Below are 72,089 nucleotides of genomic sequence, written 5' to 3'. Positions count from 1 at the left end.
GCCACTTCCCAGCCTTTCAGAACATCCCTTTATTGGCAACAACAGTGACCACAATGACTAGCTTCTCATGGCAGCCCTCACTGAACAGACCTCTCATGCGGTCTGCTGCCTTTATGCATGACAGACAAATTACAATGCAGTTCACTCATCTACCTGTCCACTTGCCTGCTCAAGGGTGTGATCACTCACAACACAGCTCATGCAATCTTGTGGGGGACCTACCACTCTCCTTCTGGCCTTCTTTTGCACCTTCAGCTTAAGGTCCTCTTGGGTTTGAAAGCCAATCGAACTCTAGCTTCTCTCCTTTGATTAATGCACTCTCTTTGTACCTTACTGTGCTCATGCTAAGCTAGGTAGCACCCAGCTGAAGATGAGAGGCCACCTGAGAAACTCGAAAACAAATCCTCACAAGCACTAACTGCCCTACTCACTGCACCCTCAACTGCTCACATACTGTTTTTTTTACAGTAATACAAGTCTACCCACTCTGCTTCAGCTGCCCCTTGGTGGGGCACAAGTCACTGGTGGGCTCCATGTCCCCTCTGCCATTGCTGCGAGACATGCCAGAAACCTTCAGGCACTCAAATGGCACTAGATGGCTGTTGTTTAGGCAACAGAATTGAGATCCTTAGGAATGTGAGATTTGGCATAGAACAGCAGAGAAAGGCTCCCAAGCTGGAAACACAGAGATGCTTTTGGCACAGCTAGCTACAAAAGACAATAGATGCTACTTCCGCTGAGGAAAATAAGGGCGAATGAAAGAGAATTAAAAATTCTTTTTTGAGAGCAGAGAGATTTTACTTGATCAACTTGATGCAAAGCCAGCTGCTAAAAAATATGATATGGTAGCAAGAAAAATGGAAATGGCAGTGAAAAAGCAGCCAAAGGCTCTGCACTTGGTGCATTCTTTCGGGCTGCCCTCACTACACAGCTCCTAGCAGGAATCAACTTTTGCAAGCAGTACCAAAAAAAGGTGAAAAAATCCCCAATCCCTGGGAGGATCCTAGAATGCTATGTGTTCTGAAATCAGAATTTTGATTATTCCTTTCCAGCAGGTTTTATAACCCTGTTACATTATTGTTAAACACTACACATTTTGTTATAAGCCCCATTTAATCTCTTTAGTATTTGTATGTTGATTTAGTCATGAATGATGGGATCTCAGATAGAATAACATTCTGCCACACCACAAGTCCTCCCTGCCACTGCGCTGGAGCATTGTGCTCCTGACACTGCATCCCATAAACCACCCTGTAATCTTGCAGCACCACGTTTGGTACTGGCCACATATCTTCCAAAAACTATTTGTATTTTATGGTAGATGTAACAAGTATTTAATGTAAAAGCTTCAGAACAAAAATGTATATTTTATCTTTCTGGAGTAAAGATGCGTGGGATAGCAGTAATGAAATGAAAAGGTGATGGGCTGAAACTCAGAGGGGTGAGTCTGGGGCTTAATTTTTGTTAGGCAAACAAAAAAAAAAAACCTATTTTAGCACATAGGAACACTTCCTTACTATTTTTAAATGCTGAATAGCCTTGTTTCCCATCCAAAAAATAATAAATGCTACTTTCAAGAAGAAGAGATTTTTTTTAAATCAAAAGCATGAAGAAAAAAAGAAGAGTTGTGAGTTTATTCTCCAAGTGATGTGAAATGTGGTAACCAGAAGCTGCACAATGTGAGATTAGAAAACCATACAAAATGGTGAAAGTATGTATATCAAACTTGATTTTTCACAGCTCTACCAAGGATAAAAGTGCTACTTCAGTGAAAGATATTATTAGAATTTGTAATGCTCTTGCCATGGAAATAGCTGTCATGTCACCCACCAGGATTATGGCTGAGTGGACAAATAAGAAGAGCAGATGATACATGAAAGCAGTAGAGATGGGAGCATTTTTCAGAATCAGACAGCAATGACAAGGGAAATGAAAATGACATGTAAGGTCTAATTGGAATTCCTTTAGTCATTTGCAAAGGATATTAAAAAGCCTTTTTCAAAAGCACTCTTATCAACATTTTCTTCAGGAATTAGAGTACAGCATAATTTGGTCAGACCATAAGCATATTAATTTTTCATTCTGGGAGCAGGTGGCAGCAAGCTTGCAGATATTAATGCCAGCCCATGAGCTCTTGGCCCAGTCACATCTGATCAAAGCCAGGAGCAGAGGGCAGAGGGCTGGACACACATGATCCACAGCCATAACCCTGTTGCACATTCTCGCCAGCCTGCTAGTGCCCACAATTAGAAGACCAGAGCCTCAAGCCTCTGGAGCTGGCTCATGTTCGCTCTCCCAGGAATGGTTTCCAGGTCATGGTTTCCAGATTTACAGTCCCTGAAGTTCTGACACTATCAGGCAGAGAAGGTCAGAGCCAGTATTTTTAATTTTCCCCTACTGTTACAGAGCACTGAACTGTAAATGTCAAGTGCTTCTTCAGGTGCAACAAGGAAGGACCAATGAGCGCACTCAGCATGAAGTTTGGGTCACAGCAAGAAAGCGCTCACCAGTGGAGCCAACTGCAGTGGGGAGGCCAACTTGTGGGACTGGGGAGACAAGCATCATCACAAGGATACTTGGATTTCATTGTGATTCTTCATCCTGTTTAACAAACTGCGCAGAAAGCAGCCAAAATAAGTATTTAAGGTACAGTTTTGTGTCTGCTTTTGTTGAATACCCACTTAATCCTGCTCATATGTATGCTATCCCTCACTCACAAGACAAACCTCCTTTTGGAAGTAGTCACCACCACAACAGCAATGGAGCAATGGATGTTCATAATAGATGATTCAGAGGGGGCAAAATCTGGCCTTTCCAACCTAGTAAGAAGTTTCACCTACCACGGAGACAGGAAGGCCCAGAAGTTACTTCTACTGGGGAAGACAATTTCTAGGCAATGAGAAAAACTGCTCAAGTCAATCAGTCTGGATGCAGTCAGAGTCATCACTTCACCCAGTGGCTGAGCAACAGTCAAAGCTCTCATGAAAAAGGCTGTTAATTTTCCCTGTCTCTGCACTGTGTACTTGAAATCGGTCTTACCCAATCATTTCTCAGGGGGCAGGCTCAAGTGTTGCAAATAACTCAGCTCATAGCATATATTCTCCACTGATTCCTCCAGCTCAGACAAGCAGTACAATTGTCCTATTTTTCCACTGTTTTCCATGAATTGCCAGCATTACAGCCACAATGTAATATGAGTAAACATGAGGAAAAATCTAACCTTGCAATGTTCATGATTTCTTCACAACGAAGACTAAGACGTAGTGATCATTGCATTGCTTCTTGCCAGGGCTGAGTCTAGAAAGAGAAATTGCACAAGGCAGTTGATGAATGGCAAATAGGCCCTGTGAAACCTGACTTAACTTTGAAGTTCACTCTGCTTTCAGCAGGCAGCTGGATTAACTGACCTCCAAATACTCCTTCCAGTATGACTATTTTAAGTCAGTTGTTCCAATACCTCCTCATTACACTCAACCATTTCTACTTGTCCTGCATGAGCAGTATGTCCATTACAAAAATTTAGTGAAGTCTCTTATTGTCTTCTAAGAACATCTTGAGCTATATTCTCAGTTCTTGCTGGATTGACCTTACTACAACCAGCAGGAATCCAGACAGTCTTTGGGGTGAGATGAACTAGAGTAGGGGCTGCCAAATTCCCCTTCACAGTGATTATTGAAGGACTCATGTTGTTCCTTTGCACAGAGAAAAATTGGTCTCCTTGGCAGAAGAACATATTCTCCATACCAGAGAAAAGCTGACAGGACATACTGGAGAAAGAAAGCCCTTCTTTACTAGCCCTCCTCATTCTTACCCCAAACAAGGAAATGACACTAGGGCTATGAGCACTCATCATCCAGAGTCCAAGGAAAAGCCTAGGAAAACAGAGCCTAATGAAGGTCACAGTGGAAACTGCTGTTTAACCAAGAGCAATATTTGCAGTAAAAGCACCATACTTGCTGCCTACATAACACTGGAACAAGGCCCTTGCAGCTTGATTTGTCATTAAATGAGTGTTGGACAGAGATGTGTTTTTAAGAAAATCAGGAACATTTAGACCTAGATACGACATTTCAGAATAGCAATTTAAAACATAATTAAAAATATTTAGTATAATTCTTCAACCAGTTCATCATTTTGATTGAGAAATTCATATCCTGCACAGAGACTGCAAGTTCTAACATGCCTACAGACCTGCCCCTTGAATTGTTCTGTCCAGGAGATAAGTTAAGAACAAGCAGATCAGACAGTGCTACCTGGCCCAGGAACTCCTCTCCAAGCAGTCACTGAAACAAAGTACCTAGGGAAAAGCAGGAATAAGATAAGCTTCTACAATTCTTCTCCCCAAGACAGTCCCACCTTTTCACTAGTACCAGCTGAAGCTTGTCCTGAATAAGATACATAAGAGAGTTACAAGCTTCTCTTTTTTTTTTTTTTTAGAGATGATTAAGCCTCTCTCCATTGAACTTCATTCTCCCTAGAACTTTTGGCACCCACAACATCCTGTGGTAAAGACTTGGATCTTCAGGTCAGCAACCTGCAGTGCAGGGAACCCCACATTTCCTTTGGCCTGAACCTGGATTGATTATCATCATCTGATGCCTCAGTTCTCGTATTAGCTGAGTTCTGCCCCTACCTACCTTCCTCACGATTTTGTAAGCTTCTGTCTTATCCACCTTCATACACCTATTTTCTTGTCTATTATCACCTTCTCACCTGTACAAAAGGCTTACCACACCTTGGATCATCCTTCCTGCCCTTTTCTCACCCTTTTCCAGATCTACCATAGCCTGTTAGAAGCAAAAGGATCAGAACTGCACAAAAAATTCAAGAAGATAATAAATGTGTGCAGGAGCATTCTGGATACATTTTTTTGACCATCATAGAGCACCAAACACTACTAATTTTTTCAGAAACTCGTTACAACCCCAAATCAAGCTCCTGAAGTATAGTGTCGAGCCCTCACAGATACCTCTGCTCTTCTTCGGGCTACTATTTTATATGTGGAGTTGGAATTGTTTTATTTTTTTTACGTGCATCGCTTAACATTCAACCACGCTGCATTTCATTTGTCACTTTTTTGTTCTGTCTCCCAGTCTTATGAGGTTCTTCTGCATGTCCTCACACATCCCCCTTAATAATTCGAACAATCTAAGGCTATCAGCACATTTTGTCAGCTCACAAATGACCACCTTTTCCAGGTCAGGTATAACTCTGCTGAACTACACAGATCCACAGGAACTCCCCTGGTGATTTTCCTGCACTGTGAGAACTCCATGTTTTCTCCTGCAGTGGTATCTCACTTTAAACCCATGTAAGGATTTTCCTCCCTGTAGGGTAGGCACAAGTGAGATTCTGGGAGGCATCAAGTCTGTACCCCCTACCCTGTGCTAGGCTCCAAGTCTGGAGCTTGTTCTGCTCGGCTCAGCATTTCTCACATTGCATTCAGAACCACATCTCTGAATTCCACTAAGTGCATCACCAACACTGCTGCCCCACAAAGAAAAGATACAAAGATACAATGCCTGCCTGCACCCATTCCTTACACACCAGCAGTCTGCTAAATTTAAGGATGGGCTACAAATATACCAGTACAATGCTAGCAAGGTGCTCTCCTGGTGCCAGGGGCAAAGGAGAGGCTGTTCTGAAAGGAGCAGCAGGGCCCCTTCCTGCTCAGACTTGCTTGCCTCACACTGAGCACAGCATGGCACAGGGGAGTGAATCCTGGGGAAAAATACCCGTGCATCACTTCTGGCAGTTGCTCTCATTTACTGTATGGTCTTTGTGATATGCCCATGCCCACATCATTTTTTTTTCCACCGGACCCTTTCCTTGTTTACTGAATGGAAGAGCTGGGTTTCACTTAGCAGTTATTCACTATTTTGCTTTTCTGCATTGAGCACGATTTAATCCCTGCTCTGAAGAAAGAATTAGTCATTTCCTCCAGTGTTTTCAAAGCTGTCACTCTGATCAGATCTCTGGGCACGACAGAAACATTCAGATGTCAAATGGGGAAAAATGTGTGCAAACCCTGCTCTAGTTCAGACGCGCAGCTGACTGCTGCCACCCCAAAAAGAAGCACAACCAAGAGCTGAACCTGGTTTGTTTCTTTCATCGTCTGCAGCACCAGGGAAGATGGGACATTTTGCCTGAGGCTTTTGCATGTGCCTTCTGACTGGGGAGGAACATAAAAAGAGAAAACCTTGGGTTCTCATTGTGTGCTATGGAGTAAAGGCTGCTTTGATGGATAGTGCTTTGGGTCCTCTACTCGCGATCAAGTACTTACACTCCTTCACCTCTCAAAGCTAAAATACAGAGGCACTAAAGCTTCTCAAATCAAAAAGTCACTTCAAAAAGCAATTTCAAAAAGTCACTGGACCTTTTTCCAGCACAGTCACAGTAATACTTCCCACTGCAGTGCTGCAGAGCCAAAGAGCTGCCAGCAGGAAAGGAGCTGCCCTCGCAGCACAGCAGGGCCTCCAATAAAGCCATCTCAGGGCAGCCATGGCTTTGCCTGGCTGAGTCCCAAAAACCTCCAGCAGCCTTCTAGCACTTATTCTGTGCTGCATCCCTCTCTTCTTCCTCAGGTCCCATCAACCATCCCATGGTGCAGTCTGTGAGCATTGCCCCTTGACACATGGCCCAGCACTAACGAGAGGGGCTTGGGTCCATCACCTTCATGACTTCCCCTAGTATTAGAGCACCTCAGCCTTTTCTGTGTCAGCTGTGGCTAGGTGGTCTCCCACACCTTTCAGCTGACCCATATTTACCCTGAATTTCTTCCAGCAGCCTATCTGCAGGATTCCTTCTTGCCACCCTTAAAGTCTGCCCCAGGTCTTCACTCCAGCTGGGCTTTCATCTTCCAAATTTTGTCCTTAAGCACAAAAGTAATGCCTTTATGCTCCTCTTCTATTGTCTGTTCCTGCTTCCATCTCCTGCAAGCTCCCGGCCTTGTCCCAGTCTTCTTGAAATGCTGTTTGTCAAAGAGTCAGCCTGAGCCAGACAGCTGGTATGGAAAATTACAGCCCATCATAGGTTCTCAGCTACAAGTAACTGAAACCAGCATCTTATAATGAGCAGGGTCAGGAAATTTTAATCACTGGTAACTCTACCCTTCCCACCTATAATTATTTATTGTCACATATTACAGCCACTCACTATGCTCTGGTCAGAGCCATGCAATTCTTTTAAGCAACCCTAACATGCATTAGTGTTACTCAAATAAATATGGCATTGATGTATCTTAGTAAATAAATAAAAACTTTCTCTGTTTAATGTATTACCTTCCATTCTTCCTAATATGCAGCCTTAGCCATTTTTACTTTATTTCCATGGTTTTAATATTCTTTTCCCCCTAGTCACACCTCATTTTATGCTCTCCAGCTCCTGCTGAGTTTTCTATTTGGACTTCAATTACATCTAATATCACTTGCCTGTATTCTGTTCCACTTTTTCTCCCCTGACCTTAAGCTGCTCCCTGTCTCCCAGGCTCCTTCATCCTTCTTCTTCTCTCCCTCATGTACATACTTCTCCCTTGCTTCTCCCTCTCACAGGTAGACAGTGATCATCCTCATTTCTCTTCTCTGACACCCTTCTTCTGGCTGGGCCCACCTCTTGCTCCAGTGGGTGGACACCCATCTTGTTCCAGTTCTGGGGATGTTTTCAGCTTTCTTCGCCATGGGGGAAGCACGTTTGCTGCCTGCTCTCTTTGGCAGCATACACCCACACAGAAGGGACAATGGAGCGAAGGTGGCAGAGAGCTGGCTCCAGCCTACAAGGACATCCCACAGCGAGATTTGCCCACAGTGCATGCATATCTAGAAAGGAAGAAGGGCGGAAGTGCCCAGCTCCACGGTGGCTGGCAGAGTTGGCAGCCCCAGGCTGCCCCCAGTACTGCTGAACCTGCAGGACTGCCATCCAGCAGCACCAGGCAGGAGCTGGCCTCGAGCCCTGCACAGTGCCCAGAGCCCTGCACAGTGCCCAGTGCAGCCAGATGGGCTCCTGCCATGGTGTAGATCACTGATTTGTTTTTAACTGTTTAAAAATTAAGTGCATCCTCAACCTTTTAGTTACCCTTGTTTGTTTGCTTTGCTCTGCTAGTAAATACTAAACATTTTAAATGGGTTTGCAAGGTACTGCCTAACAGCAAGTGTGGTCACTGCTGTGCTGTGCATTAATAATTTAAAAACCCTGGAATAAAAATGAAGCCTATAGCGATGTACTGTTTAACCTTGCTATCCCATCTCTGCACAGGCACATGGAGGTGATAGCAATGGACTCCTGAGGCAGTACCGGGCATGAGGACAGGCCTCCTCCTCCTCCCGTATCTATTCCTCTTGCACTTCCTGCCTCTCCAGACATCCATCAGATGAGCACCCACAGTACAGACAATGGGCTGCCCCACTCCCCCCACCACTTTTGCTCCGCACAGAGGGTGGCCTGCTCCTCACCACAGTGGCCCAGCAACAGCCAAGGGGTCATGCCACCTCTGCACCAGCCATGACTTATCGAGGGCCAGGCCTGATGAAATTCCCTCTCATTTAGAGGAATTCTCACCAATGTTTCAGCTTTTACTGCAAGTAATGGCTATATTTGCTTCTTCAGCAGCTCCCCTTGCACAGGCATATCCACATTTGCTGGTGTGCATCACAAAGGCCCTCACACAGGAGACAAAAGCAGGAGAGAGCAAATGCCTACGGGGGATCAGAGCAGGCTTACAAAGGGGAGCAAAGTGCCCGAACTTACCTCACCTGCCAGCCTGTTTGCGTGTGCCCAGTGGGGCTGGCACATGGAAGCAGATGAGGAAGGCATCAAGCCATCAGGCTGAGAGCCATGGAAGACATTTTGTGCACCCACAGCTGAGAGTTCCACTCTCAGGAGGGTGCCTAGTGCCTTTGCAAGAAGGACACTGAATATCTGAGCCAGACAACAAAAGCTTTGCCAAAATAAGTTTCCTGCCTATAGGATTATTTATTATTATTATTTTAAGTACAAAAGCATACTTGTACTCAGACACAAGAAAAGAAGGGGGGGTTGGAAGCAAGCAAAATACAGAAAAATAATACAGACTCCTAAGTGGAAACCCAGCATTGCCTCAAGTAACCTGGCCTGGGGATGCACTGCTGGGTAACAATGATACAAACAATGCAGGCAGAATTTTAAAAATAGTAACATGGCAATTATTAGCACACCCGCTTGCTATTCCCCTCCAGCTCCGTAACCCGAGAGAGCTCTGCTTCTGCCAAGCAAAATGTAAGGCATGTACTGTAGGTAGCATTAGCCTTGTAAGTACAGCCCTTCCCATACTGTTAAAAATAACCTTTCCTCCCTCTGTGCACCAGACCTCAGGGCTGGTTTTGTTCTCCATGTTGAAACACTGGCACTGTTTTGAGGCTGAGGAAGATATGTGGCCCATTTGCTGCCCGCAGCACAAGACAGCTGGGTGCCATTGTGGTGCTCTCCTGTCTCATCTCACTTATCCTGGCAGCACCCTCAGCACAATGTCAGCCCTGGGTATTGCCAAGAGCAGCATGAGGCACTGAAGGGGATCTTCAAGGCCACGCCTGAACCTGAAATCTTAACAGCAAGCTGAAAGCTCAGTGTGTGGAGCTGGCGTGATCCCTCTGCCAGCCATGATTTCCTTCCTTCCAGCCAAGCCCATGTGCAGGAGGGTTTTGCCTGGCCTTGCTCCCAAGCTGGACCAAGCCTTGGTCCAGCATAGGATGGCAACATCTGAAAGGACATGCCAAAGCATTCTGATGTATCCAGCTTTTAAAAAGTGCAATAAATGAGGCTAAAACCAGAATAAGCACCTAAGAAACGCTGCACATGCTACTTCCTTCCCAGAGCAGCTGCAGCATTTGCACTGTGCATTTGAATCACCCAGCTCCTGTCAGGCTGCCCACTGGGCTGGAAACCTTGCAGAGGAGCACACACTCAGGCATCTCCTTCCTCCTGTCTGGGTCAGGACACCCTGCAGTGCTCTGCACTCCCCAGCAGAGCCAAGAAACCCGTCATAGCACTCACACCTCATTTCCTATTTCTTTTACATGTGTTATGACCCACTCACACAGAAAGTCAACATCTACGGAACACTGGTGACAGCCCTGTTATAAAGCCTGCTATAGAAATCACATGTTAACATTGTCCCTCCAGAAAACAGCAGTTTACGTAACTATGAAGCCTGTCTTTTTCAATTATTAGTATTTATTTACTGCTATGGCACTTGGCCGTCATAGCCACTGCCAAAACAGATCCTAACTGTTCATTCATGATGTCATTATCAACGGGCAGTGAGTTTGAGAATCTCACCCTCATTGTGCTCCAGATGAGTAACATTGTGAAGATAGAGTTACATTATTTCCTTTTGAAATTAAGGTCTTTTTAAATTGTCCATGCAGGAACACCAAGCAATCAAAGCCCTTCAAATGAGTAGTCAGTGATGAGCACCTTATCATTGACCTTAATGAGTGCGCAGCAGAACAAGTGGTCCGTAGCGTTAGTAAGAGGACACCCTTAGTTAGGCTGCACTATTTGGACTGCAGGCAGCTTGCATTTGCTCATATAGCATTTCTCTGTGCTACTTCTAATTCTCTGGAGGGATAAAGATTATTTTCCCATTATTAATCATCAATACTTTAATCTTGTCTAAGCCTTTGAACTTTACCCAAACAACAGTGGCTCCTCAGCAGGGTTCCCATTTGCAACACCTGCCTTAGCTGTCCCTAACTGGTGGTCTCCCACTATACAGTTCACATCAATTTTCATTTTTTCAAAGGTATTTTAAGAACATTATCATGCTATTTATGACATATGTCTGTGAACAACTAAGAGGTGACGGAGGAGAGGAAGAGAGCAGCAGAGGCACTAGCATGGCACCTCAGCAGCCACCCAGGTGCACACCTTGAGCATCCTCAGAATCAGAAGGGGTCAGCCCGCTGTCCCTGCTAGGACACACGCAGCTCAGTTGGGACCTGCTGCCAGGAGGTTGGCCCAGCCCAGCAGGAGGTGTTGGAAAGCCAATGACCCAGCAGCAGGCTCCCTCCAGCTCTGCTTTCTCTCTGCCAGAAACTGCCAGCTTCCTGCAGTCTCCTCCTGGATGTGTTTGAAATGGCAGCTGCTGAAAGGACCAATGCCACTCCTTTAGGAAAATGGAAAAAGGGACAAAGAATGTTGACCTACTGTTAGATACTTGCAGCATCATGTTCAGGAAACTACTGTCCTGATGAGCCTTGCTGCCTGAGCTGTGAAGGACGCTGAGGGTTGAGCTCAAGGCTTCTCTTTTCCTCTCCAGAGAAAATCACCACAATCTGTTTAGACAACATGACCTAATATTGGATGCAGGAGAGTGCGTGAGGGGTAATGCTCACAGTTTTCTCCAGGCAACAGCCTGTGCAGCACACAAAGCCCTCATTCCTTTCACTGTGATGACTTCCTGAGCAGGAGGGGCAGCACTGGGCCTTGTCTCCTGACATGGCTGTTGACCAAGCAACAGAGGCACAGCCCGCCAAGAAGCACCATCATGTCTGGATTTGGGACCATGAAAGCCACTGGCAGTGCTGCAGGCAATATGCGAGGCTCATTTTGAACCACTCCCACGGGCAGTCACACAAATGTTCTGTAAGATAACCCACAACCAAAGCTCTGAACAGGAAGCAACAACTGGTTGCCCATGTCATCCCTCTGCAGCATACAGACCCAGGCAAACTATGAACAATTGTGATTATCCTTCTTGTCCAATTGTGGCATTCCATAAAGCACAAAGAGAGAGAAGGATTTTGCATGACTAAAAGGAAAAGCACGCATGCGTGGAAAAACATATAAGTAACTGAACTATGCACCCACCTGCCACTTACAGAAAAAAGCTACCGTGAAGCACTGTTATCTCAGTTTGCTTCCCTGGCCTACAGATGTGTGGATCCATCTCCCAAATGCCTTTTTGTGGCTCTGAAATCTCCTACCCAACTTTTGAGTGTCAGCTACACTAATTTATGAGAGTTGTTTGCTCGCAGTGACTCTTTTAAAAATGAGAAGAACTCAGGCTGCAGACAGTCCAGCATTTGTCAGCTTTTTCCTGTCCCTTGAGGGCAAAATTTGGAAGTATAATTGGTTTGGGCATTAGCTAGGCTCCACTGCAACCCACTTTCGATCTAAACACGTTCAAACCAGGTTGCTTCTGTCTTCAATAATTTATATAAAAAGCTGAGCTGCTTGTTTCCAGTGTCCACCCAAGAAACATTTTGTCCACCAAACTCCCGACAGAGTGCAGCAAAGCACAGAAGTGAAATATGAAAGTCACTGATTACTAACCAAACTTAAACAACAGATATTATCTAGTGAATTAAGCAAGTAGCTTGCTTTTAACCAGATAGAAGGTAAACTACATCAACATTAAACCCATCTGATGCCAGCATATTATCTAGCCTGCCTACCTCATGGGTTTCTGTGCTCAAGCAGACACAGAGTGAGTCCTACCAGTTCAAGGGGAACTTCCATGGGATATATGGGTTGCACCAAGAAGGGCACCATTAACTACAGACGTGCTTTCCTGATTGCTCCTGACCTGAATGTTTTTATCACAAGCACAACATCCTTCCTAGGATTCCTGTTCCTGAAATTGCTGGAGACAGGAAAGTCTTAGTCCTCATTTAAAAGGAAGCTTCAGGCCTTCATCAGCAGAGGAAAAGATTTACAAGTGGCCCCTAAGAAAGTATCTCAAGAGACAATGACACAAACCAATAAACATCATAAAAAACTCAGTAGTCTCAAAGTGCCTGACTTACTTAACACATGATTTTTGAGCATTTGAGATGAGCAAGGTTACAATAGGGAATTAACTTTCCAAGAAATGGAAGTTGAGCATATTCCTGTGCTGTACCTGCTACTTGATCTGGGCTCCCAGCTCCGATGCCTAATTGACAGCTGCTCTTCAATCTCTAATAAGCAAGTGTCAGTGGTTGGATAGAAAGGCTCTGGATTGTCCCCCTCTAAATATTATTTTTTCTAAAAGCCAGCCTCATACACAAGCCTGATCTGAGATTTTGAACCAACCCACAGTTTTAAATACTGCCTTTCAGATCCTTCCTGCCTAAAAAAATAAACCCATACTCCTAAAGAAGATTTTGGTTTTGCAGAAAAGATATGAAACTCATGGCTGGGGCTGGGCATGATAGCCTAGCTTCCTTTAACAAAGAAAACACAGAAATAGTGTAGAATTGTCTGGTTTATTTGAACTCTCTTGAGTCCCTCTGGAGTTATCTGTTGCTGCAGAGGTGATGATAGAATTTTGAAACACTTGAATTTCTGTTGCAAAAGGCATGATAACAACAGAAAGCATTCTGAGGGAGGGGAAACATTTGGATCAGAACCAACTGTAGCCAAAAATAAAAGCTATAAGAAATGAAGTACTAAAAGAAATAGGAAGCACCTAACATAATCAGGCTGAAAAAGTCATACTAATTTCAGAAAACACCCAGATTTTCAGATTAGGGAGGTAACCAGAGGGGAAAAGATAAACAATTATCACTTCACTCAACCCTGGCATTAAAACTCTTGCTTATTTTTCAAGAGCTGACACATGTTTAAACACTTTGTCCTTGTGACAAGGATAGAAAATTTAGCCTCAGAGTGATAAAGTGCTGAGCTCAATGTACAGCTTCATAGACAAAGAAATAATCAATACAATATGCTAAGTGGTAGCTCTTGACCAAGGCACATGGGAGAACAAAAAAGAGAGCAGGCATTTGAGGTAGACCATTAAAATTCCAAGGATTTAACATTATACAACATGCACTACTGAGGTACATTGTTGATATGGAAACAGAAACATGTTTGATAAGTATAAAGAGGAGACTCTTACCAATAAGTTATAGTTTGCATAACCTTCTCCCAGCATACGATCATCTGATGCTTGTTTTAAGTCTAACCCAGCACCAGAAAAAACTTTCCAAAGAAATATGTTAAAACCTTTCTGATGACTGAGAAAGCTGTATTAAAAGGACATCTGGAGCGTAGGAGGCAAGAATTAAACAGGTCTATACGAAAGAACATTAAACAGCTTCATTTCCTCTCAAAATCCAGAAGCTGTCAGTTGATAATAGCATAGGTACAGCTAAATCTGTATCAAGAGACATGATTTTTAGGTTCCTGTATCAGAGCACCTGAGTTGTTTATTGTTATACTTGGGCTGGCAACAAACTCTTGTCCCTCGCAGATGAAGGATCTATTTTTGTTTCTAATATCAAGGCTGATAAGCTGTAATGTTCCTTAGTGGTTGGGACAGCAGAGACTACACATATCACAGCCACTGCAGTGTGGAAAAGGGTGAGGCAGCCTTCCAGTGCTCTGCCTGACACACAGCCTTATTAGCAGCCCAAGCATTGCATTCAGGGTTGAGCAGATTAGCTAGGATTTGATTACACAAATGTACCTCTATCTGCATTACTCCCAAAGCACTTGCACTCACCCATCTGCTGAGCTGCTGTCTGGACCTGGGACTAAGCTCAATGGAGTCTGGTGGGAGGACATTCATCTTCTTTCAAAGTGTTAAGCTCAGGAGGCATGAACAGCTTTTCTCCAAAGGGCACAAAGATGGTCTACACTTGGCAAGTTTGTGCACCTGCCACCAGTTATTTCCTGTCTTTTTTGTTTCTTGATTTTTGGTTTTTACATTGTGCTACACCCTCAGGTTTCAAAACAAGACCATTTCTGTGGCCTCACGCAGCTGCTACTAAACTGTCTTCCAGATATTAGGGGAAGAAAAATCTACGAGCCTCAATTATCTTCTTTTTCCCCAGAAATGTATGAGAAATCACTCAAACAGCTCCAGGAGCTTTGTTCTCTCCTTACTGTATGTGTCTGAGTTGCATTTACACACTGAAGACTTGCTTGTGAAAGCGACATAAAGCAATAAGGGTGAAAGTGAATATGTTTCATCAGCATGGGACCGTAATTCAGAAGACTCTTGAACTTACAGCAGCCTTTCAAGGCTTTCAGACTGATTGGCACAGGCAGCACAGCCTCCATGGCAGAAATAGCTTCAAATAACACATTTTCCATTTCCACTGAATAGTAAAAGGTCCTTAGGAGAAAAAGACTACTAAACTTAAAGGAATAGGGATTATTGATGCAGGTTATAAAGAAATGCATCAGGACAGTGCTGGAGGCAACGTATGCCAAAACTGATCTAGTAACTACTGTTTTGGCAGGCTTGGATTTAAGGCTGGTGGGACCCAAGAGAAGATCATTAGTTGCAAGAACAAGGCAAGAAACTGCTTGAGGGCCCATTCTAGTATAGGCTGGGTCCAACTCCACTTCTTGTTTAGTGTGGCAGTCAAACCAGATGTGGGATCTTTTGCATCTCCATTGCTGAGGCAGTACACCATCACCCTCCACTCACAGAGTTTTCCAGGTACTACCAAACAAAATCTGTTATCTGCACCTCCAAAGTTACTTTCAGTATTAAATACATTTTTTTAAAAGCTTGATTTCTTTCATTTTCAAGAGTTATTTTCAACTTTTGTTGGAAGACAGAAAAGCCTGTAAGAAGCATAAGCTAATAGCTCAGCAAATTTGATCACTACTTCCAACAAAGAGATTAAGCAGAAAAAAATCCCATCAACACTAAGTAAGATTATTATAACTAGCAACATCAGAACTTCAGAAACACTCTGTACTTACACTGATGGTAAAGCTCTCCAGTGACAAGAACAAATTCTGCAGCACTAGGTGCTTTCTAAGCACATTTTCTTTGTTTCAATTTGTCTCTAACTTTTTATGGCAGCATTAATTACACCTGCACCTATTTTCTTACCATCAAAAAAAAAAGGAAAGAACAGTAACACAATTCCAGAAAATACTGAAGCAAATGTCTAGAGCTTTAAGGCCTTTGATCATCTTGATTGAGCTGAAGAACTTGCTTATAAAAGTATCCAATTTCAACTTGAGGATGCCAACAAGTGGTGATCCCATTAATCCACTCAGTAGCAGGCTCAGTGCTCCTCACTCTCACTACCAAAGCAGTCCATCTCCTTCTACTCCCAAAGTTCCCTTCCCTAATCTTCCAGGCCTTCCTTCTCTGCATGCTTTTCTCCAACAAATGACAATATATACCTCATTTTCTCCCCAAACTCAAATACAAAGGCTGCTCTGAAAGTAATGCCTCCTATTTTATTATGTTGGCCCGCAACATCAGAGGCAAATGTTGGTTTGAATCTTCCCACCAGCATTCCATTCCATGTAGTTACCGTGTGACAGATGGCAGCAGAGGGGCAGTCTGACAGAACAGTGCCTGACATGGAAGTGCAGATGAAGCAAAGGTGTGTTGTTGAATTCTCCTGTGCATAAAAAATGGCACCTACTGACATTCACTGATGCTCGCTGAATGTTTATGGAAGCCAAACAGCGGATGCAAGCACAGTGAAGGTTGAGTGCTGCATTTCAGCAAAGGCGACAGTGACAGTGGGTTACCTCCACTAGGGCAAATGTTTACAAGCATCGCATACAGGCTCTTGTTCATCACTGGTGAAAATGCATAGCTACTGGTGGTGACTGTGTTGAAAAATAGTGTTTTGTAGCTGAGAATCTGCTCTATCAGTGTTATTGTACTCTTTGTACCTGTTGTAGTTCCCATGGAAATAAATAGGATGCATTACTTTTGGAGTGATGCAAGACTCTTGTCAGTCTTCTTAATAGCTAAACAAGAAACAGGACAAATTTCTTACTGATTTTTTTTTCTAGGCTTCCAAGTACTTCTACTCCTTTCTGACTCCTTCTCAAAATCTCAACATCCTTTATAAATCATTGCATGCATTTATACAGTATCTGCTTAGCATCTGCAGAAGACGCTGGTGAAGGCAAATCTTATGCAGAATCAATTAAGCCTTCTGTTATAGCACTTCACCAAGAGTTCAAGTACAACTCTTTATTCAGAACTAGACCTGTATCCTCTTCCAGTTTCCATGCAACAGGAGCACCGTTCATGTGGCCCACATGATTTTTTTCCCCCTGGAGCTGCATGTTTACATTAAGGCTGCCTTAATACAGCAAATGCATTTTAGAGTTGCCAAGTAATTCCATTTCCACACATATCACCAGAGAAAAGGGCTAAAGACCCTTCAAAGGCTAACAGCATCCAAGAGATCAAAGTGCACAAGACAAGCAGATATTTTGCTCCCACCTTTCTTGGTCATATTCTCAAAGAACAGAGAAAGTTAAGATCCTCTCCGACCTGTGTTCCCCAGAGGGTCCCTGCACAAACTTTAGGAGTAAAATCCACCATAGGAACAATTGTAGGAAGGGGTAAAATCCAAGGTTGGAAGAGGAACAGCTCATCTTATTTCTTACGTGCTACAGGAATACACCATCCTGTCACACCACGAGGCACACTGAGTATGATTATGAGCACTTTCTTTCTAAGACAACTAGAAGACATCATCACACTGTCAGCTCCTGCTGTAAAACATGCAAAGGCTAGTTACGCCACGAGGCATACCCCAGGAACCTTGTATATTGGAGAGGCATTTCAATGCCAAAGCAAAAAACGTCAGCTTTCCTACATATTTATTACAGGGCACTTCAGTTCCTTTCATTAGACCATTTAAAAGCCCAGAGGAAGTGTTCGGTGCATAGTTGACCCACATAAGTGGCCCAGCCACAGCAGTGAAGAGCTTCAGCTAAGATTTAATTTCACATTCTTTCAGCAACAGAGTGCTATTGATATGCTCCTTGAATATTTCCCAGATCCAAGAACACCCACACACTATAAAGACACAGATCTCAAAGAAATCTTTGTGAATGGCTTGGTTCTCCCCAACAGACAACAGGCCAAGAACATCTCTGTTCAGTTAAAAGCAGCGAGAAGGGGACCCTGTAAGTCTCCAGGAAAATCATACCAGCTGCAAACAATAGTTACTTAGTTTTTGGTCACTGACACTTGTAAGATAGCAACACATGTAGAGCTGGAGGAGAGGAAGCTCCTCACAGAAGTAAGTGTCCCGTCCACACACGACAGAAGATAGTATGGACTGTCCCAATGTTTGTTGTTTCCAAGTCTATTACTGATCTCCTCCAACTGCTTTCAAAAAAGTAGGCTGCTATTTTCAACAACTATTGCAGTGCAAGAAAAAGAAGACAAAAGATGCAAATAGGTGACACATACTGGCATTTTTAGCTGAGTAACATGAGGGAAAAGTATTTTCAGAGTAGCATTTTGCTGTAGGATAAAAGAGATAACCGGCATAGTTGCTATTACGTTACACTTATGATTTCACACACAGTTTTTATACAAGAAAAAAATGGACATATCTGAAGTTATAATTGGAATCATACAATGTATCTCTGGATGTAGAAATGACCCTAACCTTTCTGTTCAGACTGGGGATTGTTTCTAAATATCACCTGCAAAATGTAGGCAGCTGTGACTGCCTCAGATCCTCTGCAAGGAGCGCAGACCAAGGAGAGACAGTCTCCTTGTGATAAGAGAGGTCGTTTACATGGGCCTCTTTCTGAAGACATCCCACTGATAACATTGACAGCAACAGTGGAAAACAGCAACATAAAAACAGCAGAAATCACAAGCCCCCTCCTGATTTTCCCAGAGATCACTTCATGTGCCATTAAAAAAAAAAAAAAAAGTTATAAGTCTCCATTAGAAACCAGAGCTGAACTGTAGCTTCATCAAGGTACAAGATTTAAACTTGACTTGCTGCAAGGCAAAACAGCCAAGTCTTTTCTCAAGGCTAAAACTCCTTGAGGCAAATTAAGAGAGGTGCAGAAGGAAAGAAAGGTGGACCGCCTCTCAGCCTCTTACTGAAAGATCCCCTACTGCCAGACCTTCAGTAGAGAACTGAGTCACCCACTGGTAAGCCCTCCTCATATGACCTCTGGGGGAAGGCAAAAAGGAAGTAGCGGTACTTATCTGAAAGTATTTCCAAGAGTTCTCTTCTTCTTTTTTTTTTTTTTTTTAATTCTTCAGGGCACAGGAAAGGCATGCCTCAGCTGCAGACTTTCAGAAGTGAGGCTGTCCACCAGGTTACAGTAATTTGGCTAAGTGGGCTAAGTCTTTTGTTGTACATTAAAAGCCAGTTGGGATCTACACAGCTGGGTTCCCATGTACTTACCACCTGCCAAGCTTCTCTTTCTGGTAAGAAACTCCATTTACCAACCTATTCAGCAACAGTAAAGTGTACATGTAACAAGTCACAAGTTGTTCCATTTATTTGAGTAAATATCTGGTAAATAAAACCATCGGTAAACATTACAAAATTAAATACATTAAAAAAGCTTGCCAGTATACATAAAATTCACAAACATGTACTTCTTTTGAAAAATAAAATATGTTCAGAGCACCCTTGATATAAAATGCCTGACTAGTGTCACCTACCAGTATATGGTAGCTTATTGACCATTTTAGACAGGACATTTTCCAGGAGGGAGCAGGGATCTCTCTTCTATTCTTGCTTTCACAACTAGGAGAATCCACATTATAAAGACTCCCCATTTCTCAGGGCAGAGCCATCAACAAAGACTATAATAATCTTTGCCGACTTGGAGAGGAATCTTGATTAAGACCACATCACTAAACGCAAGACAGTGCTTTAAAGTCATAGCATTGCCTTTTCCTCCACTGTGAAGCAGCTTTTAAGTGGTAATGGACATTTCTCAAGATACGACTGCAGGCCCTTTTTCAGTGTAGGTTTGCACAGTTCCAAGACACCATGAGGTGGAGAGGAAATGATCTGGCAAAGCATCAAAGTTAAAATAACTTTAAGTCTACAAATTAAGCCCTTAAAATTCCCAATTCTCATATGCTGCAGTCTAAATAAGGAGATATGATGAAATTCTTCACTGGGCTGCTTTAAGGGTACTTAGAAAAATGGCAGCACTCGTTTCAGTAATCTAAAGTAATCTAAATTGGTACCTTCTGGTAGCAAATTTGCAATAACCACCATTTAAATAATTTACTGTAACAAACTTTTCCTTCCATCCATGTGAAACAGTATTCACAACCCACTTTATAATTTATGTACAGACAAGCACAAGAAATTTGACATCCATGAGTTAAATGTACAACCAACTTAAAAACATTATCCAACCAGTCGCAAGGAGAAGTCTCCTAGCTCTGTAAATGTACAAGATCTTCTGGTTTACCAAGTAGGCTTGCTGCCCCTCGTCACTAACTCTTGGATTCTTCACTTGCTTCTGTAATCCTCAAGTGAAAGTTGAGCAGCATCCAAAACGTTGATATTCTTGATTAAAAAAAATAAAAATTGACACTTAAAAAAGAATCCTTAAAACACACAAAAGAAATTCCTTGAGTCAAAACCGAATGAAATAAAAAAAGTTGTGGAGAAAGACAACTATTTTAATAAAGGTCTTGTATTCAAAGTCCCATTTCCCTTGCCATGTCTTTTACAGAGTGCTACTATTTTGAGTTATTTATATACTCTTCTTTTGAGGGGGACTGAGTTTTCTCATTCCTCTTATCCGAGTTAGCAGCTCTTTGATAAATTCCTAGGAAAAAAAGATTAGAAAATATGAGTAATCTTTATGATCCCATAATACCATGATTTTGAGTTTAAAAAAAATTCAAAGCAAACTGTATATTTTTTCTTAAAGCTTTTACTGCTAAGCTGGAATTTCTTTAGCCTGATATCCAGGAATCTTACATGCACACTCTTGTCACATAGTGAAGGTGTGAATTACTGATTTTTCCTCTGAGTGAGTGTGCCACCTTAGTTGCTAGTTATCTCCCAGCCTTTTATTACACAGGGCCTTCTATCAGCTGTTGAATGAAGTAAAATCTATGACAGGATACAATGCAAGCAGCTAAAGGAGAATGTCACAGTTTCAGCCTGCACAGAAACCGGCACTCCTGCCAAAATAGGTGTTTGTCTCAACATTTTCCAGCCTGGCACAAGCATTTTGGCTGGCTGCTCATTCAGCTGGAACAGAGAGCTAGTCTGGCTGAAAACTCAGATGTTTTCCTGTTGCCCTGTTAGGTTCCAAGCTGGCTCACTCTGACCAGACTCACCGCTCAGTCCCGTACCAACTGGTGCCAGGTTGGGGCAATGCAGGAGCAAGGAGCCAGAGGTAGCACCACTCGCTTATTCTGGTTGAAAAGCAGTGTGAAACTGGTGGTGGATTTCCTTTTTTTTTTTTTTTTTTTTTTAAATTGTGAAAGAGCAGAAGCTTAAAGAGTTACACCATTATACAAAATTGCACACCAAAAGAATTTCAGATAATAACTGCAGACAAGCTAAAAGCTAAATCACCCCTTACTGTCACACTGGGAGAACAACGTTAATCCATGGTACTATGTATACAGTCACAAAAAGGTTCTTATCTAGAAATCATTTAGCTATAAACATGGAATGTAATTATGGATTTAGTCAGTTGAGTTGATGTGAAAGGACAAAAAAAGCATGACTTCCTAGCCAAGTGCTTGAGGCTAAACATGCCAGTGAGCAAGGTCACCACCTAAATGACAACACAGTACCTTTCCAAAAAGAGTCACACTGAAACATACATTATACAGGTGCTGAAGTGTGCATACAGAAAGCATCTGTAAACGGGTATTTTCACTTGAGAGGGGCAAGTTTTTTTTCTGGCACACCAACATTGCACTGCATTTACTGTTTTATCATCACTTAAATACCCACTTGTGATTTCAAGTATCAACAGCAAAGGCAAAGCAACGTCTATATCAGTGTGAGCTTTAAAAGCTCGTCAGGTACATTACATATTTTAGCCTGGCACTCACTTCTGAACCAGCTAGATCAATGCCAGTACAGGAATACATTTGTGCATATCAACATAGCACATCCCATATGAATAGGCATACAGCTTAAAGGGATGATTGGAAAACTGCATTGTTAAGATCCCAAATTCCCCCTCTCTATCCCTTAGAAGCTGTATTTTTTCCAAATATGCACAGGTCACTGCAACAATATCCACTTCTGAGTGATTTGTAAGAATACAGCACTTAACCACCGAGAAGTCAAAAAAAGGAGGAAGACAGTTTTATCCTGAAAATCCACAGCATTCATTGCACTCTGCATTGACCCTGTGTTACTCTTTCATCATCCTAAAGGCCTGTAGACAATGAAAAACTAACACGGCATGGTGCCATCTGAAGGAAGAAGTTCTTCACTAAGAGGGTGGTGAGGCAGTGTGACAGGCTGCCCAGAGAAGCTGTGGATGCCCCATCCCTGAAGGCCTTCAGGGCCAGGTTGGATGGGACAGCATCTGCAGAGCTGACAGGTAAATCTACAGGCATTATTCTGACCCTAGCTGTTAAGAAACCACCTCTTTGAAAGGCACCTTTTTCATTCCTTTGTCCATTTTCCCCCAGAGCTCAGAAGAATTTGGAGCAAGTTTCCCTTGGATATAAAATGCAGACAGGGGTCAGTTGTTTCTCAATACAACACTACAACAAAGGAGGGGAGTTCCTCTCATTATTGTGGCAGCACCCCAAGCACTTCTTTTGAAAAACAGCACATTTGCTTGAAGTTTTCCATCTTAAGGGCACCTAGAAACTCCTCAGTACCGCCAACATAGCACCAAAATAAATCAAGCTGAGTTGGGGTAACCTAATCAGATGGGAGGTAAGCGGGGCTTTTTTTTTTTCTGGAAGGGGAAGGAAGCCATATGCACTTGAAGAAGTACATGTAATGATTACAAATGCCTGCCCCTCTGGAGTTATTTTTCTTGAACTAAGAGATTTAAGCACTGAACAGTAAAACGCAACAAGAACATTTTGTACACAGCAAGCATTTCACACAGTGCAGCAGTGCAATAGTGCAGTCCCACAGGTGTCAAGCCAGAGCACCAGTTCAGTATGTTTCTGATTTGCTCTAAGTATCATTTTGCATTGATGTTTGCACAGAGCCTGCAGCTTTTATATATGTGTGCTCTGGTGCCTGTGCCTTTTGCAGCACTACATCAAGGTAAGGCAGCACTCTAGGGCAGATGCACATTTTCCCTCTTGGAGGCAAAAAAGAAGGCTTTGCAGCATTTTAATAAGCCTTCACTTTATAGCTAACTGACTCAGCTTTATGACGCACAGTAATACCCATTTATTTTCTTTAAACATCACTCAAAAATTGCAGTTTTATTCCTTGTGGACATTTGAGTTGAAGCTTAATAGAAGGCTTAATATCCACATCTATCTCAACCTCATACACAAAAATCATTTTACACAGAGCATTTTTGTGAAATCCCCTCTAGGAGTTGGGCTGACGTTTAGCATCATGCATTTGAAAGCTAATCATGTAGCAACTGAACTTAAAAGTAGCTCTGCAACACAGGTTGAATTATCTACTTATTAATACTTATTTAATTCTCATAGTTGGAAAACACTTAAAAATAACTCAGTTAAAGATTCAAGAACTTACAAATTATTCCTTTGAGGACTACAGCCAGAAGCACGGAGGGCATATCTGTACTTTTAATAGAAGAAAAATCCAGTACCAACAGTTTGGTCCTTTGTTAATGGGAAAAAAAGAAGGAAAAAAAAAGCAAAAATGTATATAAACCTAGTTTTAATTCTTTCTATAGATTTTCTTCAAGGAGATTGCCTGCATATACCATTTTGTCACAAGCACTAAGAGTCTTGCTAATTTATAATATAAAATTACTGTTTCTGGAAGACACATCTTTCTAATTCTAAAGTCAAATTCAAATGAGAGTTGGACAGAGATGAAATCTATAGTTGATTTGAACTCATTAATTGTCAGCCTTAGGCAGTTGTCTTCTTTCTCTAATGCTTTCCCTAGAATCAAAGGCATTTAGTTCAGCAAAAACAATCATCTAATGTAGAATAAAAAAAATTAAGAAGGCAAACAAAGGTGAAATGATAATTCAGCAAAGGGGAGGAAATCACTTCACCTTTCTGCTTTGGAGATGCAAATCAGTTTTAATGAGGTCATTTGACAGGCAATGAATTCCAGGCTTCCTGTTCAAGTCTTCCAATTAATTCTAGACACTAATTAGACTTTTTCTCTCCAGTTTTCTCGCCCACAAACAGAACACATGTAATAGGACTAGGTCTTAAGCTAAAATGAAGGGTGTCCAGTGCTTCTGCTTCACCAGAGCATGAAATTAATCCTCAGCCAGCTTTGCTCCAGAGCTTTACTTCCCTGCAGCCAAGTCAAAAATCAAGATTTCCTCAACTGTTTGCCTGAGGCTATCTCCCCGAGAAAGAGCCTGATCAGTTGAATGCAAAAAGTAAAGTCAGCCTGGAGAGTGCTTTACTTAACTATGTGAGGAAGAAACTCAAAAATGCCATCTGAATGGGGGAGGAAAAAGAAAACAAGGGAATCCTATATCCAAACACCTTCCCTTCCCCACAGGCTCAAACCTTAAGACGACTGCACACGAAGAAGGGAACTGATGAGTCCCAGATGTTCCACGGAAATGGGGCCAGAAGTTGTCTTCTGATAGCAAGAATTGGTGCAGCATCTCTGCAGCCTCACTGCACAATCCTAAGGGCACCAGTGAGGCCACAGGACCATCAGTGCCCAGAGGAGGACAGTATACAGCAGTTCATCCAGCTTCTTGGTGAGCCCTGTAGAAGGCACTGACTAAATACCACTACACTTAGCTGTGGTTAAGATATACAGTCTGGTTATTCTCCAGTTCAGCAGCATGTAAACGTGCACAGCTTATTCTTGTCAAATCACCATTCACTCCTTCATTCTTAAAATACTGTGATGTATATTTGTAAGCTATGTTCATGAGTACTTGAAGAAATGACAACATACAAGTTTAATTCTCTCCACCACTGTAGTACAATGTAGGCCAGATCTCAGCAGGCATATAAACCGTTTTAGTTCACTGAATTCAAAGTGGTCAAACTAGATGATCTTAAAGGCTTCTTCCAACCCAAACCATTCTATGATTCTATGATTCTAAATGGATCAACTAGAAACCATATTTTTTTGAAATGCCTCCATCTGCGTTGTTTCAAATATGCATGTTTCTTAACATTTTTTCTTTACAAAATGATTTATCTGCTATCAAGTAATACGGACATGTAATATAGCTACAGTGACTTAATAATCTACAACCCATCAGCTGAGCTGCCATTAATGAGCTTCTAGGCTCTCTGAGGTGCAAGGCAGTACACTGAATGGAGGCTCTAGGACACATCTTTAGTTACTGTTGCTTAGAATGGGTATCCTCTGTATTGCTGCCCTGTGATTACATTAAAAACAAACAGAAACCAATAACATAAGCACAAAATAACTCATAACATAGCTGGACCAAAAAACAAATGATCATTCAGAAGTTTAGAAATACCATTTCAAAATGGTTGAGCTTTCTATTCATGTCTGTATACTAAATACATACAGTATCTGAAGACACACCTAAAACAGTTTGAAAAACCACAGTGCTTGGACTACTCTTGAAGCTGCCATTTGCTCCAACTAAACTTGGGGAAATGCACAATTAAGCGAATGCCCCTCTCTACTTTCTCAAAATTGTTAAAAGCTGCTGAAATAGTCCAGACTACTTAAGTAATCTTAAGTAGTCAGTGGCTTAAATCACTGCCCATTTATCCAGAAAATATGCACAGCAATTTAACACACTGGAAATCACACTGAAAACTTTTACTAATTCCAAGTTCTCAGCAAAATAACTTTATCATGTTATTTCATTTACTTTTTCTCTCATTTTGCACTGAGTGAAGATTTATATTAAGAAGACAGCCTAGGTAGATTTAATCTTGCCTGCCTGAGTGGAAGAAATCTTTAGACCATTTGTCCTAAGTTTTGTATATTCCTTTGAGAAAAGAAAGAAGGGGAAAAAAAAAAAAACAACCCAGAACTTACTTACTAGGTTCTCTCTTCAATGTCTTCAAAAAAAAACCTAATCTTTATGTAGTTCAACTGCACCTTTCAGAATCAGTATACATGCAAATTGCTCATTCATTCAATTTCTCCTTCATAAAAGTTGACAAGTCTCCTCATTTTTCCTTACATCACTTTGGCAGTTCCACATGCAGAAGCTTTAATACACATCCATGACAAATAATTCAGATGATCTCCAGAGCAAGGTCTAAACAGGTGATCTTGAAATTTAGCCAGCTTCCTTCAAAGTATGTCTTGATAAAACCTCACTTATTTCATGTCCACAACAGTCTTCCTATTCTAAATGAGTCTATTGTCCAATATAAAAACCTTATCATCAAAGCTAAAGATCACACTTAAATTTCTTTGTTACATTATTCATTGCTAACATGAGACTCAAAATTCCTCATGACCTGTGTTAAGACCCTCTACTGCACAGAGCTGAGACAGCCACTTGAGAAGGGTGTGGGTGGGATTTTCCCCAGGCAAAGCACGGCGTAGAGAAGTGCTATCTGCCCTGCCCACACGGACAATGGCAAAGGATGCTGCTCCTCGCAGCTCCTTTTCAGCCACAACCGTTCACATACAACATTTTACAACACTGATTTTGCACAAAGCATATCCTATAGCAGTGCCAAAAAAGAACTGTTGTTCTCTCATAATAAGCCTTGGCTTACATAGCTTAAACTACATGATTTGTACCACTTTTGAACTAGATATGGTATTAGCAGAATTGAGAAAGTGAAACATAGAAAACAGTGTTTAATTTTGCATGATGGGAAAACCACTGTCATACGTCAAAGCACTGTCTATGCTGGAGGTCCTAAAGCCTATATTTTAGGTCAGGCTTCTCAGAAGAGAAGTTGAGTACTTCTCTTCAGCAAGTGTAACTTAGCTACTTGGAGCAAGGAGATTGGGGCTCAAGTAAAAATTATGAAGCATAAATATGAGTCACATGCTGCAGTGACTAACACCACTAAAAACATATACCTCAAAAGTCAGAATGCAATAGTCACTAAATGCATCTCTTCACTGCTCTTGTGTTTTTGTGCAGTTTTGGTTGGTTTTTATTGGCTTGTTTTTTAATTATTATTACATTTGAAGAAACAGACAAGTTGGAAAATTATGCCCAGACATTATTCTTACTGCTTGGCACATTTTACACAGCTGATTTCTAATAGTGAATGACACATCAGTCACAGTGCATATCAATCTTGATTAGCAGATCAAATTTTTGATTTAAGAATCACTAACATATCAGTATCCAAAAACTATACTAACTGTGTGCACTTTCCTAATTAATGTGTTTGCCTTGTTTGGGTAAATTAAAACACTACTTACAAAAAGGCTCCCACTTCAAGCATATTCCCAGTCAAATTAACACAACAGCAATAACTGCTTCCTCTGGAAAGATTTTAAAATTTTAGTCCACATTCAACAGTCTAGCTATAGTTCCTTGCTGTGGTTTAACTCCAGCATGCAGCTAAGTCCCCTACACATGCTTGCTTCAGAAGGTTTCGGAGCAGTTCCTCCTAAGTTAGTGTCAGATACTATCTTTAGCCAATTTATTGGTAGATTTAGAGGGTAGATTTAGGATGGATATAAGGAAAAAGTCTTTTACGGTGAGGGTGCTGAGGCACTGGAACAGGTTGCCCAGTGATGTGGTGGATGCCCCGTCCCTGGAGACACTCAAGGCCAGGTTGGACAGGGCTCTGGTCAACATGATCTAGCTGTAGGTGACCCTGAGCATTGCAGGGGAGTTGGACTAGATGACCTTTAAGGGTCCTTTCCAACTCTATGGTTCTATTACAGAGGCAGAGAACGGAGATTCAAAATTCCTGCCCCTTTTCAAGTGACCTGGATAATTCCATTTTCTCTGATGAAAAATCAATCCAGTATATATGCATAAACACCTCAGTCATTCTTTAATGTTTAGTCTCATTGGAAAAAACTAAGCAAAACTGGTGTAAAGTATGATTTATTTCTTTATTTATTACAGATGGAATAAGAGCTTCAAGTTATTGAGCTTTCTGTCTGTAGTATTTTTCCTTGTGCTCTGAACAGCACAAGGAGACATCATACTACATAATTTTTTACCCAGAAAGGGATTACAGCCCTTTTAAAACTGTACAACTATTGCTGCAAAAACATCTGGTGCACTTGATGGACTATATTTGAGTGGTCAAGAGAAATTCTATCAGCTCTCATTTTTTCTCCACAAACTTTCTGGAAATCCTTTCAAAAATCAACTACCTCAATAGTTTTCCACAGTCTGGAAATAGGAAAGGATTGCAGATTTTCTAGAAAAGGTATGGATTCTCATACAGCGAATTTAAGCCTACTTACAGGTTTTTTTGTTCACCAATGACAGGTTAAAAATTATGATTTTAAAACAGCCTAAGTTAGCAGTCATGTGGTGTTACTGGGCTCATAATGCTCCAGATGAAGAAGAAAAGCTGCTGTTGTGAAAACAGTCCTGAGAAACAACTTCCATTTTGGCAGCTATCCTCACAGCAGACTGGATTAAGTACTTCTCCCAAATTTATCTCAAGAGATTGCCAAGGAAGATGGGTATTTTGCTGGGTAAAGGAGCTGCCTCCATTCTACCAATAGAGGACTAGAGAGCCAAGTCAAAACTGCAGTATTAATATTCCACCTTCATCCCAGAGAGCTGAGGGCAGTTTAACAACACTATACATGTTCAGGTTGTCTTTTCATGTGAAGTGCCACATCAACTTAATTTACCTGCTCCATACAAATACTTACTGCAGTTCTATAAACAAGCTTTCCAGTGGAAAACTCACTAGCACTTGTCATGTATCCTTACTAGAGCTCTGAAATCTGTTCTTGCACTAAGAGTCAAATTTCAGAGCTGGAACAGCACAGAACAAGTTATACGCATTTCACCAGGTAAGTCTTTCTGGGTCAGCTCCCTCTACTGTCAAAAAGTTATTTATTACCAGCAACTTCTGGACAACTTTTCCAGTGTGCCACAGGAATAAACAAAAATGAAAAGTTTTCAAAGATAGCATCCAGTGAGCTGGAAAGTGTCTCTGTAACTGTAACAGTGGTTCTTCCTGACAGTATGACTGTCTTTAAGGCCCAGTAGTTTAAGCGGCTACAATTACAGATATTACAGCACTGCTCATCGTGGTGAAAAGGAACCACATGCAGCCTTGTTTCAAAACCCAAAAGCCTAGCTTCCAGTCATGCACAACTGAAAGGTTACTGACTTGGGCGATCCTTTAAGCCACCCACTTTATTAAATACTCTACATTTGCCACTGGTCATTTTGTTAAATTATTTACTCTTCCTACCAAACATGCATTAATAGATACAAAGTAGGGTATGTTGGCTCTGTAAATAGATATTCAAGTCAAAAGTTGAATACTTTAAACTAATCTTGCTAGTTAAAGCTAGAAAGAACTAGCTGAAGTGTGTATCTGTGTTACAGTTCCCAGACATACTACAACATTAAAAGCACATGACTTAAAAAATCACATCACACTGAAGAGCACACAGTCCATTACTCAAGTTGAAATTCAAGGAAATATAGTACGTTTGAGGTTTTTTTGACCATGTAGTGAAAATTGTGTTTAGTTCTCTTGTATCATGACAGTTCTAAGCATCAGTAAATTCAATCACACAATTACATAAGACAACAGTGGTATACTTCTGCTGGTAAGATCAGCAGTCCAGTCACAGAGCACAGTTCGTTCCTACTACAGTCAAATGACAAGCATAAGCATTCTCAGCAAATAAAGCCCCAAGCCCATCAGCTTGCCATTACCATTCCTATGTTAACTTTAAAATAAGTGAAATAAATAAAGTTACTTTAACTTGAGCATAGCCACATTGTCCACAGGTGAATAGTATTTAAAAAAAAGTCTTTTTACCTCTGTTGGTTTGTAGCAATCTACAAGAGTTTCCTAGAAGCAAAACATGAAAATATCAGTTTCAATGAAGAGAAACAATGAACATAAATAAGTCTACTGTAGGAAATCTCACAAGGGAGTGGGGAAAAAGAAAAGGAGTAAGAACCAGGAACCACTTGATGAAGATGCTACCAAACACTGAGCATTGCATCAAGTCAGCTTTACTCCTTTAGTGCATCAAAACAATTTGCAACTGGAGAAAAATGATGGCAGCTTCCTCCAAGCTGGAAATAACAAAATCCCTCCCTCAAAGACAAGCGAGGAGAGGAGAATCCAAGAATATTTCTTCCAGTGACACACACGTGAAAGCAGCTTTACATGAGAGTACCACAGTATTTGCAATGCAGAAATACAGACATTATTAAGACCAGGCACTCCAGGGCAGGGCAGCTGCAAGCAGCCAGTTTAAGCAGAAACAGCAAAGCTATTTATGAACACTGAGTAAACAGCTTGGAGAGATGTCTTGTGCTTCTGTGGCTGGGCAGCGGGCACTGAGAAAGGCGTGCTGATAGCCACTGCTATCAGAGATGTGCACCTAAGCATCAAGTTAGTGATCTAGAAATGGCCTGAAGTGCAAACCACTGCTTGGAGACAAGTTTCTTTTCTTCAGTGCATCTGAAAAATTTATAAATGGAAACCCTTATATGGTTTTCATATCTTAGTTGAAAGATATATTTCTCAGGACAATTATGTTTCTTTCCCTCGTCTCATCATTCTTCCATTCATTGACTTTTACTTGCACAAATTCAGCAGATACATTCTGAATTACCCTACTAATTCCTGTTGCTGATCATCATATCATTCTGTTGCACTTTTAGAAGGGTTACTCCATGAGAACTTGATGGGTTTCAATTTCTAGCTGGTATAATTAGAGAAACACATCTTCCCATATCCTAAGGACAAGGGAGAATTTCTGGTCTGTATATGCACACATGCATATTTCTGCTGCTGCAGTGAATGAGAGAAACTATCTGGCCATCATAAGTGACTCTCAGCCACATAGTTTTTGTATTCTTTACTTCACATATTTAAAAAAAATAAAGGAGGAAAAAAATAGGGCTTTCTAATCTGTCTTAAAATATCTCCCTATATTTCTGGATTCTTTGAACTTCAATTTTCTCCTGCTATCACCTACCTTCCAGAAATCTCTTATCCTAAGGGATTTTGATTACCTTCATACAGTCCAGCAGATTATGCTAAACTCTGAACTAGGAACCTCTCTGTTCTAATTCTGTGTTCACAGTGGTTTTGATCAGATATGAATTGAGATGCATTAATTTAGCCACATTTGGATTTAAAATTAGAAAAAAATATTACCTGTAATTTGAGAGCTCTCTCTTCTTCATTGGCTGCATCAAGAAGGTCATCAATGTCAATTTCTACATCTGGCATCTCTTCTTCCTGAAAAGACAAAATTCTGATTTAGTTCATAAAGATAGACTTTAACTAACCTAAAAAGCAAATTAAAGATAGCACATAGAACCCAATCTGCCTAGAGACAGACAAGAAAAAAAATCAGTAACAGATAGTGGCTTGATTCCTCACTTATGGGCCAGCATAGGCTCAAGCCCCAGCCATGCAGAAGTAATCCTTCCCTCGTATGTCAGCTGTGTTACTGACCCATGCCCAGCAGCACAAGTCATGCTATTCTCACAGTACCAGGCAAGAGGATGAAAAGGGGAGAAGAGGTCAGGGAAGGGGAAGTCAATAAAAGCTGTGGCAAGATAACAAACTGCTTTGAAAACATTCTTGACTGGACTGCTCATTTTTTCCCACAATGGAAGATCTCTCCCACTCAAAGTTGGCTTACAAGGATAAAATGAATGCCCCATCAGAAGAGTTCCTATTTCCGGAGTCTGCACTGAAGAAAAAACGTCTAAGGCATAGAGTACCTTATGGATTCTTTTAAACCTTTATCAACACACTTCTCCTTTTGTATCACCAATACAACAGAAATGTTCCTCAAGTCAGAGTTCTCATCTCCACCTTTTGAAGGACGTCTGAGCTCTGGAATCCCAATGAGAATTCATTGGCTACAGATATCATTGTTTATTATCTTTGCAGTTATGCAAAAAACAAACATTCTCTTAGTCATTTTTTACATTTTTCAGTGACAAGAGGCACTTCAAGCTGGTAAAGTTAGGTTCAAAGTAACATAGCTCCAGCACCTTACTGCACATACAAAACACTTTGCTCTCAGCCTCTCGCCCATGCTAAGTCCCACCTCATCAACACCTCAGTGCTGCAGACACACAGCTCTGACCAAGTCAGCATACTGGCACTACCAGCATTTCCTCTCCCAATCCTCCAAGCTATTGGCTCAGCAGCACTGCATCACCTCAGCATCTCCTGGATGAAGACAGGGACCTGAGAGCAGCCAAAGGGTTGGGCAGATTTGAGTCATGAGGAAGCAACAAGACTGTTATCTGTAGCAGCACCTATTTTCTTGAACTCCCCAGACACCTCTACAATTCTTTAAAGGAACATTTGGACAAAAATGTGGTAGTTCCATTGATCTTCAAAACAATTTTACTGGCTGTGAAATAACAGATCCAATGGCAATCAACACAGGTAACACCAGATTTACTCTTCTGCTGGATAAGAGTCCAAACATTATCAAGGAAGATACCAAATAAATTCAAGCTAATCTAACTAAATACCACCACCAAAGTGCCAAACAACTACCCATATCAGAAGCTTCAGCTGAAATGCCAGCTGCACAAAGTTCATTTGGGTGGGAGGAGAAGGGACAGAAATGGATTATATAAGTTCCCTGTTCCTCAGCTGGAAGGAAAGCATGAAGGAACCTGAGTGTGTAGATATGCAGGCTCCTAGACCTGATGAATAAGAACATATGAAGTGTGTTCCTTGTCCAATTAGCAAGTTCACTCCTTTTCAGCATGCATTTTAGTCAGAAAGAAAGTGTGGGCATTTGTGGAGACGACTAGTTACTGTAAGACGTTCTAGCAATGAGGGAGTTCCTAACCTAAGGCTATAAACTTGCTAGTGACTTAAACAATGTTGGGGAAGAGGAAAGAAAGAACCCGAATCTTCCATGGACTTCAAAGATATTCAGTAAAAGTAATCAGGAGCGGAAGGTATAAAGACTAATCCACAACAGTGGAGCACTTATTTCCTCAGTAGCTTACTATCCCAATTCTAAACTAATTCAAACATCATACTAAGAACCAGAAATTCACCAAATTAGAAAGTAAGCCTTCTGAATATTTTACCTAAGCAGCTTATTATAAATACTGTTAAGATAAGGTATCTGGAGTTACCATTAATGTTGTAAGCACCTATCAAAATATGCATCCATGGAGCTGCATAAATGCCAATTGTGCATCTGTCACCACTCAGATGTGCTGTTCGGCACACTGAATATTTTGTCAGATAATGCATTTTGTACTCTCGCCTGTTGCATTCCAGCAAAATGAAACGATGTAGAAAGACAACAGTGAGGGGGAAGTCCCTAAAAAGTATATAAAGCTTTACTGTGATCACTTCACTACACTGAAGCCAAGAGCTCTTGAAAGATTAGTCTTATTTTGATTGGTACAAATCATGTGGGAGAAATCCTTGCTTTTATCTCTCTCCACTCTTACCTTTTTCAAATCAGCCTTCTCCTACATCTTCAAGGTTTGCATTGCTCTGCAGGAGGCAAAGTGCAGGAATAGTTCACACCTTCCTATAGATGTCCATTGATAATGCCAAGGAGCCTCATTGTTCCCACCTTTGGAATACTTGTAGCAGAAAAGACTGAACCTCTTCTCTCTAGATGAGTATTTTACAATACCATCTTTAGTGAAGTTACCAGACTATATCTCCCCCTGGAAATGACAGCCATCCACTGCTGAGTTAGCACTCACCCTTGGCTTTTGCTGCTATGTCAGCTGGGTATCAGTAATTCACTGAAGCTTGAGTGTAAGAGCTAACACAGCTCTTCTACATCAATGAAAAATGCTTTAGGAATACTTCAGAAATGAGGGAATATAATTGTGCCTGACATACTGGAATTCAGTTAAATTACACTGTTTTAGATTACACACGCCTTCACCACTTTACAGCAGATTTGAACTTTGATACAAAATACAAATGCAGGGGAGAAGCCCACAAGCTAACTCTTGCTTCCATTTTTGGCAGAATTAACAAATGGGCACCATCAAAGCATTTTTTCTCTTCTGAAACATTGTGTGTGCATGACCTCAGCTTTATGTCGAGCATGAAAAATACATGCATAGCTCAGGAGTTGAGCACTCCACAACAGCTGTAATGACAGAGAAAAGGAAGAAACAGTTGTGCCTTCTGTTTGCTTGATTTCACTAGTGAAGTAAGTGTGATTGATCCTACTACAGTTAAGCAGTTAAATCCACATTGGTTGGGCTACCCTAAAAGGGGCTCTGCACACCTGAAGGGTTAGATATTAAGCCTCTTGTTAGCACCATGAGGCTGTGTAAGGAAACTCAAGCACTCCCATCATCTGCTCCAGTGAAAGAGAAACCAGGCGTTGCAAACAGCAAATAATGGAAAAAAGAAACCACAAGAATAATGCTGATAGGGGACAGCCCCCAGAAAAGCTAAAAGAGAAGAGGCATGGGGACAGGGAGTGAAAACATTCACCATTTGAAACAGCTGGGGGAGAGAGGGGATGGATACTCTCCTCTTAAGCACCCTCTACAGACTGTATTAACAATGTTGGCAGGACATGAACTGACTCCATTTGAATATTCAGAAGTCCAAAAATATAACCGAAGTTAACTTCTGCGCTATTTAATGCAACTTAATGTCAACCTTGTGTTGGAAGACAGACTCGTGGTCACTTAAATTGCATGAATTCTTTGCAGGCTACTGGGCAAAAGACCTTGGGGCACAGTCACGCATTAATTACTAAATAGCTGTGGCAGTTTAAGACATTACAACCTCTCTAACTGTTTGCAATTTAGCCTCTGGCAGGGTTTCTCACTACCCCAAAGAGCAGATGGAACAAGAACAGGTGAGAACTCTTCAGTGAGCCCAGCAAAAAGGTCTGACAGCTTCCCAAACTACCTTCTGCAGCAGTTTAAACTGTAAAGCATATTTCAAAGAAGTAGCTGAATACTTGCACTCCAGCCTACCCACCCTGAGAGCAGCATGTTTGTCACACCAACATCAGGTCTGAAAGCATTACCAGCACTGAATATTTAGGTAAGGCTTTAAAATGTAAGGGGCAATAGTAGCTATGTAGTTAAACTTCCCACTGTAAACTCAATTCTCAAACTAGCCCACTATTCCACATCTTCATGGTCCATTCAGTCTATGCAATCCTATTATTTGCATTGTTGGGAAAAAAAATGGAACAGGTTTGTTTGCATTTTACTTTGGTCTTTAAGCTTGGGAGAGTAAGGAGAAAGTGAGTATAGCAAGAAAAATTCATCCAGAGAGCTGGAGCCATCATTTATACAGTGAATTTGGAAGTGATCTGCCTAGAAAACGTGGCAAGAGAAAGATGAAGGAAAAGTGGGCAGACCACTTGACTGAAAGTTTCAGAGCATATACAGCAGGGATTTCTTTCAGAGACCTGGAAGATGGCCAGTGTGTTTTAAATAATCAAAACCAAAGTGGAAAACAGAGTGAGTTATTCTTCAAGTATCTATTTACTGGGTGAAAGGTGATTTCTTTTTACTTACTTTTTTTTTGAAGGACACTTAATACAGTTGGCCCTAAGCTAGTTCCTCTGCAGATATGGATGGCATTGCCCCAGTGTAAGGTGAGAGTTTACACAACAGGATAATAAATAAAAATGCTATAAATTACCAGGAGTAGCAGTTATTGATTGCATATGTAGCCTGGTGGGATTATGGCTAGTCTGCACTTAGCACAGGTGAAACAATGCTACCCCATAGTTGTGTGTGTGGAACGCAAAAGAAAAACCCAGGTGTCCCGTGTTTCAAGTATTCAGTTGTCTTCAGGGACTTGTGAATTGGACAAAAATAGATAAAATCATGAATAAAAAAAAATAGTTTAAGTCATCAAAAAATGCAAATATATAATCAAAGAAAGCTATTTTGGTCTTAGAGTTAATCCTGGTTAAATGGAGAATAATCATTAAAAAAAACAACAAACAAGAAACAAAAAACAACCCAACAACAGAAATGAAATGGTTTGCAACACAAAAAGGCTGCTAATGTCCATTGATTTGTGTGAAGAACATAAGATTAGGAAGGGATGTTAATGACCACAAGAGGAGGTTCAGAAATGTCAGGGATAGGACACAAAGCAGAAACAAGAACGATAATAGTCATGCAGTCAAATTACTAAGTGACCATACGTTTTTTCAAATACCTAAAATATTGACTATTGTGTTCTAATGTCGGGGAAAAAAAAATCTCTCTTATTTCTGTTGGTCCAGGTGAAAAGGTGAATGCAACAGTTGCACATCTGAACCACTGAACTCAGCACTACCAGCATGACACAATCCTCATAATGCAGTTATACACTACTTCCTCCTCCATCAGGCACTTATCTTGTTAGCAACCAGTCAGTTGAATGTGAACTCTCCAAAGGCAACACAGAGTGCAAGGCCCCACACCCCTGTGCATATACCATCCAGTCTTGGCTCCAAATAAGAGTTAGAAATGCTTGATTTGCACCCAAGCTACTCTAACCAGAGCAGCTGCCTCTTCCACAAACACAAGGTCTACCTTTATTCATCACGCATGTGCATTAATTAAATGTACTTAGAAATTAAAGGCAAAGTTACTGGATTTGCCTGCTCATTTAGAGAAAAGGGTCCTACCGTTTCTGAATAATCATAATTCATCTATGGCATTGTTCCTCATTACAGAAATATCCTGTGGTGAGCCTGTCTTCAAGCATGACCTCGTGGACCAGAAGGTCTCATGGTTTTGCATGGTCTCATGGACCAGACCTAGAAGAGGGACAGAGTCCCCACTTCACAACAATACATTTTATTCAGGTTGCACAATATCTCACAGGAACCCTAAATGTACCTTTATCTACATAATATGATTTGAAAGGCTGGGTGCAAGCTAGGGACACAGCAGTTCACCTGTATGGCCTGGGTCTGAGCTACCCTTGCCACCGAAGCGAGCAGGAGGGCGTTGTGCCCACAGCCTTGCAGACCCACCACTAGAGGGAGGTAACACTTCACAAACACAGAAGGGCCCAAGAAGTTGCTGGCAGGGCATGAAAAAGTCTTCTGAGACTCAAACTCAGTTCTCAGGTTGGAGAACAGCAGTCCGCTTTTGCCCTCGTTACCTATTTTCTTCTGCTTCTGTTCTTAAATATTTAGTTTTCAATTTTTATTCTCATAGTTAGGTTTGTCCTCTGCTTTTGTGTCTTGGAGTGTTGCTTTTATGTCCTTCCCATGCACCTTCTCCCCCCAGCTGGGGGCTGGAGGAAGGACCACTGGATATAGAGAAAGGAGCAACTCCCTGCTCCCAGGCACTGAGACCAGGGCTTTCTGCCAACAAAAACTGCTAGGAGCTCAGCCCAGCTCCCTACATGGAAAGCTTGCTCACATAAGACAATCTTTGGGGCTTACTGCCAAATTTTAACAAGTCAAGACACAGGACAAACGTCTATAAAAAAGAAGGGGAGATACTTGATTAAACTGAGAACACTAGTTGCGGGCATCTCTGACACAAAGCAAGTCTAACCCCTCCCAGATTTTCAAGATATACTAGAGCTTCAACTGAGCTGTTGAAAGTCCTCCCATAGTGTTGGAAAAACACTGTTCTTTTTTTTTTTCGCTTCTGATTTCAGTCTTAACATGAGCCAGCAAGGGCCAGACGTACCCTGGGGTGCAGAAGGCCCAGCACTGCCCCTGAGCCAGGGGAGGGGTTGCCCCCTCTGCTCTGTGCTGCACAGCCTCCCCACGGGCACTAGGTGCAGGTTTGGGTGCCACAATGTAAAGACATAAAACCATTAGAGAGTGTCTAAAAGAGGACTACAAAGATGGAGAGGGGTCTAGAGGTCAAGATGTATGAGAAGCAGCTGAGGTCCTTGGGTTGGTTCAGCCCAGAGCAGAGGAGCTGAGGGGAGCCCTCATGGCGGCTACAGCTCCTCACAGGGAGCAGAGGGCAGCGCTGAGCTCTGCTCTCTGCTGACCGCACCAAGAGTTGGAGTTCAAGGAGCATTTGGACAGCACTCCAGACATAGGGTTTGACTTTGGGTGGTGCTGTTTGGAGCCAGGAGTTGGACTCGATCCCTGTGGGTCTCTCTGAACTCAGTATATTCTATGATTCTGTTAGCACCTTAAATAACAAGTATTACCTAAAAACATTTCCAAGATATTCCAGCTTAGGCAGGCACATACTGTGAACCTCTTTAGCTCAGATTATTTCAATTCGGACAAGTTTTAGAAGTTTCAATTTGGACATTTTAGAAGTGTGTTTTCCAGTTGTTAAACCAAGGGTAATGCAAAAAAAAAAAATGTTTATAAGGTTCTGCAAGGAAGAGGAATACACACATTGCTGTGAAGGAGAGAGGGAGCTTACCTAGGAACCACTAGTGCCTGGCAATAACGAGAATGTATCAGAAAGCTGCAGGGAAAGAATATGAGAAGGATGCTAGATGAGAAGGATGGACAGACAGGCACAATGGCATTGTCTACACAGGCAGGTACAGCTTGACCTGAGCCTGCTCTACCCTGTGTGCACATACTGCATGGTCTGGAAACTACTGCTGCATGAGAACAGCTTTAGGACCATGAGAATAAATCCTGATGGCAGAGTGCTTACATTCAAGTATCATAGTATATTAATATGGAAATCAGACTTCTAGACCAAAGTTCACTCACATCCAGCAGACTCAGAGAATAAACATCTAGCTAAAGCCTGTCTGCATCTGCCAATTCACACTATGTTGTTTAGCAGATAAGCTTAGGCTATTTACCAGCTTATTTTAGGAAGAGCACATCTTAACCCAAGGAACTCCCAAAGAGGTCACTTGGAGATTCATATCCAAAACCAAGGAAGAAGAAGCACTCTCAGGCTCTCACATCTAAAGTGCAGCCTAACAATTCCACAGTTTCTTGTCAGTATGTGACTTAGATGTGCATTGTTCCCAGTCAGAGACACAACATGAGAAATAGCATGGAATTACATGTTAAAAAGGATACCACAGTGCTCCTTAAAAGATTGGATGAGCACCTTCTAACCCTAAGCCAGCCTTCACTGAAATAGAGTGGTCAGTAATTCTTCCTTCTTCTCCTTCTTCTTCTTCTTCTTCTCCCACCATAAGCAAATGCACCCATGTAGTACATCGCCACCAAAATACAGTGACAGATCTGCAGAAATAACCTTATCTAAATTAAGTCAGTAAAGTCTGGAAGGACAATACTTACTGGGTAGTTGATATAACAGCGATGAGATCCCTTTGCATTTTCTAGTCTGCTAGGCTCATACTTTCTTTTATAAGGCATACTTCAATATACCAGCATGTCCATACACATTGTTTTAAGCAACTGATCAATAAGCGATTCATGAAATCGAGTCCTGTGAGTTGAAGTTCCAAAGAACAGGGAACTCACTCTTGACCACCTAGCAAGCAAGGGAAACAATAAAGACTGAAGCTCCTGCTGTAGCTTTAGAGCAACAGTTCATTCATTATTCCCAACTACATAGTTTTCACAGCATTGTCATCTACAAATTAATCAAAGAGATGCATAGAGTCGCAAAAATATTGACAGTGACAGTACCCAGTTGGTCTAAAGCACTCCTCTAGATGAACAAACTAGAGGACAAATGTTAATGGAGCTAGTACGAAGATAAGAGTAGGGGTGAGAAGAGCTTTTATTCACATTTCATCTCAGCAATTTGCAGGTGTTTCGGCAAAAAATACAGTTTTCTCTTACATGTCTGGTCTCGCTTGGCAAAACAGAAAAACCTGACAGAGGAGAGGGATCCTGTGAGAATGACTTCTTAATGGCCAAGACTCTTAATGGTTTTGAATATTCAGGATCACTGATTCCTTTCCAAAGAATACGAAATGGTGTAAAGTTAGCTAAGAGCTGCAGAGGGGGACAGACATGGAGCTGAAGAATTACATGGGCAGACTGTAAGTAGCTTGGCCTCCTCCATACCCACCACCAATTCCTGTTATTCAGGCATATATAAACAGGTATACTGATTTGAGCAATATGTCCCTCAGTGGCAAGAAAGACCTCAAGATGGGATTTAACCAGCCTTGACTGTGACAAATTTAGAGATGTACTTCAGAAGAAAAATTCTTTACTTTGGAAAGTGTCACAACTAGATGATGGTCAAGGCTACCGGCCTTGGGGATACTGTGTTTACCACTGTGGGGAAAACACAGTCTATCTGCATCCAGAATTTCTAAAACGTAAAAGGATGCAGTCATACAACAGACTGAACTACATTATCTGACAGCAGAACACACCATCTAGTATTCTCCTGCAAGCTGCTTGGAAAGGATAAACCACGGGGGTCATGGGTTTTGGGGTTTGGTTTTCAGTGATGGGATGTATTCATTTAAGACAGGATGATGTCAAACAGGACAATCCCCGTGTAAAGATATAATCCCGGGACATATATCCTATATGTTAGTGTTACTTATCAATAGCCAAGAATAGCTCAAACTTCCTTACTTACAAACAGTCATAAAGAAAAACAAGGTGCAAACCAAATTTACTTAAGCAGTAAAGGAATCTTAATGCCCACATATATGTCAAGAATTAGGTACAGCTGCAGCTTCAGAATTCAAACAGAGATGAAATTTGCACTAACAAGGGAATGGCTATACAGAATTTAGAAATCATTTAAAATTTTAGTTGTGAACCACATTAAAGCAATTAACAGCAGCTGATATTTTCACTAAGCAGGGGAGGAACACCCACTCAAGCTAAGTTCTTCCGTCTCATTATCCAAACTGGCTCTGTCTCTTCCCTCAGCCACTGTCAACCGTAGTTGTTTGTTTTGAGCTGGCACTGCCACAGATTGTCCTCTCCACCCAGGTCTCAAGTGACTGCAGAGCTGACAAACTGGACAGATGCTATTCCAATTAACAGTTCTAGCCAAAAGAGGCAGCCCCTCGAGAGCAATACCACACACCCTGCACTTTATTATAAAATAGTGCGCATGTATACCAAAATAGCAACACCCCAATTCTGGTGTTTCAGTGACGCAAAAAGAAGCAACTCAGTTGTCCTCTTACTTCAGTTGCCATGCCCCTGTCAGCATGGAGGGATCAGGGTTACAGGCAGAGATAATAGTAACATCGCTCAATGCAATCACGATGAAAGCTCCCTTTCAAGACCTCTCACCCCCATGCATCTTCCCTGAATATCTTCACCCTCTCCCAAAAAACAAGCCAGCTTGCACTGACACCACACTCAGAAGCAGCTGCTGCCTTCATACATGCCTTCCCAGCTTTGCCTTTTTTTTCCCAATTAAAAGGCTATAGAGCAGAAAGACGATGGGAATGCATCATGGTTTCCTCTGGAGAAAGCCCTTATCTAGGCTACAGGCTGCCTCAAAGCTGCATTTAAGTTAGCTACATCAGAATGTGGTTAGCACGATAACATTTTACCCTATATAATAGGTGGGGAAGAGGTAAGATGGCTGCTATTGCCCCAGCTTGTGTCAAAAGTCAGCTGGCAGAGGCAAAGCGAAGGTTAAGTTGAAGCAGGTCAGGCAAGTGCTAGTACTGCCAAGCCCTTCACTGAAGTTACTCAGGGAAAGGGAAGCAGGGCCAATTTCAAAGGAGAATTCAAAACATAGAAGCTGTGCAACTAAAGGTTTGCAGAAGTAGAGCAACACAATGTATGCATTGCCTTCCCTGTGACTGTACTCTGACACACTACCAGCAGATGCTGTGTGTCACATCTAATGCCCCCAGTGCCACACAGTTAGGCCAACACAAGATCTGGAATAAAACATGGTACATCTTATAGCATACGATAGAGAGTAGTTGAAAAAACTGTTGACATATTTATTTGAAGGCAGCAATTTAATAGTGGTAGTAGATAATAGATAAACCAACAACGTTCTATGAGTCATTTTAATGTAGGTTTACCTATACCCAAGAGTGACAGCAATGAGATTTTCAAATGGAGGTCAGGGTGTGTGAGGCAGGGGCTCTCTTTAATCATAAAAGGCTAACCAGCCATTAAAATTCACCGTATGCTTTTGCATCAGTGGGTCAGCTACTATCAGACAACTCTTCTGTGTTTACATCATAGAATCATTTGATTTGGAAGGGACCCTTAAAAGTCATCTAGTCCAACTCTCATATACAGACGGTAAGAGAGAATATTGTGGTGACCTCACTCAAACGCTCTTAAACCTTGTCTGAAGAGGGAACCTTGGTCCTCTCTTTCACAGATCTCTGTTCTGATTGCTAGCAGGGACACAGATCTGCTTTTTAAAGAACAACATGTTAAGAGAGCTAAACTGCAGTGTTATTGCACTTCAGTTGAGGCTGGTCTTGTCCAGCAGACACACTGCCTACTGTTGGTCACCAGCACACCTGTCAAGTTTCCTTAGCTGGAAAGAAGACTCTGTTCTCCTTCAGAAGGCTTTGCCTTTTTACCCACATGCCCTCACAGCCAGCACGGGCTGGCTGCCACATTTCACTGCTACATTCTCCCATCGGCAGCAGGGTGGTAGCTCTGAGTGTGCAGATGCAGCTTGAAACTCCATAAACAGAACTGGTGGCTTGTGCGGGCACCTCAGCCAACAAAAATAAATAACAGAACCTTTCACTTTTCCTCCTTCCCATTTTGTTCAGAAGATACCACCCTCTCAGCTTTTTTCCTTTTTTTTTTTTTTTTAACTCTATGAAAGCTAAGGAAGCAATCTGCAGAGAATCAACAGGAGTAACTTTTCCTCTAATTAGCTGCAAAAGGGGCTTTTGTAAAAGGAAAAAAATGCATACATACACTACATAGGTTTTTTTCAGCAAATGAATTTCTTGGTATCCTGTGTTTTAAGAACAAGCTCTCAAAAGAGTCTATTATGAAGGTGACTGAAAACACTTCTCCTGGGCCTTGGACTTGCTATTTTTAGTATGGCATTTATCTGTTCCTTGAATGGGTGACTGAAACACTAGTCAGGGGTCACACACTTGCAGTGTTGACTCTGGTGTGCCCATACACAGTAGTTCTTGTATGAGCAGCTGTTTAGGAAGCACTTGCTCAGATCTCCTGCCACAAACATCCAACAGAGAGAAACCAAAATAGGTTCTAATTTGGAACAGAACAGCATATAGGAATCTGAAGCCGGCCGAGGTTTGGCAGACCTTGCTTGGCTCGTGGCCTCATGGGTCACTCACATTGTTTCATCCTGGAAATGTAAGCTGAGACTCAGATACAGACCGTTATTTCATCTTATTTCACCATAACTTCTGATAAAACGTGATAGCCCTTCAAAATCAGATATTTTAACTATGACACTGGAGCAACTGCCCAGTACCATAGAAACACAGCAATTTCTCTTGAATAGGCAGAATTCCTCATTTTGCTTTCCTCTGATGGCTGGGAAATCTTTGCAGACTCTACAAGGAAAAGCCAATGGCGACACAGCTGCTAAGTTAGAAAAAGACATTTCTCTACAGAGAGTACAACACAAGACAGTAAGAAACATAGAAGGAAAACTCAGTTTCTCTCTCACCTGACACTTTAATAAAAGTTTCTTTTGAAAATCTGATATCAAGGGAAAACAGGAAAAGCAACCAAGCACAGAAAGGTGAAAAACTGAACAAAGTACAGACTATATTCTCTGCCACACTGACTAAAAGGGGCGTATTAACTCTTTTCAAAATGTAGATTTTCAATGGAAGCATTCAGTTCTTGCAGAGAAGTATTATTTTCCCAGCTGGTCTGTTAACTGAAATTTCCGTCTTGGAGCACCACCCCTCCTTCACACTTGCAAAAGAACCATTTCACTACTTGACATATCTGCCTACTGGTCCTATATGTCGTCTCATCCAATTTTAATTAAAGTCTAATTGCCAGTATGTCTTATCCCATTTGTCTTTCCAGAATTGCAACAACTGTTTTAGGAGCAGATACGAACCCAACTGCCTTCCAAGGTAGCCTGTAGCATCACGACTTCCTGTTTCAACTCTCAGGACCCTTAAACAATGCACTTTTTCAGCTAAATTTTCATTTTCCTGCGGTCAGCCTAAAAGTTTGTTCTTCTTCTACTGGCTCCTACTTCAAGATTTATCTTTTTTAAGCCAATGTCATAAAAATATGTTAAAATGTTTTCCTCCATTTTTCACAGAGACACAAATATGCGAAGTCAGAACTTGTCAACAATCTCTAATTTTCTGAATTGCTGGAAATGGCCAGAGACTAAATAAAAATGTGTGTTTCTGCTCCCAGTGGCATTCCAGAAGAATTAGATGTTATGGATGATAGGGATGTCTTTTTCTTTCTTTCTTTCTTTCTTTAAGGAATGAAGGCTTTGCGGTTCCATAACCATAGCTTTAAGAGTCATTTAAGGCATACTGAAAGAGAAAAGTATAGCATAGGACAAGATATTTGTTGCTTTGGATTGGTATCAAAGTAAAAAAAAAAAAAAAAAAAAAGTCATTCTGAAGTGTCTAATTTACTCACAGCTTTACTTTTTAAATGCTAAAGAGCCCATCGTCCTCCAGGACAGGCTATCTTGCCTGCAGCAAACATGTGGCAGACCTTTTCATACTGGATAATGAAAACTTGTGGTGGGGTACATAATCGCGACAGGGTTAGAGAACCCAAAACAGAATGCTGCCAAAGCACTGAAGTGGTGTCCCTGTGCTCCTCAGATGCACAAACAAGCAACATTTTCCAGCACAGCTGTAAAAATTCCAGATGCTCATGCAACAACTGCTAGCCCGTGCAAACCACCGTGGCTGAAAGACGATGTAAGACAAACAGAGCAAGTCCAAGGCCGATGAGGGCCTTTCAATGAACGTAGAGACTGGCAATACCAAAGAAATTGCAGTTCGGCTAAGCTGAAGGGAAAGATGCCCAACAGGCTGCTGAAGGACAAACACAAGCAAACGTTTTTTCCTGTTAGTAGTACAACCCTCATAGACTTGCTAAAGAAAACAGTCACTTAGGCTTTTTCCTGTGATTGCAGTACAGCTCTAGGCAAGGACTATTTTTAAACAGCCCCATCAACCCCTTCCTTACTGGGATGGTTCCTTTGCAGAAGTGCTATAATCCTCACGTTTTCGAGTTAACAAAAGAATAACAGTCTACTCTTAAATGTGTTAATTAACACAGCACGTTAAAAAAAAAAAAAAAAGTTGGGGAGGAGAGGAAGGTTTAAAGAGAATTGGAATTTTCACAAGTAGCCCTTAAATGCCCTACAGAGCAACCCTCAATTACAGGGACTACCAAAGCTTCGCTGCTTCCCAGGACAGAGAGAACTCACACCCACACTCGAGATCTGCCTTCTCCAAGAGCTCCCTGTGCTGGCAAGATAGCACACGCCAGGGCTACCTGGGGTATGAAGCGCTCCGGTGTAAATCAAAGACCTCTGCAACTCCTGCAGCCCAGAACACAACCTGGGGGTGCATCTGGTTGGAACGGAGATCCCTGAGGCCAAAACAAGGGGATATTAGCAGGAGCTTTGCCTGTGGCTGACTATGCACAGCTTTTCAGATAGAATCCCAACCAGCACAGCAGCCTTTCAGCTTTATCCTACAGTTATTTACCTACTATGCAAAGGATTTCAAGCAGCTTAGGTGTATTAAACATATAGCCAGACAGTAGCTTCATTCAGTTTGATGTTATTCTGAACTGCAATACTATTTCACGTTGCGCCATCCAACAGGATACTATATAGTCTACACACATATACACACTAGCCCTTCTGAAGCCTATAAATAGACTACAAATATCTGCCTACATACACAGATGCAAGAACAGTTACCTGTTGTTACAGAAGAGAAAGAATCTGCACACAGATTGCTGCAATGGAAATACGAATAGCAAGGCCTCAAAGAAGCACAGCATGCTGTAGCACAGCAAAGCACACTAACACACCATGTGCTCATTATAACAAGCTAGACAGGCTTCGGCTTCTTGCTGCAGAGATGCACCCACACCATGTCCCTTGATTATGCAGACAGCTGTTGGATATTGCCAAAATCTTGCCACAACCATTTTGGAGAAGATGTCTCCAAAGAGCTGCTCTGCCAGGCAGCCGTGCCTTGGAGCAGAACTAGTTACACTAACATACAGCCCAGAGTCAGATTCCTCCAGCTAGAGATATGCAGACAGAACCAAAAAGTGATTTGCTTAAAACTCCAGACTTCTGCTTTCACCTCAGAAAAAGACACACTGAATTCCCTGCAAACACCAACACTAAAGAACATTAAATCTGTTCTCAGGGGAGATACTGGCTCTTGAAAAAGAAGCAAGGACAACATTTCTCCCTAGTCCTGCAGGCAAAATGACAAGTCTTTCAGTCCCCCCCCCNCCCCCCCCCCCACCTCCCCTTGTTATGTTTCTCCCTTCAAACACAGAAATTATGGAACAGCTGTTGCTTTTGCCAGCTTTGTGAGAGGCAAAGAGCAGCAGTCAGAAGGAGCAGCGGGGAACAAGACTTCAATATACTCCAGGTCCCATCTGTTGGGACTGGGTAACAGAAGACAGCAGGCAAGGAGGGAAATGGGGACTCCAATGTGCAGTCCAACACCTCCTTCCTTCCCACCTACCTTACGCTCTTTGGCTTCATACTCAGTGACTACAGCAAAGGGAAGAGTAAAGCTCTTCACATTAAACATACAATATCAATCAATTTAGTGTCCTGATAGTGTTCACAAGCAAGTCGTTTAATTAACACACTCTGCAGGCAGTATTTTGGCTTAGTTGTATTCTGCCATGTGGCAAACTAGACAAAGCAGATGGTCAATAAGCTCTGTTAAACTGTCAGGGCCAGCTATTATAAAGAGACACAAAACAGCTCTCTGATAGTTCCAAAATTTTTAAGCTAAGTCTCAGCAATTTCAGTTTAGTTACTCATCCTAGAAATGCTGGCATCAAAGGAATAAAGATTAAACTAATAACTTTTCCCAGGATTAGAACTCCCCAGGCTCCATCCTAAAAGATCCTCAAATTCATCAAAAGAACAAAAATGCAAGAATGGCCAGAACCATCTGCAATACACTGAGAAACCACTGATGTGTGAATTCAGCTGTTTTGCATCTTAAAAAAATAATAATATGTAAGCATGGCACTTAAGTTTGGAGAGCTAGGATTAAAATCAAATATTAGTTCATCTGCCTTTGAATTTCAAGCAAGAGACCAAGACAGCATGAGCCCTACTTACAAGGACAAACAGGTTAACAATACAAATTTCAAAATACCCTCTGTTCTTCACCAAAAAAGTCATTTTCGCATTTAAACCCTGAAACAAACTCAGACATTTTACCTCTTGTGTACATCCAGATAGTACTTTGATCCTCCCAACAGATGCTCTTAAAAAATAACCAAGTGGAGTGGAAGTCTGGTTCAGCAACAGCAACAGCTTTGTCAGGCAGGAGTAGAAGGGATCTGGCAGGACGCACCGCTACACCTCACTTTGCTCAGCTAAAACCCATCTGTTCCTGCTACAGTACTCTCTGCCTGCTAACCTAGATCCATTCATATGGAGGCCTTGTTCTGAGGCCACTTCAGAGACAAGCATTCACATTTTGATAGAAACGCTCCCTTCCCTCCCCAGCACTTCTCATGACAGCAGACTTTCCTTCTAGGCCTTCAGGTGCTACAACAGTTCAGCTCCCACGTTTCACCCCAGGCAATAAAGCATCCTGCAGGTTCAGAGCAGAGTGTTATGACAGCCCTAATCCCAGCTGCAACAAACTCAACCGGCAAAACACAGCACATCTGCAGCCCTGGGGCTCCACAGAGCTGCCCTGATACAAAGCATCAAATAAGGACACTGGTATTTCCATAGCACCCAAGTAAGATGCAGTGTGGATTATCTGAAAAAATGGGAAGTTCTTCTTTCTCAAATAAAAGCAGCTAAACCTCTCCACCAGGAGTCTCAGAGCAACTGACTTTTTTAGTCTCCAGTACAAAAGATCAACACTTCAAACAGAGCCAACCAAATAATGACTGTTTGCTTAACACAGATGAAAGTGAAGGGTTTTTTAATTATATTTTATGCAAACTTTGACCACTCAGAGACTCGTGTATCTACATCAACAGACTTCAGTCCCACCTACACATGGTACGACACTATCACAATACCAGCACATTTTGCTCCCAGGGCCATAAAGAGATCAGGTAATGTCAATGTGTGCTGCGCCCTGGATGGATAATGGCTGAGCACAAAATGTGCTTTCTGCTTAGCACTGCATCTAGTTTAACTAGCTAGAAGTCAGTTTATGTTATTTCTTGCTGCATTTTAACATTCATATTTACGGTAACTTAAAGTCTCCCTTTTCAGGCAAGCTAGAAACCTTACTATCAAGTCCTGACAGGGTGCCCAGTGAGCTAGTGCCCCTGTCTCTGAGCTCATGAAAAGCAAATTATTGAAGTATCCTTCTAGAAAGCGGCCTTTGTTTTCACAAGAAAAATATTATTGGTTAAACCTTTCCACGCAGAACCTTTTCAGGGTCCAAAATGTACCTCATCTTTAGCATACTACTTTGAGACAATCCACCTCAACGCTTCTGTGTGAACCCTATACCAGCTCCACTGGGTACGTTTCAGTCACCATCACCACATTTTTCAGGAAAGACCATTTCTCACTTGTGTTTATAACTAAGCTCCTGCCACAGGAGGGTTCTAATATTAGTTGCTCCATCTGGCAAATGCTTCTGCAGCAGCCACGAAATTCATTTTAATCACGGTAAGTTTGCAGTTGCTGGCATCATTCAGGAGCTGCTGGCTAGAGAAATTAAAGAGTCAAGAGGCAGATCAACTTTGTTTTTCTAAATTATCTCATAATTTGAATAATATGGGCTCAACGTTTCAATGCTTTGAACTCAGACAACACAACCTATTTACAGCAAAAAGCCAGACCAGCTAGAGCAGCATCAGGTAAGGCTGTAACAGCATGGGTTTCATCCTCCTGGACAACACTGGCTGGTGTCTAGCCTCTGGCAGACTTTCAAGGAACCATTCAAGCAATCTACCTGAATTCAAAACTCAAACACTCATCGCTGTGTTTCCTTCCACTGCCTTCCATCTGGAAACAGCTGGAGGTTAGCTTTTCCTTCCTTAATCTTCCTTGCATCCAAACAAACAGGCTGATCATGGGACAGGCAGAACACATGCACATGAAGCCACTTAGCACATAAACAGTCATACCTATCTCAAAGCAGAATGAGATCTTCATCTGATCAAAAAGATTCATGTTGTGCAACATTTTAAAGAAAAGCTTAAAAAAGAGTTTTGTTTATTTGTTTTTCTACCAACACCCAAGATTCATAAGCTGGGATTTCTTTTACCTGTCTTTAGAAGTCTACTCTCCCTCTACACTAAACAACAGACTACGAAGGGAGCGTAAAGCAATTATAGCATAGATGTCTGTCTCAGGGCAGATGAACCTTACTCACATGTCTCTCATATAGCAGCATGGAAGACCAGTATCCTCCTGTTACGGCAGAAGCTGAAGTTCTCTGTCACTAATTTTGCCCCTGACAGCAGCATACAGCACTACCCTAGTCCAGGAGAACTGGAACCAATGCCCTTCTGATCTTGATAATGTTAACCATTGTACCTTGACAAAGGTTGAGTCAGGATGTAAGACTATGGACAGACTGTCTCAAAGACTGGCTCATACTGACATTGCTCGTACTGCTTAGCCAAAAGAGGCATGCTACAAATCGCAATGAATATCATTTAGTTTTTCCATCTGTTAAGCTGTATTTTAAGACTAAACTTTTTTACTACCAGCTCAAAAGAAACACATCAAAAGTTCTAAAGATGGGCACTACCAGCTGGCTACTTCAACCATCCAACAAACATTAATCTTTGTGCCAAAAAAAAAACACCAAAAAACCACAACAACAACATAGCTGCCTCAGGTTAAACATTTAATTTGGACAGATTTTAATCCATTTGTTCAAGATAGTGAAATAGGGTTTTTTTTTTCCTGTAGAAAATGGCTTTCCACATCCAGACACGAAGAAAAGGAAGTGACTCTAGCTAAGCATCCTTTCTGATCTGCTTCTTAGAACAGAACTGTTTTTGCATTAGCATGCCTTAGTAAAAAAAGAGTTGACCGCATTACCTGTACTGTATCCTTCCCATGCAATTTCATCTTTGAAAGCAAAGATGTGATTGGAAGCACAGGAGAAGATTTCAAGTAGGCATTACAATTTAAAATAAAACTTCCAAGAAGAGCAATGTTCTAACTGACACTGTACTTAATGTATACATTTTAAAACCAGAGACTCTGTATAGCAGTGAAGTATGCACAAGAAACGTATCATCATTATCCCATAGGGCATAGATAAGGAACTAACTCCAATGAATTCAAAATGAAGTCTTTCAGTAGAGCTGCTCCTCAGATGAGTTAGGCCTGCAAAACACCTGCACACAAACCAAATACCTGCAGCAGCTCATTGCCATTCAAGGGACAAAATGATTATAGAAAGAGACCACGTAGCCATAACTAATCACACGCTTTCTGTGAACAGAAACAGAAACCCCTTTAAGTTAGACCTCACTGTCAAGGCACAGAAGTCATGCCATCAGAAAGCACCTGGAAGCACTCTTGTGCACCTTAAAATTTGAAGTTCTTAGCACAGCTTTGTGTGAGTCTGCGCTTAACAGAGAACAGCCAATTCAAAGAACACTGAATTTACAGTGTGATACTGTGTTAAACAATGTAAATCAACCCGGTTGTTTTTAAGTAGCTATTCTTCTTACAAATGTCCAAAGTCTGAGACTTGAGGCCCTTGTAAAGACCAGCCTGGACACAAATACATTCATGAGGAAGATACCTATAATCCTTCCTCCTCGAGATTCTCACAGGCTAGCTTCCATTCCCACCTACAGATTTTTTCAAATGGGAGATATTCCAAGGACACCAGAGAGGAAAATCAAGTCTTCAGACATGAAACTGCACAAACAAGCACGCAGAACCAGGTGGAAGGAAGGGAGTGAGATCAAAGCTAGGCACTCCCTTTCCTTCTGTGGGAAAAAAAGATAAGAAAGGAAGCTCTTCGTTGCTCCTCTCTCATATTTCTGCTGTTTCCAGCTGTAGAAGATTTCAGTTGCCAAGAGCTTTCAGCACCAGCTACATCCTACATCCTAAAGCAGAAGACTTTCATAAGGACTTCTTCTAGATGTAACAAGAGTGTTCATCTAGCTCTCAGGGCACCATATAAGACCACTGGGGCTTGCAAGGTATTTTGGGGTGGCTCAGTTTATTCTTTTGCTTGTTTTTCACACTGTGGCACACAAATGATTTCCTTTGCCAATGAAATGGAACACGAGCAAGGTCTCAGAGTAGCAGATTTGTATCTGGTCTGTCAGAGACCAACATAGGAGATACTCAAAATTGGTCTACATACCACACTTGTGAATGGCTTCCTCATGTCTGTCCTTGCACAGAGCAGAAATAATGACACAGGTGAGAGAACAACAGAACGAAGGAAACTTGGGCTTCCTGCGAGTCACCTCTTGATTCCTAGGTACCACATTAGCAAAAAGTTCTTCCATTGCTAGAGGCATAGGTGCTTACCTACAATGGTTTCTCTGCCACCTTCCTTTCAGTAAAGGTTCATGCGGTCTCTAACTTTTGTGCAGATAGACAGCTGAACTGTAGAGTTATCATCACTGCCAATTTCAAACCAGCGCTCTGTAAGTCAGCATGGCAGAAGTCACATAGACAGGTGCACACACGTGGATTTTCTGCCAAGCTCTTATAGCCTGCCATTTTAGCTTAATAATGGAAGCAAATACACTCAGTGCCCCCAATATAAAATCACCTTCTTTAGTAATAATCCAAATCGATACTGGACAGAGAAACAGCTTTCATGATTTGCATTTAAATGGGTTCAGTAACTTGTTTTTAGCTTGGAAAAAATACTGATGCCCATAAAAGTAATCTACTCCTGCTCAGCTTTTAAGCATCATGCACCACCAGCTCAGGAAACTTTCCACAGTGGAACTGGATCTTCTTAAAACTGGTAATGGACAGCCAGTGTTCAGGTAGCCCAAATATCTCTTTCTTTCCCAAATAAAAAGACTGAGCTTCAGAGGACTTCCCATGAAGCGTGATTATACACACTCTCTCTTTGTCTGATCTACATTACCAGATTCCTTTAAAACTCATGTTCTCCCTTTTTACGCATTCTAAAATATGTTAGCGTGCCACATTAGCCACAAGCTGCAAGCAATGCACATTTCTCTAATATTTTCTCTTATCAATGAACAAGGGAAAAAAAAAACAAGGAAAGAGTCAGCATAATTAAAGTGACAGGTGGATTTTGAAAACTGCTTCAGGCTACAGCTAATAATAGAATACCCTATTTCAAATTAAAAGTTTGGATGCAGAGTCTGGCATGCTTAAATGCTAAAGAAACACTAATGATTCTCCATGAGCTGGTCAGGGAGAATGGAAATGCCAGAATGCGGGAGCAGCATGAGAAGCCTCTCATACAGCAATTGGCCTGAATCCAATTCCCTGGAAAGACCTTTTCCTCCAGCAAAGGGGAGCTGGGCTCCACGCATAAGCAGCAACCAAAGGCAAGCTTTGCTCTAGCAAGCCCATCCTCAGTGTTGCTCAGAACAGGCACTGGCTGGCACAGGGTGATACCAGCCAGCACAGGGGGGATGATGGGCTCCATCTCAGCAGCCCTCTCAGTCATTCCAGTAGCCAGCAAATTTCAGGCTGTTTCCAAAATGAGCACGCACATGGTTACATTTTGCATCTTCCTCAATAAGAACAGCAACCTCACTCCCTCATACACCATTTACTGAACTCCAATATCACAGCAACAGCTTAAGAAGTGTCTGACTCACTACTGATGGAGGGCTTTGACAGCTTGGGTGGTTTTTTTTTATCTGCTGGCCCACAGACAGCATAAAGGAATGGGGGAGGGAGAGCTATTTTCTAATAATAAAGAAAGATGTTGATATACTTCTTAAGTAGCTACATGTGGATACTCTTTGAGGACTTCACTTTCACATTATAGCTGAAAGCGACCGAACAGCTACCATCAGTCTTCCTCAAATTCCTCCAAACACACGGAAGATGGAGCAATCCCCTCAAATCCATCTTTATGGCTTGCAGAAGGACACTGTGCTCATATTCCTTCCATAGGCAGGTAGCTTAGATAAAGCATGAAGGGCCCATTTCTGCACACACGGTGCCCAGCACAGGAGTTAAGACCCTAATAAGTCCTATGAATAGCATGCATTGTTACCTCTACAGAGTAAAATCTGCTGAATATAGAAAGAGTGCAGCAGACATTGCCTGGGCACTGCAACACAGCAGAACACAGCATCCAGGAAGCACTGTATGAAAAGGAAGGAATCTAACTCTCCTATGGAATAGAGTTAAACCATTGTCACTTGCTAAAATTAAGTGTATCCAATACTCCTTTGTTTAAAAAACCCCACTACCTACAGCTGCAAGCAAGAGGTCAGCCATGCCAGGAGAACTCACACATACTCCACCTTAAAACTGCTGAAAATCCTCCATATGATGCCTTTGGCAACTACTGCTGAATAAAGACAAGTCAAGACATAAAATGCTTTGTAACACAAAAATATTCAAAACTGAAATACAAGCACTTGCAATACTATTTTCCAATCCAAAGGGATGAAACAATTATGTATTTAATTAGAAAAATTGGGACATTGGTTTCACCCTGTTTCTGTGCAAGCCAAAACTCATTTCCTGCTGTGGTTTCAGAAGCAGCTCTGGATAACTACTTATGCAAAGACAGTTAGGAAAGCAGAATAATTTCTATGCCACTCCATGTTGCGGCTCTTAACAAATGAACCAGCAAACAAAAATTACATACATAGAAAAATGGGGAACTAATTTTTAAAGACAGTCCAGATTATACATGCAAATAGTGAATATTCATGTGATAAATCCTTAAATACTTCAGATATAGCTAATGGAGAAATAATAGCTCATTGAGTTTCCAGTCAACAAGGAAGATTCAATCTACACAGAGGAACCAGTGAGGGTAAATTAAAGGTGCAGTTTACAATTACTCATCCCTTGGTAAGCACAGCGTGACAGCCTGTGTTACCTACGCGTTCAGCCTGGCAATCTGGCTCAGGTGACGGAGTTGTTTTGAACATTAGGCCAAAGTTTTACATCAAAGCAATTTCACATTGTCCTAGCAGCCAAGGCAATTGCTTTTTTCCATAAAAAAATATTCTGCCCTTCTTATAATGCTTGTTATGCCAGCTTTGGCTCACTGATTGCTCCATCCTACCACACATGAAGTCCATCATGCACCTTGGTGCTCCACTCCCAGCCTCCCTGGAACTACAGGCAAAAGACCAAGCACTGCTTACTCGTGGGCTGGTGCTCCTCCACCTTTTGATAATTATAGCCCTTTGATTGGAGCCCTAAAGCAACTTCAGTCATTTGATGCTTTCCCACAATATCTTCCTCCCTTCCCCCTCAAAACACGCCCCAAGGACAGACAAGTTTCCACAGTTCACTGGGACATAAAGAGCTGCTCGGTTATCTGCCACAAAAAACTACTGGAATAAAACACTGGCAGTCCTAGCAATGGGCATGTGTGAGTGAAGTGCCTAGGCACACACAGTAATCCACGCTGCTTACAAATGCTCTGGGACTAGTGACCCTGCTTAGTCCATCCACCTGCTCAGCATGCAGGTATATTTTACAGACAGGGCTACCTTGTATACAAAAGAAATGTCCAGCTGAACACCAAACTCATTCCTGCACTACAAGGCTACCATCCAGGGTTTGCAGGAGTTTACTATTCACAAGCAAGTTTGTTCGGGCAGAGTAAAGAGCTCCACATTTTGGAAAGAGAAGTTATAGGTAAGGAATAAAAGTGTTTTTCCAATTAAACTAGATGAATGAGGGTAACAACCTCTCAGTCAGATCTCATCAAGAAGTATTTGTGTGACAACAGGCAAGTCACAATGTGACTGTTTCCATCTCTGACGTGGATGAACTGCTTAGTTAGCCCTTAGTTCTGATGCATTGTTCATTAACCTTTGAGCCCTTAAGACAGAACCAAAGTGATGTACATACTTACCTGGGAAATACTACCAGTAAGTGTTGCACTAAAGCTAACCTGTTTTAAAATCTGTCTTGAAGTTACTTGACTGTCCTCAACCACTCAGCCTCGAAGTTACATTAACAGGCTTCTTCCTGTTTAATTGCAAATATTTTTTCTCGAGATGTGTGTTTAATACCGGTAGTTAAATGGATCATTAAGACTGGAAATGCTCATCTCTTAGGAGATGAATAGGTTGGGGTAAGTTTCTGTTTTCAAAGATGCCATTAGCCTGCTGATAGTTTTCTTTAAGACGCAATTAACACAGCAGCAGCCAAGACTGACTTACACTACTAGAAAGAAACTACATACTATCCAATTATTCTTCTCTTACCTACATGAATCTTTGCAGGTCCCTTTGTACACTGGATGTTAGGAAGATGCACGTCAAAAACGAGTCTTCACAAAAAGTAAGTGGAATGACATGCGCGTTCCCATCGGGGTGACACAGCCACTCTGACTGTGGTGAAACAGCTGGGTCTGTACGGACACCTTCAAAACTCTCAGACACTGGTACGCAGGCTAACTTCCACAGTAAAGCCTAATCCAGAACTACAGCTCTCCCCATAAGGCCAAACTTCTGTCACTTGATGCCAATAGCCTTAAGAAACACCCAGAACTGAAGTCTTCCACGCTGCTAGTCAGACTTCCTTAACGCACAGATGGCTTCCCTCATTTTGCCTTGTCTGTGTACTTTTGTCTTTTTGGGGCAAGAAATTCCCCAACAAACTTTTAATGCAACTTTCTTGACATCGATTTTGCAACTGACCAATTGCAAAGCAGAAAAGCAGAAACCCAGAGTTGGAGTCACCATGAAAGACTGGCCAGCGTAGGAAGACAGTCAGACACACTCTTGCTTCATTGCTTTTATGCCTAACACTGCAGCTGTGAAAATCAGAAGGGGAAAAAAAAGCTGCTTTTTCAAGGCACAGAAAGCCAATCTGCATTTCAGAAGTACATCCCTGTTCAGCACTGTGGAAATAATTGCAAGTATAGTTCAGGTTCTGCCTTCTTATAAAGGTTTTTAAAAAGTTGAAAGAATGAGAAAATGGTGATAGTCTGGAATGAAAGCATATGCTGTAACATGGCAGCGAACAGGTCACTTTGAGACTAATGTTGAAGGACCACTACATTCTAACACTAACTGTTTGTACCATAGCTGAAGTACTAAGATTAAACAAGTCTTAAGCTAGGCTCAGCAAGTGGAAAATTGCTTCTATTAAAAAATTCGCCTCATAACATTCCTCTCAGAAGCAAAGAGTGCAGAAAATCAGCTCATAACTGTCCATTACTTAGTTTTTACAACTTGTAACTCAGACATTTGGACCTGGTATTTGCTGTTCCATGAAACACCAGCAGCAATTTATCTTACTGAACATCTGTCAGCCCAGACCACTTCACCCATCAGTGGTAAGATTAGAGCAAGTTGGCAACTGCACAAGTGTCCCCAAAGACACCTGCCCAGACCCTCCGCAAAAGAAGTTACCAAAAACACTGGACAAATTTTCTAGAAGCAATTGGGCACATCATGCCTTCCAAGGTAGATTTAACCGCAAAAATGCCAGCAGCTGTTGAGTGATCATGTTATCTCTCCCTCTAATCTATTCCCACTGTTATTTTAGATTCTCCAATATTGGCATTGCTTTAAACTTTATTCAAACAAGTTCTCCTAAAATACAAAATTCCAGTACCCACTTGTCTCAAAAGCAACCTCTAGAGCAAGAGAAGCAAACTTAAAACAGCCACTGTCAACCTCATTGTTCCTACAATCCCTGACTTCAGGTGTTCCCTCTTCCTCTACACCTACAGCATGAACATTGCTTTGAGTGTTTGAAGCCAATCAAAAAAAAAGAGAAAGATAGAATAGGAAAAGGTGGATCAGAAACCTGCTAAAAAAGTACTTTTTTTAAAAATGAAATCAAATTAGCACTTTTTACTGACTGTCCTACTTGCCAGAAGCAAACCAGCAGAGTTTATGCAAGCAGACATCTACCCACATACCTGGACTAGAAGTACTCAGTAGGGAAAGAAATAACACGGAAAAACATGGAGAAGGCAGGCAGTCTGCCATAGGCTTCTATATTTATTCCACCACCTCTACCTTACCTTTACCTCCCCAGGCCCACTCAGCTTCCCATTTTCTCATGGCCTTGATAAGCCAACAGTTTGATCAAGGGCAGCAGATATCCTTCCACTGCTTACTACAGAGATGTACAGAAGCAAGACCTTGAGGAATGAGGAGTATTTTCTCTCTCCTATTGATAGACGTGCTTGCAGACACTGCAGTGGAGAAATAGGTAGAAAAAAGAGAGAGAAAATCTCCCATCTTCTCCCAGCCCTATCAACAACTGCAGCATTTTCACTTTCTAGGACAAGGGTTCCCAAAAGAGTTCCCAAGCACTCCATTCACTTAAGCACTTAAATTTCAGAGCAGTTCTCAAGGCAGATAGGCCCTTGTGGTATGCATTCTAAGTGGGGAAAATTACCCCACAGCCACGGGCAGTAAAAGCAGGGATGTAGCCAGCAGGTGGAGGTGTGGGCAAGACACAACAAGGAGCAGCAGGTTAGCTGGGATTCACATCATTGCCACTAAATTATGAAAAACAAGTACCATAAGAAATACAAGACCAAATGCCATAACATTCTGAATTTTGAGAACTCCACAACCCATGGTGCCCATAATTCTAGCAATGAAAGTCAATCCTCTGTCACGATGACTGTAGCTCCCTATCATCTTTATCACAATGCCAAATAAAATCAATTGGTGAGAAGATGTGATTATAAGAAAATTTCTTATAATTTTATGATGCCAAAATACCTCTTCACTCCCACAAAAAGAACTGCCTGTAATAACACAGTACTATCAAGTACTCTATTCAGGCATAAGTTTAAAATACAAAAATAAAAGGAAACTCTGTTCATTACTGTTGTGGTTTAACCCAGCTGAAACCAAGACAGCTATGCAGAGAAAATAAAGAATCTTGCACTCTGCAGCTGCAGTGTCATTAGTAAGCATAGAGAAAGAACTGACAACCAGTCATGGAAAGGCTTAGACTCCACTTAGCCTTCTTGAGAACTAACACTGGTATTTTACTGTTTTCATAAGTGAACTGTCAAAACAACCTCAACTTACTAAAAAAAAAATCCGTAACATGCTGGTTAAGAAATTGTTGTCTAATTCGTGCATCTGTAAAGAAGTCTAAAGGAATCACTAATGTGTGAAATTGCTAAATGAAGAAGAGGCATTGATCACAAACTACACTGAGCAGGGTAAGAGGGAAGCATTCAGCACTTTCTAACCATACCCATGACACGGATCTGATCTAGCAAAACATTCATTAAAAATCAAGAGCTGTCTCCAAAGCAAATGCCTTGTGTTCTTGATTTAAAAATAGGACATGCTAAGTCTATGCATCATTGTCACTTCTGTTAAACAAAACACTCCAAAGCAGATAGGGAAGACACGTCATGTTTTTTATCCTCATGCACTTTCACACAAGGCAGAAATAGTTTGGTATTAGCAAATACACGTTGTACTCCAAATCACTTTTACACAGCCACCCTGGAGCAGTGCAGTAAGTTAAGCCATCAAGAGCCTTCTAAATGGTGGCACTTTGAGGATTATGCCAGTGGAATGATTTTCCACACAGGTATCACAGGATATCCCTCTCACTGCCTTATCCACAGTAGCACACCTGTATTCACCTCAGAGTAATGGAAGCCCAATTGACTTCTTCCCTGCAGTTTGTGCATAATTCTGCATATGGGAAGAAAGCAATAGGGAGAAGTCAGCTAAGCCCATATTGTGCTGCTGCACCACACAGAGGGTAATGGTGAACCAGAGAAGCTGAAGAGAGGACTTCTCATCTAGGAAAAAAAGTGTTTGTAAGAGCAAGCTGTGCTACACGGAAGCAAAGTATGAATGGCCCTTGAGATCCACAGCTGGACAACACTGGAGGAGCATGCAAAGCATTTTCTACAGTTTTCTACAAGGTTACCACACCTCATCCTTGCATTTTTGCACAAATAAGGCTTTACTTGGAAACCGCACACAGTGTTTGGAACTGCTCTTCTAGCCTACATAAAGATCTGTCTCCCTTTCAGAAGGGAATAAAGTTCATACAGAAGTAGCTGAAGTTCCTAAGCATCGACCTCGCGCTTCAAAGAAGCCCTGAGATTGACCAGCAGCTTTCTCCTTCAGTCAAGACCTGCTCTCCTAGCAGGATGCCTGGCAACCTAGGACCATGCTAGGTCAAATTTGACAGACTGACTGCTTTCTTTTAAGAGAGAAGGTGAAAACGACCCAAGGAACAGAGTTCAAGAAAACATTTCAACCAAACAGGGTCAACAGCAGGTCTTTCGTGCTCTGAGGATTTAGGTTAAGGCAGTGCAATTAAGGTTTGCCTCTTGGGACACTTCAAGGATTAATTACTCCATCAGAACGCTGGAGAGAACACAGGGAAAGAGCATGTGAGATAAAGAGGCCTCTAAATGGTCCTCCTCACCTGAGCTTCAGCAGTCCTGCCCAATTCACGTTAGTCCCCCGTCCTCATTTTCTTTATGCTGAGAAGCTGTGTACAAAGTGCCTTCTACCACAAAAGTCATACTGCATGGGTGTATTGGGTATTTGACACAACCCTTTCAGGTCCCTTCCAAGACATTCTGTGATTCTGTAATTCCATGATTTTTGTCTAACCAGAGAATTAAAGCATTATTGGTTGGAATAACAGTTTTCCAGTGCCAACATTTCTTCAGTCCAAAGTATTAGGTCACATCAGATTTGACAAGGGAAACAAGAAACCTGTCTTCTGTGGGGGAAAACTGTTTTATCCAGTGGCATCAAAACAAGTACACTCACACTCTGAAGAATCCAGAAGCAACTTCTTGTTGCAGAAATTTGGATAGTAAGAAATCTGGATAGATTTCCATCCTCTCTAGCAAATCATTCCTTCAAGTGGTGGTGTAGCAGTATACCGTGCACTGTGATGACTGGTCTGCCTCCTCCCAGATACCAGTTTTGAGCAGTAGGCAAACCAGGGACTTGCAGTTGATGTATTTTGGCTCTAGTCCACCACTGTCAAGAGACATCAGCAGGAGTTCTAACACGCTCCAGAGCTGGCACTCCTCTTCCCCAGGGGCCAGAGACAACAGTTAACTCCCTGGGCAAGTCCCCAGACTGCCAATGATAGAGCATCGCCTAAGGATTTTTTAAAATGAATTTGCTAAACCGCTTCAGATCCAGGGAGTGGAGAAATCTGCTGTGACCATTCCACCAAGGACAACAGTCCCCTGGAGAAGGAAGCAAAGACTGTGTGAGGCCATAGTGTCATTCCATTGTTCCTTCCAATTGTCAGCTCCCCAAAATGCATTTTGGTGCACATCCCTGCCTTCTTCTGCTTGCTATATGCAAGGTGAGAGCTAAAAATGTAGTAATTACATAAATGCTTTAAGTGAAATCTGACAGGAACTTAAAAGAAACAAACAGGAAGATGTGTTCAGAGACCAAATGAAAAGGGGGGCAAAGGAGAGAGGTCATTTAGGTGTTTTTCTTTTATGCAAGTAGTCCTAGAAGAGTCCACTGGAGGCAACCCGAGATAAGGCAGCCATTAGATTACAAAGTGCAGGAGGACCTTGCTTTCTCATTTAAGTATATTTGTTGATCAGAATTACTTCAAGGTGCCATAGAAAATCTTCACAGTATGAGTTTGCTCTTGATAAACAAATAGCAGTTGGATACCTACAAGCAAGTCAACTCCTAGTCCATTCAGCTCAGTGTTCTAACTAGGACTGCAGTGACAGCTTCAGTAAGAGCTGTTTCTGGCAGCCGGTGAGCAACTTCCCACCAGCAATTCCCCATATTAGCTTCTGCACTCAAAGAGGATTCAGTATGAGTTCAATATGAGAGTTTTCAATATGAAGAGGAGGAATTCAACCACAATCCAAATTCAGTAAGTTCTGTCAGTTTTCTTGTAAAGAAGACTAAACAGCTTTGCATCAGTGCACCTGAAACCAAAATAGGCAGTTTCACAAAAAGTCTAAAAAAGCTTGATTACCTACCAGCAGCACTGTAAAACAAAGAAGCCTCAAGAATTTACTCCATTTATTCTTTTCTGACATAAAGCGCAATACGTGCTTCGGGTATTATCTTTCAAAATGAAAAGCAATGAATTGCAAAAGTTCAAGGCATCCTTTGTGTTTAAAGTATGAGGGCTACTCTGAAAGCAATGCCTTCTGTTTTACTATGTTGGCCCATGGTGTAAGAGGTGGATGTTGGTGGTATGGCAGTGGAGACTGAATCTTCCCACCTATATTCCATTACATTTTGAGGCTGAGTGACAGATGGCAGCAGAGGGGCAGTCTGACAAAATGGCATCTGACAAAATGGCATCTGACAAAATGGCATCTGACAAAATGGCATCTGACAAAATGGCATCTGACAAAATGGCATCTGACATGAAGAGCATGTGAAGCAAAGGTGTGTCACTAAATTGCTCCTCACAGAAAAATTGGCATCTATTGACATTCATCAATGCTTGCTGAATGCTTCTGGAGGCCAAACAGCAGATGTGAGCACAGAGGCAGTGGGTGGAGCATTTCAGCAGTAGTGACAGTGGGTCACCTCCACTGGTGCAGATGATCACAAGCAAGATATGCAGGCTCCTGTTCATCACTGGTCAAAATGCACAGCTCCTGGTGGTGATTGTGTTGAAAAAAATGTTTTCTAGCTGAGAATTTGCTCTGTCAAATAGCATTACTGTGCTCTTTGTATCTCATAGTTTCCAGGAGGAATTACCTTTGGAGCAACCAATATAAATGTATCAGATTGTTACATATCAGTCACCTAAGCAGAACAAATCATTTGTGCTACACTAGAGTTAATTTATATATCTACTTCAAAGAAGATACCATTCAAGTGCTAAAATCAGTTAGGATCTTGAGCAGTCAACATCATGTATTTCCCACGTATTGCTAAATTAATTCCATAAAATATTAGTCAGTACACTTTTCCTGAAGTCTACAGACTTCTGTTGTAAGGTAACAAGTGACCTACAGCAGAGTCACTGCCTCAATACTTCTGTCTCTCTGCTGTGACCATCACTTGACCCTGATGACATTCAGCATAAGGACAGATGATAAAATGCATTTACAATCCATTTAAACTTCATCCCAGAGTGAGAGTCCAGGCAAGACCATCCCAAGCAAGCACAGGTCTTTTGTCTCTGTCTTTTTGTAATTCATGAAAGAAGTGAGAGAAAGCCTAATTCTTTACAGGTGTAAAAGGCATACTTAATCCCACAAAATAATTTGAAAGAAACATCATATAACTGAGTTGCTCCATTAAAAAATTATATCAAATGCAAAGAGCTTATTTGCAAATGAGAAAGCAGGCTCTGTGACCTAGGAGATCCTTCCCAATTCTATCTTCTAGAAAGCAATCCTATTAAGACAGTGCGATATGAGGATTTTCATTAGGCATTCATCGTGCCGTCACTTGCATTTGTGATGTCCAACACACAGGCATGACGTGTGTGATCCCCTTGCTAGCATCACACTCAGAACCATTCTCCATCCAAAAGATGTATCACTCAGTGCACAAACCAACCACTTAGACGCTTGCTATTATGCCTCTTTAAATTAATGCTGTCTTTGTGCTAGATTTGCTCCACATGCAGAACCATATTACACTGAATTAATTAAGCTATCAACATAATAATAATTAAAGCTCTATAGTACACATATTTTTTTCTCTAGGTTCAGATTGACAAGATCTGTACTACTGATTAACATCTCATGTATTAAAAAGATGCAAGATGCCTTCCAGGTCTGCGATCAGTGCGTTCCCCAAAAACCGTTTAAGATATTGTGTTGAACTGGTTCCTAGAATAGATACCATGCTCCTTAGGGGGAAAAGAGGTAACAGCTCTGCTGTTCAAATGCGAGCCTCAGAATTAAACACTTATCACTTCAAAGACGATTTGATTTGTTTCAGTGTGCACCTCTGCCCAAACGGGTCTTCATTCCAAGAAGATCTTTAACATGCTAAATTTGATCTACCTTTGAAATGCAGTCATATTGCCGCTGCATGGACTGCATCCAATTAAGATTTTTGTCCTCGCCTTCTCCAAAGTTATTAACTTCTGGAAATCTTGACTTGGATAATTCCACGTGTCACAATGCTTTATGACAGGCCGCCAAAAGCTGCAGTGACACAGATGGATGGCCATGTGTAACCTACTCAATTTGTGCTGTCAAAGAGAAGTTTCTGGAGTTAGATGGAGGGAAAGAAAATTAAAAGGGAAGGGAAAAAATGAGAACTAGGACTTCTTCAGGCAAGATGCAAGGCTGCTGGAAGAATGGATTGATACTGCTGCTGCTTTATCACCTGTGGCGACACGAGACGAGGTGACCATAACTCAGACTGAAGTAGGCTAGAGGTGGACAGCATGTTTTGTCATGAGCATTTTCTGCACTCTGAGAGAACTGTTTCACAAAGATTACATATGGTAGCATGCACTACAAAAATGCACAAAACTGGTTGGATCCGGTGCCAAGCACCGTGCCTTTTCAAGTGGATGGACATATCCTAATCTATCAGGAGTTCAGACACTGCAAAGCATGGACCACTGGGGAATTAGTTAAGTCATATGACAACCCCAACTACCACACTACTTGTGAAATTAAGTTCTATTTCAAGTAGAACATCTTTTAACGTAGTTACGACACCGACTTAGAAGCATTCACTATGCCTTTTAACAGGAGGCAGATGCTCCGTGAAATGCATATTTTCCTCATTTAAACAGGGCTATTTTTGTTTCAGGCACTTGGTTCTGTAGCACAGCTCAGGTCAGCTAATGCAAAGCCCTGAGAATAACAGGAGAGACACTATTCTGCCCTGCTGGACCACAGGGGTACAACTCTGTCCAGTGTCCTGCAAACAAAGCTCAATGTAGCCAGCTCCTAGCTACCTGGGGAATAAAGCATCCGTGTCATAGTTTAATTGTGCTGCAAGCACAGGCACATCCATGCTAGACTCAAGTCCAAAAGCAACACAGGTTGAGTTTGTGTGACAAACTTGAGCAGGAGAAAAGGGTAGGACAACAATTCTCCTCTTTCTGCTTCAGTTGCTTGTTCAGTGCATGAGTTGTAGAAGTTTACAGCTGTTTTTGTTGTGTTTATTTTAATCCACATTTAATCCATTTTCTCTTCACTCACTCATCATCCTGGATAATCAAGAACTGACTACGTAAAGTGATTTGCCTAAAGGCAGAAGAGTCTTTGTAGCCACAACGGTTGGAAGATACTTTTTATAAGAAGCACAATTATGAAAGGTGATGTAAGCAATCAGTTATTTCTTTGCTTCATCATAAAGCAATCACACCCACACCTCCAGCAAAGAGACCAGTTCAATCTTGAATGAAGAGGGAAAGAACAAGATTTGATATGGAATAGCTGACAGAAGCTGAAGATTTGTGTTGTAAAGCTTCTAAATTAGCAACCACAAATGTTGCTGCTACTTAAAGAATGAACCATGACATTCAGACTATACAAAGTTCAAGTTGTCTGAAAAAAATAATTTTCCTGGACTCCTTGAGATGTAATGTTAGATTTTGCATTTTAAAAGGATGAAGGCAGCTGAATGGTGGTACTTTTCCTACTAGATTAGGGTCTTCAGAACCTAAGAATAGACCTTAAGCAGCACTCTTGGTGACGAAAGGCTCAGGCCTCGCTGCCAGCAAGTGGCTGGTACCTTAACAGGTACTTAATTCCACCCTCTCTGAAGGCAGCATGCATTTTACAAAGCTGCTTTACAGCTTCGAGCATGTTATAAGCCATTTGGGGCTTCCTATTTTCCACTCTTGGGACTCTTCAAATACCTCTCCCTAACTGCTAAACTTGAGAAGTTTCTGCTATGACAGTGTTGCCGCGTTCTTTGCAGGTCTCTGATAATAGCAACCTTTGCCCTGCTCTGGCTGCTGAGCACGGTCTCTGTCCTCAAGACTCTTCCATGGTTCATGCCATGGAGACCTGACACCAGTAATAAGCATCCAAAAGAAATAACTAGAAATTTAAGCAATGCGATGAATCTCTAAACACTTTACTCCAATGCATCTAAACTGTCATACTCATTTTCCTAAAGAAAGGAATCTTTCATTACACTTGTTCCTTGAAAAGAAGCCTGCCGGTAACAAGTCTTCTTTTCTCTAATTCTCAGTCTCTTTCCACTTGTGATCCCTTTGGAAGTGAGTTCACACACAGTTACCATTTGCAAGGCCTTTGTCCAAGTCAGAGGAAGTCTATTCAAAGAGCCAGTCAGCAAGTTAGTGACTGGAGTGTTTCATTCGGTAGATTTCCTTACAAACACCTCTGTAAGAAACGAGTCATAAATTTCAAACATTACCTCACAGTAGCCCGAGGAATAAGTAGCACCCAATCATACCATCACATCCACACAAATAAACAGCAGCCTCAGTAGCATGCTGAGCACGCTGTTTTGGAAATACTGGTGTGCCTTTTTAGAGGATAAAAAGAAAGTATTTGTCCCTTATACTCTGCATTCTTCCAAACCCAGAGCAAATGAGACCACCAGCAACTCTGGTGACTGCCTCAGCTGCACAGGACTGTGCAGGGCCACTGGCTGCTAGGAACAGGCTGCAGAAGGCAGTCCATGCCACACAGAAGGTTGGTAGCCCATATGGAGACAGTCCTAAGCATCTTGGAGAGAAACAGCTGCAACAGAGCCCATCGGGTCACAAAATGCCTGTATGGATGTAAACACACAGGAATTGATACCCTGGACAGCATCTCACTGTTCTGCATAAGCAGCACTGCTCTTGGAAGACCATCAATACTCAGTCTGTAACTTGATTCAGTATTGAAAAAGTATTTTGGGAATAGTCAAGGCAGCTAATTTGTTCAAAGGTAAGGTTAAATGTCTAGAGTCCATCTTGCAAAAATCCATCCTTTCCAGAAAGCCTGACAAGAGGCAGAGTGCATGCCTTTCCTGCAACCCTTCCTTAACATTGACAGCTCACCATCAGCTTTACCACTGCAGCCAAAAGATGTGTGTGGCAGGAAAGGAAAGGGAGCGCCAGGGAGTTCTCACTTTTGTGATTCACCCCTCCAGCCTAAATAAGGGCCTTCCTCTTGTTTTCTCCCATCTAGTACCAGTTTAAAGTCAAGCATGTACAGACTGGCAGACTCGACACTACACTGGGGACAAGCTGCTTCTGTGAGCATATCCCAGCAGCTCCATGAAGAAGATGGACAGAGAGCCCAGAGGAAGGAACATCAGTCATAGAATCATAGAATCAGCTAGGTTGGAAAAGACCTACAAGATCACCTAGTCCAACCATCCACCTACCACCAATAACCCCACTAAACCATGTCTCCCAACGCTATATCTAAACGTTTCTTGAACACCTCCAGGGACGGTGACGCAACCACCTCCCTGGGCAGCCCGTTCCAGCGCCTGACCACTCTTTCAGAAAAGTAGTATTTCCTAATGTCCAGCCTAAATCTCCCCTGGCGCAACTTGAAGCCATTCCCCCTCGTCCTGTCACTAGTTACAAGAGAGAAGAGGCTGACCCCCAGCTCACTACAACCTCCCTTCAGGTAGTTATAGAGAGCAATAAGGTCCCCCCTAAGCCTCCTCTTCTCCAGACTGAACAATCCCAGCTCCCTCAGCCGCTCCTCATAAGGCCTGTGCTCCAGACCCCTCACCAGCTTCATCGCCCTCCTCTGAACATGCTCCAGGGCCTCAATGTCTTTCTTGCAGTGAGGGGCCCAAAACTGGACACAGTACTCGAGGTGGGGCCTCACTAGGGCTGAGTACAGAGGGAGAATGACTTCCCTACTCCTGCTGGCAACACTATTTCTGATACAAGCCAGGATGCCATTGGCCTTCTTGGCCACCTGGGCACACTGCTGGCTCATGCTCAGCCGAGCGTCGACTAATACCCCTAGGTCCGTTTCCTCCATACAACTTTCCAGCCACTCTGCCCCAAGCCTGTAGCGTTGCCTGGGGTTGTTGCGGTCGAAGTGCAGGACCCGGCACTTGGTCTTGTTGAACCTCATCCTGTTGGCTTCAGCCCAGAGATCCAGCCTGTCCAGATCTCTCTGTAGGGCCTCTCTACCCTCAGGCAGATCAACACTTCCTGCCAGCTTGGTGTCATCTGCAAACTTACTGAGGGTGCTCTCAATGCCCTCATCCAGGTCATCAATAAAGATATTGAAGAGGTCATCAATAGAGATCATCAATAGAGATCATCAAAAAAGATATTGAAGAGCCCATGCAGGATTGGGTTAAATGGCTCCCTTTTCTCCCACTCCCACCAATACCTTTTTATTTTTAAATAATGGCTGCAGTGATTGGCCCTGCCAACATGAAATCCCTCACCCAGTTGAGGGCTTTAAGCCATTCACATCCTTGCAGCACCCACGTATCAGGGAGTGGAAAAGAATCCTATGCAACGACAATCCCTGGCACAGCTCTGTGCTCTGAAATAAAGTGCTTAAGGGGCTTTTGAGGGCAGCCTTCCCAGTTGTCGTTTCTTCTTGAATTTTTAAACAGAGAATTCCATAAGTGCATGCTGCCCTGGAATGGAAAGGGTGTAAATTGGAACATAATTCCCTGTTACTTCCAGATTAAGATTATAGCCTACACTAAGCACTGGTAGCCATACATGATTAGACTACTCTAATAAAACAATTGATTATCCAATACACTCAGCAGCAGCTCATATTAAAAGGAATGTTTACCTTCAACTTCTAGCATCCAAAATCTAAGGGCTCATTTGATTTGTACATCTCTACATTAAAAAATACTTAGCAACAAACCATAGGTCAGCAAAACCTTTCTTCATTGTTTATTAATGTCGTATAAAATCTATATGTCCTCCGTGCTCTTATTCCATCAGCATTCTGCCATCTACAGCAAATGCTGTACTCATGGGTAGACAGTGCCACTGGGCATAGTGATGTACTTGAAAATCTGAATGGTTTCTGGGGACAAATCTATTTGCTTTTATTCTATATTTAAAGTCATACAAGCTTGGTTGGTGCACACAAGGTAGATCCTACATCAGGAAAACTAGGCTGTCATCACTTACGTGCTGACATACAAGTTGCAAATCATTACGGAATGAATGGCAATTGTGAAAGTTGTTCTGTGCAGCATTATTTAGCAATTCTTAACCAATGAGTTTAGCCAAAAACACAAAGCATCTGGAGAAACTATTTTTAGAAACAAGATGCCTAGTAAAGATTGACACTGAAGTCAGTTCAAGCCCTGTGATTAAAGCACTGCACTTTTAATGCACTAATTTGAGACTGCATCCTCATCACATAAACCAAAACGAATGGGCTACAATTTAAAAAAAAAATAAAAAATGACAGTAGCTCCAAGAGCAAACGGCCAGACTGATATCCACCTGAAGCATTTATCCTTAGTATGCTAGGCTGGCAGGCGCTAGTGCCCAATGAATCCTACTGCAGAGACTCTGGTCCCACTGAAGTTTACTGCCACGGTAACCCTTCACCACTCAGATTGGTCCCTACCCCCCAGAATCTGCTTCATGTAGAAGCAGCCTTACCTATGGCTGGTATTTGGATCTGTGGCCACCATCAAAAATCACCTCAAAGAGCTCCTTCTAAACAACATTCCACAAGCTCCATTACCCAATTTGGCATCTAATTTTAAAAATTATACCAGTTAAAACCAAGATTCATTTGAAAAAGCACATAAACAAACCTATCTCCTTAATTGCCAACTAAACTTTGTCACCCAGCCAAGACATGCTCACAAAGCATATAGCTGATGTAATTTGCAAGTACTTCGGAGACTGTGAATACATGTCCAGATTTGAGTAAAGGGAGTCTTTCAGTAAGTGTCTATTTACCAATAAATCTTGGCATAATTCAGCAGAAAATATTATTTAAATGGCAAACAGTGGGTTGGCACTACGTTTATTCAGTCCCACAAACAGACACTTGGGTCCCCTGCAGACTTGCAGTGTGCTGCCCTGCAGGTACCCTCTGCTTTCTTATTTCTGTTCTTCCCAGCAATGGAGCACATCACTCCTGAGAAACACAGCTCCCGACCAGGATAGAGACGAAATACCGACACTCGTTAGCTGTCCCAGGATTAGCAATTTTATGGCTATTTCTGACACTCTTGAAGATTTGAGGTTATTTCAGAACTGAAGTGCCATCACAGCAAGGAAGTCGTGGCAGATCCTTCACAGAAGGTGCGATTCCCACACTGCCTTCCAATTTGCAGATAGACAGTTATCAACTCCACATAGGCGATAAGGTTTCAGCATGAGAGTTACATCTGTAAGCCTAGAAGTAAATCAGGCAGATTCCAACAATGCGTCTTCCATTAAGTTGCCTTTATTCACTCTATTCATCACACATCTTCAGCTTTATTTTGACAGCATATTAACTGCTTGACCTTTTCATACTGCCATCATTGCTGACACAGGTCAGAGTTCCAACGTGACAGCAAAGAACAGAAGACCTACACATTTTGCCCTCAGTCTTCAAAGCTATAAACATTTTCACCTGTTGTGTCAAACCATTTTTCCCCACATAAAAGACACAATAGAAAGGGAATTATAAAAATAATAAAATTAATTTTAAGCAATCACATATGGTTTCCACCTTATTGGGGAGCCCTCCTATTTCAGTTGGAGGTAACACTGACAGCAAGGAAGAACTCAAAGATGTACTCCTCAGGTTTTTGTACGCAACAAGTCGGTTATTTTAACGCTGTAAAGAGCAGCAATAGCTCCTCCAGACCTTGGCTTAGTCCAGCATGACACCCTTTTTTGTGAAGAACTAAACCCACGTGTGAAAAGCACGCAGCACACTGCCCAAACAGGCTTTGTGTTTTGAGCAATGTGAGTCAAACCAGAGGCAAGAGATGCAGCAAGCCAGCTACTGACCACATCATCACATGCAGACACTAATTCACCAGCTGCAAACAGATGTAAGTACTTCTGACCTCAAAGAAGTCCTCACGGCCTACAGGTTGCACGGCTGCAAAGGCAATTCACACCAAGACGACAAATAACAGCTGCTCATTTTTAACCAGTTTCCATTTATATCTTTCCTTCTCTTGGTTCACGGATGCAAATAGTTAAGAAGGTTTAACTTGTCACTTTTTTGATGCACGTTTTTGATGAAGGCAAGTGCTTCTGACAAATTTGCTGATAAACTGGTTTGGAGATGAAAGGGAGCTTCTTTGTATGACGTACATGCTGGCTATCAAGGCTCAGTCACTTCCACACCTCAGGGCTGCCAGGCTCTCCCCTGCCTCACCCAGGCTCACCTCGAGCCCAGAGGCAAGATGCCTGCCCTGGGGATGTGAGCTGCGAAGCTCACATTGAGCTGCAACAAATCTCACTCTGTCGCTAAGGAAGGTCAATTAGACCCTACTGGTGGGAAAGGCATGAGCGAGTCTCAGCTCAGAATGAACGTTCTGAGCCTCAATAATAGTAAGCACTGGGGTCCGAGAGCAGGGGGGGGGAAACAGCATGCCTTGGGGAGTAGGGCTACATTTCCAGTGAAGCTTTGACAAAGCTCCTTTACTTACAACGGTTATTACGCCTCTGAATAATCTTGAAAGCCCTCCCGTGCATACACCCTCTACAGAAGAACACTCAAAGACAGCGTGGACGTTCACGACTTAAATACGACGAGTACGGCCACATCGGCGCTCGCAGTCCTCCCGCTCACGACCTTCCTTCCTTCCTTCCTTCCCTCTGCTCACCGAAGCCCACCGGCAGCGCCCGCCACTGCTGAGGGCGAGGACAGGGCAGGGCACCGAGCGCCGCCGGCCGCCCCCGCACGACCCCTTCCTCCCCGCTCCCCCCACCGCCGCAGCCGCCCCCGGGGCACCCTTCTGCGGGACGGGGCTCCGCGCCGAGGACGCCGCCCGGAGGCGGCGGCGGGAGGTCCCGGTGCCCGCGGCGGGCGGGGGCTCTGCGGCATCCGCGCCGAGCAACCCGCGCCGCGTCCCCGCACCTGGCAGCCGTAGAGCTGCCCCAGCTGCTCCACGATCCACTCCTCCAGCACCAGCCGCTTCCGCAGCTCCTTCCGATCGTATTTCACCGTCACTTTGCCCTGTTGGTGACGCCGCTGCTGGACCTGCACCGCCGCCGCCGACACCGCGTCCTCCCGCCCCGAGCCTCCGCCGCCGCGGGGGCTCTGGAAGAAGACGCGGCCCCCGCCGCCGCCGCCGCCCGCCGCCGCCGCCTCACTGGCCCCGGTCGCCACCGACATGCTACGCTCCGCCGCTCCGAGCCGCAAGGCGCCCGCCGCTACCGCCGATCCGCCGCTGCTGCGTCTGGCTGGCTCCCCCGCACCTGCCGTTTAAAGGCTGGCATGGCACGGCGGCTCGGCCGGCCCCGCCGCGGGGAGGGATGTGCCAGCGCGGGGCGGGGACAGCAGCGCCGCGAAGCGGCCGCACGGGCGGGGTGGAAGCGGCACGGTCCGCCCCCCCGGCTGCCGGGTTGCCCGCTGCTGGCCCCGGAGTGGGGGCCGTGGGCTTTCGGGGGTTTTGTTCCGAGGAAATGTTTGTGCTGCCCCGCCGTGCGCACTGCGGTTGTCGGTATCGCCTATCCGCACGCGATCGTTTTCTGCTCTTCAGAGCATGGGGGCTCGGGGGAGCTCGGGGGGGCGGGGGGAGGGTTGAATGATTTCAGGGCAGTGAACCCAAATAGAAAGCAAATATTGCGAGCTCTCAGCAGTTCCTGTAACAATTAGCCATCGGAAGATGGCTGGCGTTCTAAAAGCCACCATTTAGCATCAGTGTGAAGGCACCATTCAGCAGCAGTGTTTTATTTAGCGTGGCAGCTCCGAGTATCTGAGGAGGCACGGAGTGAAGCCACGATGGCCCATGACGCGCTGAAAGACACCTGTGCGCATATTTCGCAAGCTTACAAGTGAGCAGCTGACCTAAGGCAGGCTCTGCTTAGGGGCCCCAGGCCAGACCCGACAGCAAACAGCTGCAACAAGGGACAGGAGCCAGCTCCCCGCCCATGCAGATATGGGATTGAAAGCATCCAGTGCCTTGCCACTCTACATGGCCGTGGGGAGCATGTCTGGC

General features: G+C 42.5%; 1 protein-coding gene across 1 annotated transcript; it reads right to left on the bottom strand.

Moving 5' to 3' along the window:
* PPP1R14C (protein phosphatase 1 regulatory inhibitor subunit 14C) lies at positions 19,188 to 71,363 on the bottom strand. Its single transcript, XM_021391766.1, has 4 exons — positions 71,006 to 71,363; positions 31,100 to 31,183; positions 29,744 to 29,776; positions 19,188 to 20,508 (listed from the first exon to the last, which is right to left on the bottom strand). Exons 1-4 carry the CDS (start codon positions 71,261 to 71,263, stop codon positions 20,434 to 20,436), a joined length of 450 nt encoding a protein of 149 aa, XP_021247441.1. The 5' UTR covers positions 71,264 to 71,363; the 3' UTR covers positions 19,188 to 20,433.

Source organism: Numida meleagris, chromosome 3 (assembly GCF_002078875.1).
Source record: "Numida meleagris isolate 19003 breed g44 Domestic line chromosome 3, NumMel1.0, whole genome shotgun sequence".
NCBI lineage: Eukaryota > Metazoa > Chordata > Aves > Galliformes > Numididae > Numida > Numida meleagris.
The sequence above is the reverse complement of the archived record's forward strand: the minus strand, read 5'-3'. Positions and strand labels throughout refer to the sequence as shown.

Coding starts and splice junctions, on each gene's coding strand:
- PPP1R14C (XM_021391766.1), bottom strand. CDS start 71,263: ATGTCGGTGGCGACCGGGGCCAGTGAGGCGGCGGCGGCGGGCGGCGGC. Junction 31,184..71,005: donor GGCAGCTCTACGGCTGCCAG/GTGCGGGGACGC, acceptor TTGTCTTTTCAG/GAAGAAGAGATGCCAGATGT. Junction 20,509..29,743: donor ATTGCTACAAACCAACAGAG/GTAAAAAGACTT, acceptor TTTTTTTCCTAG/GAATTTATCAAAGAGCTGCT.